This window comes from Ochotona curzoniae, unplaced genomic scaffold (assembly GCF_017591425.1).
Source record: "Ochotona curzoniae isolate NIBS_2020 unplaced genomic scaffold, NIBS_Ocur_1.0 contig_2754, whole genome shotgun sequence".
NCBI lineage: Eukaryota > Metazoa > Chordata > Mammalia > Lagomorpha > Ochotonidae > Ochotona > Ochotona curzoniae.
The window spans coordinates 1,624,525-1,696,613 of record NW_024465582.1 but is presented as its reverse complement, the minus strand read 5'-3'; positions in this window follow the sequence as shown (position 1 = coordinate 1,696,613).

Below are 72,089 nucleotides of genomic sequence, written 5' to 3'. Positions count from 1 at the left end.
TCGTTTTCATTTAGGGATCACTTCTTCACTGGGTTTGTAACAGATTTTTATGTGATGAATATTAATTTCATAGTTTTAATTAAAAAGCCTTATCTGTACATCTGTTACTAATATCAACTGCAGTTTTCCAACACTGATTCGATAATCTACAGAGCCGCTCTTGCTTTAGCCCAAGTAGAGGGGATGAGCTGTCCCTCTCGTGGGAACTGGGGTCCATGGAACCCTCAGCAGGACTGCCAGCGAAGTTCTCCAAGAACACGCAGTGGAGTGGCCTACTGACTGAGCCTAACGGTGACCTCTAGGGGTCATTTCTGGAGCTGTTTTTCATTATTTTAGCCAAAATATTTCACTTATTTTTGTACTTCATATGGTTGTGAACTTTTGGAGTCATGAGCTTGGCAACCTAGTTGCCTTCCCTGGGAAGGAATTCTTCCTCTTTCTAAACTTGCCCTGCTAATATTTGAAATTGCTTCCTTATGCTATCATGAGCTCTCTACCTCTGGCTCCAAGTTTTCTTCTTCCGCTTTGATATGTTACCTGTTTTCACAGAAAATTGCTTAATTTTGAGCAGAAACATCAAATCCATCCCAGTTTGGTTGCTCCCATAAACTTCCTCTAGCTCATCTCTGTTAGGCTGCCACCTGCACCGAGTGTACCCACTCTTTCGTGGTTAGCTTATTCTCACTTAGGTTTTTCTGCTAAAATAGGTGTGATTGTGTTACCATAAATGTGAAAAGGAAGACAAACATCTCTGATTAAAATGAATTAAGACTTTGGCTAAACTTCACAGAACCCTTGCCACCCACATGCTGTACCCGCCAGCACCCGTCCTACCTCACTTCCTTTGTGCCTCCCTTTGACACTGACATCTACCCAAAGCCGGCTGGGGCCAGTGGAAGCTCAGACACAGACCTTAGGAAGACAGGTCCTAGCAGCAACACTTGGTGAAGAATATAGCAACAATGTTCACTTTGCAAAGTAGGAAAAGTAAACCACAGAATGTAATTTTTCTAATATAACCAATTACAAACCAGTTATAGCCCAGGGTGCTGATAGAGTCAGTCTGCCTTTCTGTGAGCTCCGGGTCCCTCCGGCGGCCTCAGCTCTTCCAGCTTCTGGGAGTGATCCACTGTGCACGGTGTCTTCTGTCCATCCCAAGCCTGCTGGGATGCAGCCCAGCATTTCCCCGGCCTTGCTTCCCTCATCACATGTCTCACACTACCTCTGCCTTGGCAAAGCAGCATCCTGTCAAAGTCCTCAACTTGCATCCCATCTGCAAAGTGCTTCTGAAACAAAGAACTGCTATCGTGAGCGCAGGTGGCTCTTTGGCCTGCACCAGGGGGCTATGCACCAGAGCTGTGGTCCTGTCACAGGTTTTGGGCTAAGGAACTGGCTGCACAGAGCGTGTGACTGCTGACAGGCAGCAGCAGGAGGCTGATCAGCAGGGAGGACTCCTGAAAGACACTTTCATCTGGTTCTTTTGGGGTGCTGGCCCCTTCCTGCTCACAGGAACCTTGGGTAAAGCAGGACTCAACACAGCACCTGCCAGGGAGTAGCCTGTCGGCATGGCGTCCATTATTCCTTTGTGGTTGTCACTTCATTTGTTTTCTCCCATCTGTTGAAGCATCCTCAAAACTTCCAGCAATATCCCCCTCCTGTTTGTTCTTTCCCACACTACAAGGGGAGTGAGAGCCTGAGCTTGCTTGTCTCACCCCAGGATGCTGAGAACCTCGTCAGGACTCATGGTGTGTGGCTGTGTCAGTCAGTTGTCTCACCTGCAGGGATGGTAGGTGTAGAAATCAGAGTCCTGGTGGCCCAAGGGAGGAAGCTTAAAGACCAGTGAGGGGGTCCCTCTCAGAAAATGGGCCCAGTCTAGGGTTCTTGGAAGACGCATCTCCAGTCCATGCAGGAAGTGAGGAAGCTGAGGGCAAAGGTGACAGCGACGTCAGGGGTGAGGGAAGGAGGTTCCCACTCTGCATTCCAAAACCTCTCCGCTCAGTAGATTTACGACACGATCCATCAGGTTCAGCTTTCATTTCTGAACCGAGTTCAATAAAGGCAGATGCACTTATTATTTATATTGGCTTCTATTTTTGTTTTGTTATTTCCATAAGAGCACAAATTCACTCAGGATATTAAAACTGTTAATACAATTTATGGCAATGGTGTCATTGTTCTTTCCAAAACAGGGCAAAAGAAGAGCTCCAAGAGTGTGATTTTGCCTCTTTCCAAATCTATAATTTTGTAGGAAATTGTTTTTTCTGCTTCTCACTTGTGACTCATCTTAAATTTTCTTTTTGAAGCAAGAAGAACAACTCAGATTCAGAACCTCAAATTGAGGTAGGCTGCATCTTATCCCACTTTGCTGTAATTCAGGGCTCATCCATTTGCTGAGTGTCTAGGCTGGTCCTGCAGGAGCATGGGTTGTCCAGGGAAGAGTGACGCTGGTTGCATACTGTGGTCTGGTGGTGACCATGTAGCACTATGGTGAGAAAGCAGAGCTTTCTCTTCATGGACAGAAGTCTTTGGGTAGAAGTTCTGCAAAGTGAGTTCAATTTTTGGGAAAAAATATGAACGCAGAAAGTAGATTGGGGTAGAAGGCCAACCCGTAACCTAGGCAAAGCGACTGTGTCATAAACCATGTGCAAGCTCAATGGCAGTGGGAGGGAGGGAAGAGAAGTAGGTATTGCTCAGGCAGAGTCCAATGGACATCATCTAAAAATAAGGTGTAGCAAAGAAGCGGTGTCTCTCTTTGTATTACAGCTCTCAATGAATCTACTTATCAAGGCTGGCATTGGGGCATTCAGGGAAAAGCTTCCATCTGAAATAGCAACATCCCACACATGATTCGAATCCTGGCTGTGCCACTTGTGGTCCAGCTCCCTACTGAAGAGCTTGGGAAAGCAGCTTCACATCAAGTGGCATCTGTTCCCACCATCTAGAGCTGATGTGCAGCCTGGAGCGCCCAGCAAGGGCTGGGCCACTTTGTTGGGCACAGCCCTCTGCTAACACAAAGGTCGTGCTTCCTAAATGCGATGCAATCCCTTGTTAGTTCATTTGAGTTCTAGTGTCTGTGTGATGGCTCCATAGTATTTCTGGGGGAACAGCAAATGTGCTTTGTATTTCCAGTAACATTGGGATGAAGAAACTTGAGTCATCATTGTTTTCAGATTAACTGATTAAGTAATTTGAATGAGCCAGCTAAAAACTAGAATAATACATTTTTGAAAGGATCTAATTTTAAAAAATCAGTACAACGGTCATTTGTGCAATTATTTTGTTAAGTGTAAGAGAGCACGTATTTAGCAGATTTCACATAAACAGAAAGATAAACATTTACAAAGACTTTGAGTCATTCAAGAAATCTCTTAAAGGGTGGGTATTGAAATACAGGAGGTGAGCCTGCCCCTTGGAATACTCCCATCCCATAGCCGTGTGCTTGTGGTCAAATGTCCACTCCACTGCACACCTCAGGAGACAGTAGAAGATGGTGCAAGCCCAGGGGAACCTGCCACCCATGGGGAGACACAGATGGAGTTCCTGCCTTCTGCCCAATCTCAGCTGCTGCAGGCATTTTGGGATTGAACCAGAGTGTGAAAGAACTCTTTTTCTACCTCTCTGCTTTGCAAATAAATAAACATAATAAGTTCATAAAAGAACATGCAATCTCTACTAAAGTTTTGTTAAGAATTTATGGAATGGATCTGTTCCCCCAGATGTGACTCACTCAGCACCCGCAGTGACTAATGTTGCTAGCCACACTTGGGAATGCTCTGCATAGCCATGGTTCACGGAAAGACAGTGTGCGAGTTTGTGTAAGGCTTTTCCTATCACTGCTTGTAACAAAGTGAATCCCTGTTACAGTGCATGAACTATGTACATATGCAAGTATAAAACAAGAAACACCAAAAAAAAAAAAAAGGCCTACGTGATACATCAGCCATAAGACTTAGCATGAATCAAGTTTAAGCATCTCTTAGGAGCTCACTGACAACTTAGGCAAGAATGAAAATAAAATTATGCACAGAAATCTAAGTAAGCGAAAGAAGAAAATCAATGAGATTTTATGTGACCAAGTTTTCCCAGCCCTAAGTTTTGGAAGAATTTTCTATCTAGAAGATTGGCAGAGAGTATGTGAACCAGGATAACAACTGAGGCATTCAAAACCACGAAGTTACTGACAATGCAGTGGTAGACTTCACTGCTTTGTCCCAAGGAGGGCTGAGACATGGAGCTCACCTTCTGAGAAGCACGAGGGGCAAGTGGTGATCTCTCCAGGCCTGTGCTGCCCACACAGTGTCTAAACGTGGGCTGACTTGCAGGATCCTTAGCGATCTTTGCATGGGGTCAAGGGCTGTGCATCCTGCTTCTATGACTATGTTCCTTGGCCCTCCAACTGCCCTTCTTTGTCTCTGAACAAGAACAAACCTATGCATTTCAGAAAAGAAATGCTTTTGTCCATAAGATTACAGGAAATTTATTTAGATATTACAGTTTGAAATCCATGTAAGAAATGTATTGCTCAAGTTAACACAGCAGAAATTAAGCACTATGTGCTAAGGTGGCTCCCACCTGGTGCACTCCTTACGCTGACTCACAGGCTTGCCTACAGTCCTCTCCCTCATCCACACATCATTGACTTCCCCCAGCTAGGGATACACCCATAGTTTTCTTAGACTTCTAATCTGGGGGAAGTCCCCACTTTGTGTGTCCTGCTATAACTGCTAATGTTTACAAACAAGTTTCACAATCCAATATTAGCATGTATCCATTGATTTAAGAGGAAAGGACGGAGAAATGGAGATAGATGGATAAATAGATAGGTGATAGATAGAAGCAGAGCTCCTGTCTGCTGCCTCCCTCTCCAAATGCCACAACAGTTGGGAATAGGCTGGGCTGCAGCAAGGAGCTGCCTCCCTCTCCAAATGCCACAGTAGTTGGGAATGGGCTGGGCTGCAGCAAGGAGCTGCCTCCCTCTCCAAATGCCACAGTAGTTGGGAATGGGCTGGGCTGCAGCAAGGAGCTGCCTCCCTCTCCAAATGCCACAGTAGTTGGGAATGGGCTGGGCTGCAGCAAGGAGCTGAAGCACGCAGCGTATCTCCCCGGTGGATGGCAGGAATTCAATGACATGAACTGTCATGGCTGCCTTCTGGGGTCTGCAACAGCAGGGAGCTGAAACAGGAGTCAGAACCCAGGAACTTAGGCGTGGCATGTGGGCATCTTTACAGCTAGGTTAAATACCAGCTTCCGCAAAATTATTATTAAAATTATCAAGTGCTAGCCTTTTGTCTTTTTCTAGAAGCACATTGTTCCTAAATGACTTACTAAGTGATCTGATAGATGTGCTTTCACCTTTCCTCCGGCATTCTGTCTTCATTGGACACTGAACTGTCGTGTGCAGCTTGAGCCACATCCGAGTTCTCTGCTGTCTTAAACTGACTTCTAATTCTCCTCAAGGAGGTATGATTAAAGCTTTATTGCCGAGTCCATCAGTGAGAAATCATTCTCTAGCTTTACTACTCAGATACAAAATTCCCCCAGTTCTGAATTATCCAGATGGCTTTGAATCATTTTACCACCTTCCAAAAGTTGCAGGAATTTTGATAGAAATTGTCTCTAATTCACGGTTATCATAATTAAAATCTCTAGTCTAGCTGTCTTACTTAAGCACTTGCTTGTACGTTGCTTTATAGGCCACAGAACACTCTGTGGAATATTTGTTCATATAAATATCATGGCTAGAATAACAGCACACGCCTCAGAAGCACACAGCCTGGGCCCATGTGTATCATGTTTTACGAGGAAGGTGATGATGGCCCAGCCATGGCAAGATGTGTCTCACTGAAAGGCCTAGCTTGTAAATTTATATGATCAGTTCCCCAAAGACGAGGTCAGATACATCAACAATCAGAAGTGTAATAAAATAGTGTCTGTTTTTATATAGCATCTTTCCATGGGGATCCATTTGTAGGACAGTGAATCAAACGAGAATCACCCAAGCTTGGAGACAGCCAGGAAGAAACAAGTAGTTTCTCGCGTGATGGAATGCACCCTTTGGCCCAGGTAGAGGAAAGCGTGTCAGCAAGACAGGAAGATGGGTTAGAGGTTCAGAAATGTGACTCACCTGTTTCTGATTTTACAGAGAAAAAAATAACTGTCACAATTAGTGGAATTTCTGCTTTTGCAAAGTAGTTTCACAAAATTAGGTATCTGTTTTACCGTAATAATTACTGTGTATGCAAACTAAATAAACTTTTATACTCCACAGTATATTTGGATCCTATCCCCAAATATGTAAAGGTTTATTGCATTGCAAATGTTCTTATCCGCCGATTTTCTCTCTGTAGATTCTACTCCACAGCTACTGTCTCTGACCAGGGATGCTGAGGACATGCAACCTTGGCCCTGGAGTTGATGCATCCTGGGCTCACTGTGCGCTCTGTCTGTGTCTCAAGCTACTGCTACGACACAGCCCTGCTTTCTGGAGCATTCCCTGAGCATCAGACAAGGTTTCTTCCATGCCATATTTCCTCCTGAATAACAGAAAAATCATGTGCTTTGTGGAATGCACAATGGTACTTGAGCCGTGTATGAGGCTGATAGTACTTTACCCAGGGGCTGTCACAACCCTCCTGCGCTATTCCATAAGCTGTCCCAGTTAGCTGGCATGGAGCTTGATGGTTTTTCAAAACACCAAGTGCTGCCACACTCATTCAAGGACTGAATGTATACTTCAAGGCGTTTCAGTTTTTATCCTCATTTACCCAGGATAGAACTCAAAGCCTCCCTACCCCCTCAAATGGCTTGGCCGGTAGCTTCCCATGCAGGTCTCTGCTGCCGTGTCGGCAGCTCCGTATGGACTCCCATGCCTCTTGCTGACCAGGGCACCTCACCCCCAACTTGTCAGCCATCATCCTGACTTTGCCAACCATTCGTTCTTCCACTGGTTTCCATATGCTTCAGTCTACTAAGGGTTCATCAGTGACCTTCTCACAGAGCCCAAGCCCTCTGGGACTCCTCGCTGCTGGACCCCATGACCCTGTCTTGTTTTGTGGGTTGCTCTGCAGTGTCTGACTTTCCCTGGCCCTGTTCTTCCAACTCCCTCTCCTCTGTGCCTTTGTGGAAGAGTGTAAAGTTCCTGGGCCCCAGAGCTATGTATCTCATCCCAGCCCAGGGCATACATGGTACCAAATGAACATCAGGTGACTATGTGCCCCATGCCTGGGCCTGGCAAGGGTCTCCAGTACTTTATAGACCATTGTCTCACACGAAGCAGACACCTGGCAGATAGTTTCCATTTATTTCAGTAGACAAGTAAGTAGACAGCAAAGTGTGTCCTTGGCTGTCAGTGGAGTCTCAATCTTTGAATGATGCAGTGGCAAAGATTGGAGATGAGGAGTTGGAAATTCCTGCAAGCTGTGTCCTTGCTCTGCTCTGGTCTAGGGAGTGCTGGGAAAGTCACATGGTCCTGCTGGAGCCTAGATGGTCACCTGTGTAGCAGAACAGTGGCACCTCCTCGTCACTTCACTACTGGAAGGCTCAGGCAGGCCAGCACGCCGCTCTCTTCACGACGCCTCCTGTTTGGGATGGTTCTCCGCAAAATAAGGTGAATTTAATCTGAATTTCCTCATGTTTACTTTTTTATTGTAAATTCATGTGTCAGGTGTGCTTAAAAACCTAGCGGTAACTCACAAATTCATGGAAAAAATGCTGGGCCTCCTTTCGTTTCTATGCACTGATGCTGCTCCCAGCAGGATCACTGGCCACTAATACTATCCTGAAGAAGGTGTGTCAAAGTGACCGCCAGCGTGGCTGCTCTGCTACTGAAAGAGAAAGCATGAAATGGGAATGAAGGAGCTGAGCATTTGGTAGATGGCAAACAGAAGGCTCTGAAATTCAGTCAGGATGGCAGGCATCAGGTTGAGATCCATTAGGGTGGAGTGGCATTAATCAAACACCTTGGTGCTTCCCTCTTACTAACATAGATGTGTCAAAGTTACTTCCCTGGGACTGGGGCATGAAACCCCTCCGGTAAGGTGTAAAGGAAGGCTGTAGAGTGTGTTCAACTCAGCAGGAAAGGGCATAAGCCAGAGAAGGCACAGAGAGTGGAAATGACGTCCCAGGTTCTTGACGTCACTGTGGGTGCTGCAAGTGAACCCTTCTGCAGTTGGGGTTAGCATGTCAGTTACTGCAGATGGAGGAGCAGTGGGTCAGAAGGGTGGGCGTGCAGGAGGGACTAGGCCAGGCTGCCCATTGGCTCTGAACATGGGGGGCGAAGCATGGAGGTGGCAGAGGGAATAAGCCTGGATGGCTGCCAAGTGGAAGTGCCCGCTTTAAATCGGGTGAGGCCCTATTCCTGCTGCTCAGGATGCTTGTGGTGGAGGGAGGAGGGAGTGAGCAGTGTCCTTGATTGTCAAGAGAAGAGAGAGAAGCCTCCATGAGGAGAAGTGTAACTGAAGAGACCCCGGGGAGCTGGCACCAGCTCCTCTGTCTGATAGCCAGCGGATGGCTCTGTAGGAGACACTGGGATGACGTTTCTTGAGGGTCCCGAGAGTAGCTCACCACTGAGTTCCCGTGTGTTGGGGGAGAGCTGCCAGCCCCACACAGTGTGAACACATTGTGAATCATTTCTGGACTTTGTCTTGGCCCCAGAGCTTTAGCCAGGCACGGGGCCTCATCCAACTCTCATTCAGTAGGCTGTCTTTTGTCCAAAATACTTCCCTGACCTTTTTTAAAATCCCATAAAGCACGGACATGGCATTTATGGGAGACTGGATGCCAAATTACATGCAGTAAAGGGAGCAGTGAAAGTCAACCTCAAACCTTCCCCCAGCTGAAGGATGGGGTCATGTTTAACGCTGAAAGGATAATTAAGGAATTGGAGCATCATTAGCATGGAGATTTAACACGGGATCTTCAATAAGCTCGTGGAAAATTAAGACGGTGGAAAAACAATGGATCACAAAGCTGCATCCATTTCAGGTGCTTTTGGAAGAACTCTTATCTAGCAAAAAGGAATGACAAACAAAATTTCCCGAGAACAAGATGCAAGGAGAAACCATTAGTTTCCATTTGGTGTTTGAAAGCACAGCCTCATCTGTGGAAAGATGGAGGCCACGTGCGGTAGTGACCTACACCAATTCATTTCAGAGAATGACTTAGAGGAGAGGCAAGCATTTATATGTTTACTGTTCAGCCGTTATGTGGGTCAGAGCAGATCACAGTTTAAAATTTTTATCACTGACAATGTTTCTAAGTAAATTGAGTTTACTCTCCATAGCTCCTGGCGTGAAGTTCTGTAGAAGTGTTCTCAAACCCAATTCAATGAAATTTGTGTTTTGTTGATAAGGTGAATTAAAGATTTTTAAAATGTTATTTTTGGAAAAAAAGAAAAAAACAATTTCCTGATTAGAGGTAATAGACAAAAGTTGATTTTTTTGATGAACTGATTTTTTGTGGATTCACTTCCCTTTAGAATTTCATTAATTCTAATGGTTTCTGGTTGATTCTCTTGTTTATTTTCTCAAGTAAACAATTATGCTGCCAGCAACTGCTACTTCTATTTGATTTTAGCTTCCATGCCTTCAACTTTGCTATTTACCTTTTTATTTTTCTAATGGTTTTATTTGTATATTTACATAAATTTTCATAGGCCTAATAAAAAGTTAAAATACATGTTGACTCTTTTGTAATCCTTTAAAAATGGCTCACAGTGTATTTAATCCTAAAAAAAAAAATAAAAAACCACTTTGGGAGGTAAGCATACAAGAATAAGACATACAAGAATAGTCTAAGTGGCCTTTTTCTAAATCCCATATGTTGTAATCGTATCACGAGCTGGGGACTTGGCAGGTTGGGGCCCTCAGAACGGAGATGACCCTCGTAAGGAGTGAAGACCCAGTCTCTACGGTGACTGGGAGGACTAAGGCACCAGTGAACAGGAGATACAGAGAAAGCTCATCATTTCTAATTTTCGCTCCAGATGTACAGAATGTCATGAATTTTAGCGAAGATTTGTAGAAGACTCAAAGAAGACCATAATCCTGATCTTAATTGTAATCCTAACCCTTGTTCTAAAAGAGACGAAAACAATTAACTAGAAATTACCGGTGAATGGTTAATCACATCCACAAAATTAATATTATGCTTCACAAATACTAGGCTTTTTGGAATAAGTAGTTTTTAAAAAGTCGTAGTTTTTATTATCATCCCTTTAACCAATTCAATTAATTTCAGTCTACTGGAAATCAGCTTAAGCTTTTAGTGCATATTTTAGACAAGCCAAACCTGGAAGTTGGTGTTTTTTCCTCTGTTTTGGAAGAATCAGAGGATGGCAGGGCTTCTGTGTGGAGTCGCAAGCACGGAATGTGCAGTTGGGATTCATTCTTGAATCATGCGTGCAAGTTTCTTACCTCATCTAGAGTGGCAGATTCCAGATGCTGCTGCCCAGTTACAGCTGCTGGGTACTGGTGGAGATTCCTCTACTTGCCAAGGAGAGAACTTGCACAATTTTACTTAGACAGCAGCTGGTCAGAATGTTCCGTTAACTCCCTATGTGTTTTGCTATCCAGTTTTCCCCTCTGACTGTGAGGTCACTGGGTTAGATCAGCAGAGGGTCGGATGGTCAAGACTCTGGGTTGCCCTTTTCCAATAGCCATGGTTTGGCTTTACCCTTTCAGAATAATGTCCTCACCTCTCCATGGGAAATGTTTGCCAACTCCAGAGGCGGCTACGGCCGCTGAAGTAATGCCTCACTCAGCTACTCCCTCTTTGATATTAAAATGGGAAATTTAAAAAAATCTACAGAAGAAAAGTTTAAACTTTCGCATTTAAAAAAAAATAGTTCAATTGTATGATGCAGCCACCCAGTGTTTGGGAACAAAGGGAGGATTTTAGGGATCATGTCACCTTTCCATCAGGCATTTTTGAAAGATGCCTTAAGCGTAGTTGACCAAAAGAATCGAAATCGTTGCCTGAAGTCTCTCCTACATGACCTTAGCTGTCAGGAGTGAGAAATTCTGGTCTGAAAGCATTAACAATGTGCTAGTATTTGGGTACAATAAAATATTGGCTCTGTACATGACAGCATTTTGTATTTGGAATCGAGGAAGAGGTGGGAGGAGAGGTCAAAGAGATGGAGAGTAAATGCTTGTCTTGGTGACTAATGGGGCCATTTGCCCAGAGCAGCCTCTACGGCTGCTAAAAACAGGCCTGCTGCAAGCAGCAGCTCCGAGGTTCTGGAGGAACTGAAGGCTTGACACACAGAGTCATTTCAGGCTGACCCCTAACAAAACACAGCGCAGGAAGCAAGCAGGATAGATCTCAGGTCTTCAGTGTGCCAGCCAAAGAATTCTCTCTGTGTTTATTTGGAAGGGGTCCATGGGAGCAGAAGCGAAAATGAATATAACAGAACATGTGTGAACATTAGAAATGTATTGCAATTTCCTATTAAATTTTATACAATTCCCTTTATATCTAACTACTCTGAGAAGCCAAAGTTCAAGCCTTATATGTGGCAGGTTCTTGCAATCCCCCCAGTCACCACCCTAAATTCCTTCCCTCGAGCAAGGCAGTAGGCTCCTTGGCAGCAATGGGATATTAGCCAAAGAACAGCCAAGGAGGGGAATCATAGCAAGGTCTTGCTGGGATGTGATTTGGCACTGAGACATTGTTGCTTGCTGCCTGACGTGTGTCATTGTCTCAGGGCTCATGCTACAAAGTCTCGGAAAAGAGAAGGTCCAAGGAGTGTGTATGCGTCCACTTCTCTTTCTCTCTCTTCCTCTCTCTAGCTATCTGTATGTATTTATCTCTTAAGATATGTATTTATTTAACTATCTAACAAGAAACATTAGAGAGAGGGGAGTAGGCCAGATCTTCCATCTGCTGGTACCCCCTATATGACCGCCGTAACCAGGGCTAGACCAGGCCAAAGCCAGGGCTTTGGAGGTCTGTCCAGGTTTCCCACGTGGGTCCATGTGCCCAAGCTGCTTTTGCTGCTCCCCCAGGAGTGTTATCAGGGAGCTAAACTGAAAACATTTGAAGTAACTCTCCCATCAGATATCAGCACTGAAGATGATAGATTAATGCACTTCGCTATAACAGCTGCTATCCGTCTCCAACAGCTGCGTTATCATCTATCTACTGTTTCTATCTATCTATCTATCTATCTATCTATCTATCTATCTATCTATCTATCATCTACTTATTGATTAACAAAGGAAACCACTGGACAGCCAAGAGAAGAGTTGGGAGGGAGTGAGATCAATATCAAGAAACAGCTAATTGGTACATGGGTTGTGGAGGCTTAATGAAGCCCACCCCAATGCCCAGTGGGCTGCCTTGGCTAAGCTGAGATGCACCACCCAGCCAGAGCACTGGAAAAGACAAAGTGGCTTGCCCCCTCCAACTACCTGCGGTCTCCATCAAGTGCCTGATTGAGTCAGTGGTCAACGGGCTGGGAGTGGAGGAACACAGCTTAAATCCAAACCAAAGCAGAAGAGAGGTGAATGCATTAGAGAGCCAGAGTGCTCAGTGCTCCCAACAGGAAGGGCAATTCCTGCCCCATGCCAAGTCAGGGAGGTGCTCAGGCTTGAGAAATATTGTCATAACCACTGCTGTTTGGCTTAAGTGGGTCTAAAGTGGAAAATTTTAATAACTTGGAAAATGGGGAAAAATATAAAAAGCAGGGCAGTTTGAGGTAATTTAAGAGAAGTTTAAACCCTGCAAAGCCCCAGAGATTTTGAGGATGCCATTATATCACACAGTAAAATGTAACATGATATTTTGTCTGGGTGTCAGCAATTGTTATAAAAATAAAGTGAGTCCTATGTAATCTATTTGGAGTGGACAGAAATACTAAGTATAATCTTTAAAAGCTTCTTAGAATTTAAAGTACTTAAGGAGTTATCTAGAAAAGTTATCTTTGCAATTTGTTTTAGGTATCATAAGGACATAATTTAAACACTATAACTTTATTGTAATGAATGAATTATACTTATTTGTGACAAGTTTAAAGATTCTATGAACAAATATATGCTCATATTAAGATGTTTACAATACTTATTAATTATTTTAGAACAAAATAAGTTCTGTTAATTAGGCTTTTATTCCTTCAATGAATACTAAGATTTTATTCAAGACCAAGAACTCTTTGGAGTGTTAAAGAAGTGAACAAATCACAAATTATCCAAGAATCTTATTTCCAAATACAGGAAGTATACATCAGATAAATGTGCAAAGGTGATCCTATTTTAGTTTGGGGTGTATTGCATTAGAAAAATATATATACAGAACTACATAGGAAAGGTCTTTGGCTTGATATGCAATTCAGTTTTAGGAGGACCCATAGATAGATCTCACCAAATGCTCTAAGAATCCACCTGACATCTCAGGAATCACCTGCCTCTAAATAAGGATCATATCTGCCCTATCGTTGCCATTCTAGGGGTAAATCATAAACTAAAAGATCATACGAACGTTTCACATATGCTTATTATTTACTTGTGTATTCATTATTTGGTTTGAAAGGCAGAGAAAGAGAGAGAGGCAGCTCAGAGACAGGGATCGAGAGAGAATTCTCACCCACTGATTCTCACTGCCGGAAAAGGCTGATGTCAGGTCCAGGAACTCAATGCAGGCACAAAGTGCCTGAGCCTTATGAACGAGGAACTAAGGAGGAAAATAGAGTGTGGACAAATAGTCTTTAAGACCATAGATAGTAGAACTATTAGATGAGGAGTTAAAAATAAGACAATACACACTGAAGCACATCAAGGAAAACATGACTGTACTGAGTGAACTTATAGGAAAATCTCTGATGTGATGTGAAGATACAGAAAAGCGTTACATGGAAAGTTTTGAGTTGAAAATTACAGTACTGAAATGAAGACGTCAATGACATTAATAATGCATTAGAGATGGCCGAAGAAATGAAAACCAATGGAAGTTATCTGATCTGAAGGAGAGAGAGAAAAAGAAAAAATAATATAATTTAAAACTCACTCGGGGGCCAACACCAATGCGCAGCAGGTTAAGCATTCTTACATGTGTCAGCCACCGACTGAGTGCCAGTTCTCATCGTGGCTGCTTCGCAGCTGGCTCAGATCCCCGCTGAGGGCCTGGGAAGGCAGTGGAAGATGGCTCGGTTTTGGGGCCCCTGCACCCAAATGGAAGATCTTTTTATGACTGCAATTTTGCCTTTTGAATAAGATGAATAAATCTTAAACAAAAACAAAACCTCACCAGGGTCTCACTAATTTGTGAAATATTATTGAATAAGAAAACTAGGTGTAAAATAAGTCCTCAGAGTAAGATGAGGAAGCAGTGGGTATGGCACAGTGGCCTAGTGGCTTAAGCCCTCACCTTGAACGCACTGGGATCCCATATGGGTGCTGGTTCTAATCCCGGCTGTCCTGCTTCCCATCCAGCTCCCCCTGCTTGAGGCCTGGAAAAGCAGTTGAGAACAGCCCAATGCCTTGGGACCCTACATCTGCATGGGAGACCTGGAAGAGCTCCTGGCTCCTGGCTTCAGACTGGTGCAGCACCAGCCATTGTGGCCACTTGGGGAGTGAATCAATGGATGGAAAATCTTCCTCTGTGTCTCCTCCTCTCTGTATATCTAACTTTCCAATAAAAATAAATCTTAAAAGAAAAGACGAGGAAGCAGAAAAGATGAATAAATAATGGCCAAATACTATAGAAGTCTGTTGGGATTCATCATCTTAGAGATACAACAGCCAGGAAAATGTCATGCACAATAAATTAGTTAATGGAAGACACATTTACAAACACATCCTAGTCAAACCACACAATTTTTAAGTGATAAAATTTAATCTAGAAGCAAATTGAGGAAAATATCTATTACCCTGGAGTAACAATTGTGTAGATTATACAAATGACGCATGATTCACAGAAGTTGCACGGAATAGAAAATTTTTAAAAAGTCACATTCATATGCCACAGGGGCTGGGACAGAGCCACGTTCACATGCCACAGGGGCTGGGACAGAGCCACGTTCACATGCCACAGGGGCTGGGACAGAGCCACGTTCACATGCCACAGGGGCTGGGACAGAGCCACGTTCACATGCCACAGGGGCTGGGACAGAGCCACGTTCACATGCCACAGGGGCTGGGACAGAGCCACGTTCACATGCCACAGGGGCTGGGACAGGCTCTTATGTGATGAATTTACTCAGGAGAAAGAAATGCAGAGATAAATAGAAAGCTCCCATCCACTGACTCCCCAAAAGTTGAGCCAAAAGGAATCAGGAGACCCTGCAGGCAGAGGGCTCACCATCCTACCGCCTTGCACCAGGTTGGGAGGGAGCAAGCCCACCTGTTCAAGGCCTCTCTGTTCATTCCTGAATCACACCAGGATGTGGCAACCTCTGCCTTGGATTCCAGGTCCCTTCTAAAGTTGTTTGGGTCCATCAGTGACTACTGAAGTCGTCTGTCTGTGGGGTTTCAGGAACAGTCCCTGCTCTGCATCTTCTAACTTCTCTCTCCTGGGAACATCCTTAGAGCAAATGGATTGGAACAAGCAGATATTTCTGTGGAAAAACCAGAGTTGGTTCTTAGCTCACACTCCATAAAATTTTTACTTGAAAATGATTCATAGAGTATATATATATATACTCTATGAATATATATGAATATATATATGAATATATATGTATATATATATGAATATATATATATATACTGAGTATATATATATACTGTCCTAGAAATTCTGAACAATTTCTTGGGGAAAGTAAAGGCATGAAATATGAGCAAAATCTGATTAGTTGAATTTGTTGCAATTAAAATATCTTCTTGTAAAAGACAACATTAATAAAATGTGAAAAGTAAATGCACACTACAGTTTGAAAGGAAATTTTGCAATACAGGAAGATAATTCAAAAGGTCTGTGGGAAAATTGTTAAAAGTTACTCACTTTGGTACAAAAATATTTGAAACACATGTATACAATTTTCAGAAGATACATTCTGATGAACATCGTGAAGATAACTAAATATATCCAATATGAAATTTTATCAGACTATGGATTTCAAGCCACAATAAAATGTCAGAAATCTAATTAAATAAAGATTTAAACCAACCCAACACATCAAAAGAGATGAAAAGCCAATTTGCTAAGATATGTGAAAACCCAGGCTAGAACTGCATGTTCACAAAAAAGAGACCATTTCAATTTGAAGAGTCAACAGGTTGAAAGTAAATATACATAAAAAGTAGTCATCCAGGACGGGTTGCATGTGCTGCTTGGGTGGTGCCCAGGCATCCCTGAGTCCCCAGCTGTCTGTCCTTTTGTAGGTAACACAGGGGCAGGGCCACTCCACTGGCCTGAGAGCCGAATGGTGCTCTCTGAGGCAGGGAGGCGATACCTGTCTCTGTGGGGCCTGCACAGGGGTGGGCCCACTACAGGAGACCTGGCAGACCTGCTATGGGACACCACAGTGAGAACAGAGCACAGGTGAGCTTGGTAACAGAACAGCTCTATGCAACAGTCCTGTGGGAGGGGCAAGGCATGATGTGAGTTGAACTGTCTTTGGGGCAGTGTAATGGTGTGTGCATGCCAGCAGCCCCCGAGCTGGGCTGCAGCAAAGCAGCAAAACAGCTTCGTGTGTCCATGGCATCCACGGTGGAGTAAGGAGGTACTGGAGGCCTCCCAGGCACCTTGACTTGTGGGGACATGCTCACCATTTCCAGCTGGGTTGGTCTAGGGTGATGGAGTGTCAGAACAAGGCACTTGGCTTTCTTCTTCACAAGCACCCCACATCGTGGCTCTGCAGCATCCCCGCAGTGTCCGTGCTGCGTTCCAGCACTCTCCCCACACGCTGCAGAATGGCAGCTCTTGGCTCTCCGTCCTTCTTGGTGCAAGAAATCTATTTGCTGCTGAATACAGCTGGCACTTTTAGCTGTTACCCGCCAGAAATCCCTGGCTCTAGTTTGTTGTGGGAAGTCAAACCTGCTGAGACCAAAGTCAAGCATGTGATGTGCCCTCTGATGCATGCTGTGAATACGTGGAGTCATTTAATAGCCCCATGTGGAAGCTAACCGCTGACTCAGCACATGCATGGGAGTACATGTGAGTATTTATAAAGGTATATTCATGCACATGTGTTCATGGGCATGTACATGTAAAACTTCCTAGTGAAAAGGAACTGAGAGACACATTGTTTTGGGTGCACAGAATTTTGAACTCCAGGTACGGAAGGAGTATTCAAAACATTCATAGAAAATGAGTGTTATCAAAAACGTTTGTGTGGATTTTGAAATTTTGGATACTGAAATAATGTAAGTGGTCCTTTCACTGACTTTTTGAATTACCCTCTTATATATACCATACAAAAGGGAACTGTAAATGCTTTGATCTTTCTGTTTTATCTTAAAATACCGGCAGGTCAGGGATAGGTGTCCAGCTGGCTGGTACTCCCACATTCCGTATGAGAGCATGGAATTGTGGATTTGAGTATTGCCTCCACTTTTGCTCCAGCTTCCTGCTGACATGCACCTGTGAGCAGCGGGTGATGGCTCAAGAACTAGGGTCATGGGTCCTTCAGGGAGGCAGTGGGACTCACTGGAGTTTTGGCTTCAATCTGGCCCAGTTTGGGGTAATGAACCAACAGACTGAAAATCTGTGTGTGTGTGTGTGTGTGTGTGTGTGTGTGTGTGTGTGTTTTACTTTCAAGCAAAATGAAAATAAATGTTTAACAATTGGCATGTGGACCAATGGCTAAATCCTCACCTATCAACAACCAAGATCCCATACAGGCTCCCATTTGTGTCCCTGCTGCTCCATTTCCCATCCAGACATCCAGATCCCTGTTTGTGGCCTGAGAAAGCAGTAGAAGATGACCCAAAGCCTCGGGACCCTGCACCCACGTGGGAGACCCAGAAGAGGATCCTGGCTTCAAACTGGCTCAGCTCTGGCTAATGTGGCCATTTGGGGAGTGAACCAACAGATGAAAGATCTTTCTGTATCTGCTTCTCTGTTTAAATCTACCTTTCCAATAAAAATGAAATATATCTTTAAAAACTGACATGCTAAAGGTATTAAGAATGCTTAGAAGGTAAGTGATGCTTATATTCCAACATCTGAATTAGTCCAATGCTTTGGATCAGGAGCATATGTTCAATATGGGAAAAGGAAACAGGCTGACACAGATGAGAGAAAAGCTATCATTCACTGTAGAAAACAAAGAGCTGCAATACTAGAATGTCATATGGTCATGTAGTCTGACAGAAATGAGCTTAGAAAGTTTAACAAATAAATTTCACTCTCTATAAAATATTAAGCACAGCAATATGCTGTGGGAAATGAAGTGTCATTCAATATGTAATTGTGTCCCACTAGGATAACTTATTTGCTACTAAATTGTATTTGACTACGGGATGACTTCTTAGTTAAAAACAGTCACACAAATACATTTAAAATTAGGAACACAGCTGTGCGTGTTTAGTGAAAGCAAACAAGCCAGCCCTGGACTCGATGCCATCTGTGGTGTTAACAAGATGTCTTGCATCCCTCTTTTGGGATTTAACATGCCTGGGTGATTTTGAGTGTCGATGGGAGATCTCGCAATCCCTAGGTGAACAAGAGTTAGCTCCCAAGTCCTCCATCACCTTGTGATAGGACTGTACAAGGGGTCGTCAGGTTGGGTGGCAGTCTGCTCTGGGGCAGATCTAATATTCTAACACTCAAACATTTGGTAAAGTGGGGCATGCCTGTGAACCAGCTGTTCTGTTGAGTAAGGTGAATGACTGCACTGCAAGCCCTTATTCATCAGGTCTCAGCCTCCATCTTCAGAATGTTGTTCCTATGTCTCGCGTGGCCCAGTGCTAGTAAGAATCTTATCAAGTTGACTCAGGCAGAAATTCTCACCTTCAACAGATGAGCACTTTCAATAAATATCCGCACTCCACAATCACCAGGTGAGATCAGACCCCCGCCTTTCCTGGCTCCCCACTATTTTGGATTGTGGGTGCCCATCTTTCTGCAGCTCTTAACCTATGCCCTGGTTCTTAGCTGTGAGTCCCTCACTTGTCCCCACTCTACTAGGAACTGAGCTGCATGTTCTATTGAAGTCTCTGTCACCATGGGCAATGGCTCCAGAAAGATGTCCATTTTTCCTCCTGACTGCCTGCTGTGGTTCTTGTGAATACACCCCAAGCACAGGTGATTCCCCTCCCCTCAGGGTAATGTCTGGGGGCAGTTATTTTTTATTGCTACAGCTGAAGAAAGGTGGACAGTCGCTGGGTAAGAAGAGGCCAGGGCTGCTGCTAAGCAACCTGCATGACAGGGAGCTCCACATTCCATCATACCATGTATGCAACTGAAAATGATCTGACTAGAAACACAGGGAGTGCCAGGGCTGAGAAACCCTGACCTGAACCCAGCACCCCATCTTCTGAGAGGTGGTCAGTAGCTGCCTTTACATGGGTTCTGTGTGATTAGCAACAAAAACACTTTAGGGGCAAGACAAGGAGCTGGGTTCTGCCGTGAAGGCCTCATATATGTTAACTTGTGAAGCCAGAAAGGTGGCTGAGTGGTAAGACACACTGATTTCTGCCATGTGAAGATCACAAAAAGACAAATGCAGGACCATGTTCACAAGGGAATGACAGAATGAAATTTGCACATTTGCACATTTAAGTGCAATGTGGACAGAGACTGTGGATCAGTGAGAAGAGAGAACAGACATTTAGCAGCCAGCTGCATACCACCAGCATCTCGTGGGACAGGCGTCCAGCTTGGAGGCTGGTGAGAGGAGGCTGTCCTGGCTCACGGCCTGGTACTTTTGACTTAGGGGGAATCCACCATCCCTGGTGACTTTGCAGCTGACCTGGAGAGTCTGCAGGGCAGTGCACCTGCATTGCTCCAGGAGGGATGTGAAGGGCCGAGGAGGCGATGCTGCTTCCTTCTGCTCCTTACAACAAGCTCAGGACTTGGTGTTCTGTTGGGGAGTAACATGCAACCTCTGCTCTGACTTGCGGGACAGCAGACAGCTCACTCCAGGGATGGGGCTGTGTAGGGCAGAGAACTGGTCCCTGCATTCTGTGAGTGCAGGTGTTCTGGGTAGAGGGCAAAGAGCCCAGAAGGATGTGGGCTGTGGCCGCCAGTCTGACTCCAGAAACTCAAAGCTCCCTCGAGTGCTGGGGACAGATCTCACAGAAGGCTTGGGACTGTCCCATAAGCCACATCAGTGCTTGGCATGGTTTGTATGCCTGAGTGGGTGGGTTGTGCAGACACGGTGAGCTCATTCTAGGCGGTGAGTCAGCTGGTCCACCTTGGCCCAGCAGGAGGGCTAGGGCTGTGAGAGCTGCAGCAAGCATCATCAGCCCCGCCTCCCACTGAATCTAGTTGGGATCTGCACCACACCCAACTCCAGTGTCAGTCTGGGCTCCTGCCCCACCCACCGACTGTGGCCGAAGCATTACTGAACCCATTGTGCACCTCTGGCGCTCTGCTGTAAGCCTCAGGCGTTCCCCCAAGCCACAGAGGCACATTTCCAAGAAAAAATCCTTCAGAGGATAGAGCAGCAAGTGCTTCTCCAGACGCAAAAAACACAATATAGAAATGCAAAAATCTTGAATAGGAAAGGCAACATAACTGATCAACAGTAACACTCCAGGACATGAGTGTTGGACTGTGAGGATGGGTATATCGGCGAAATGTGTGGAAAGGAAGTCAAAGGAATCATCATAAGATTCACAAGAGAACAGAGAAAAGTTACATGAAATAAGGGAATTCATACATGACATAGAGGACAAATTCTGGGGGGAAAAAAAGCAGTGGAAAACCTTAACAATAGACTCAGTGAAGCAGAGGAAAGAATATATGATCTAGGGGCCCTGTGCTGTAGCCTGGCGGCTAAAGTCCTCAACTTGTATGCCTGGGATCCCATTTGGGAGCTATTCATGTCCCGGCTGCTCCACTTCCCATCCAGCTCCCTGCTTGTGGCCTGGGAAAGTAGTAGAGGATGGCCCAAGGCCTTGGGACCCTGTGCCTGCATGGGAAACCTGAAGGAGGCTCCTGGCTTCGGATCAGCCCAGCTCCAGCCCTTGCAACCACATGGGGCATGGGGTTGAACCAGTGGACAGAAGGTCTTCTTCTCCTTTCTCTGTATATCTGCCTTTCAAAATAAAAATAAATCTTAAATTGAAAAAAAAAAAACCTGATCTAGAAGATAATTCTTTTGAAATATCCCAGTCAGACAGAAAAAGAAAAGATGTTTAGAAAGACTGAGAACAGTTTGGGACCTGTGGGACACATCACCCAGCCTCATACATGAGTCTGGGGATCTTGAAGGTTTGATAAAAGAAAAGCTCAGAGAACACATTTATTGACATAACAGTAGAAACTGTCTCCAACTTGGGGAAAGCTGCAAACATGCAAATACAGTAAGTGTGTAGAATTTCAAGCAGACGTGACAGAAAAGATCTTCACTAAGACACATCATGGTCAATCTTCAAAACAGAGTACCCTAAATCGTGCACAGGCAGAGCTACCAAAATATCCTTTAAAATTCCTTCATCAGTTTGACAGCAGATTCCTCCATGAAAACCCTACAGGCCAGTAGGAAATGGGGAAATTCAGCACAAGTCCTACGAGAAAAGAGTCAACTCAGTGGAGCTAAAAACAAAACAAAAGCAAACAAAAACCTTCCAAAAGAAGCCAACGCTGACAGCATTTGTCACTGCTCGCCTGCTTTACAGGTGATCCTTAAGGCTTTACCACCGCAGAAGCTGAGACAGGTAGCCAGGCTTAGGAAGGGAGAGCAAGAGGACTAACTTAGGACTTCTCAGTAGGGTACAGACGAGCTTCTCCAGGTAAAGGGTACGGACGAGCCGCTGAGATGCCAGCATCTCACACGGGTGCTGATTCAAAAGTCATGGCCATTCTATTTCCAATTCAGCTTCCTGCTCACAGCAAGGGAAAAGCAGTGGAGGATGGTCCAGGTGCTGAGACCCTGGCCTCCATGTGGGAAACTCAGAAGGTGCTTCCAGGCACTTCCTGACCTAGCCAAGACCATTGCAACCATCCATCTTCAGAATAAATAAGCAAAGGGAAAGTATTTCTCTCTCTCTCTCTTCTCTGTCTTTACTTCTCTCTCTATGTAACCATGAATTCCAAATAAAAAGTCAATAAATCTTTAAGGCACAAAAAAGAAGAAAACTTACAGCAATTAATGCCTACATTAAAATACATCAGCAAACTCACTAGGCATGACCCCAGGCCTAACTGCAGGGAGCGTGGGAACCATCCTGCTGGGGTTCTGACAACATCCTGGCTCCACTGTCCTCTGCCTCATGTGCCTTCCCCAACTGAGGGCAGATGTCACTAAGGTGAAATAAAAAATGGGGCGTATTCTAAAATTGGAAAGAATATTTACAAAAATTGACCCCTTCTCATTTGGTAGAAACAGGAAATTAGTTCAGTAATAGCTGCCTTCTAGCAAAAAAAGCAATCATAAGTCCAGGGCTGTAGTTCAGAATGCTCGCTTGCTTTTAGATCTGTTATCTTAAGAGTTCTGGAAATGCCACGTGCAGCAGGCCGGGTGGTTGCGATTGGGAGCGCAGTCGGGTCTACAAGGTCAGTCATGTGCACACTGCGCTCTGGTTTGATTACTCCTTCTTTGTCTGGAAGACATAAAGAAAGGGAGGGACTTAAGAAGGCACTGACTGGACAGAAGATGCTCTCACCTACCAGTTCAAGCCTCCACTGTCCACAGTGTTCAAGCCTGGGCCAGGCTTCATGATACTCAAGTCAACTCTTTTGTAGAGGGCTGAAAACTCAAGTCAGCTCTTCCAAAGAGGGCAGGGACACAACTACATGAGCTGCCACTTTGTGCCTGTCATGGATCGCACTAATAAAAAGTTGGAGCCAGAAACCAGAGCTGGGGCTCAAGCCTAGACACTTCATTGTGTGATGTCTGAATTGCTAGTTCAAATACATATGCCTATTCTATTTAAAAAATTATTATAAGTACTTTTAAAATTTATTTTATTTTTACTGGAAAGGCATATTTACCAAGAGAAAAGGAGAGACAGAGAGAAAGAGCTTCCATCTGCTTGTTCACTCCCAAGTGGCCACAACAGCCAGAGCAGAGCTGATCCAAAGCTAGGAGCCAGGAGCTTCTTCTGGGTCTCGCAAACAGGTGCAGTCCCAAGGCTTTGGGCTGTCCTTGACTGCCTTCCCAGGCCACAATCAGTGAGCTGGATGGGAAGTGGAGCAGCCAGGACAAGAATTAGCACCCATATGGGATCTTGGCTGTTGAAAGGTGAGGAGTTTAGCTACTATGCTGTTGTGCTGGACCTTATAACAAGTATTTTTGACAAAAATACATAGTTGAATACATTTTAAAAGTAATAACACTTTTTTCCCCAAAAGTGTTGGCAGACAAGAGGGCTTGAGGTATACTCATTATTCCAAAACGCCCTGGACCAACATGACTGGGTAGCGCCAGTCTGCCCTGAATGATTCTACTGCACATGCCCATTAAAGCTTCTCCACTTCCCACTAGGACGCCTCTGCTCTTTGCCGATGCTGGAGGCGTGGGTTATTGGCAAAAACAATCTATTGGTACATGACAGGTCAGTTGTCTGTCCCAAGTCATCTATAAAATGCGAAAGCAATGAATCTCAACACCACCCTAAGAAGCAACTGTAACAGAGCTGCTGGCGTCTGGTTAATTACAGCACTGCTGTGTCCCACATTCAGCTGCTGGCTTCTGGCTAACTCCACAGCACTGCTGTGTCCCGCATTTAGCTGCTGGCGTCTGGTTAATTACAGCACTGCCGTGTCCCACATTCAGCTGCTGGCGTCTGGTTAATTACAGCACTGCCGTGTCCCACATTCAGCTGCTGGTGCCTGGCTAACTCCACAGCCCTGCTGTGTCCCGCATTTAGCTGCTGGCATCTGGCTAACTCCACAGTCCTGCTATGTCCCACATTCTCAGTGTGACTCGCACTTTGTGTTGCTGTTGCCCTTGGGATTTGTAATGCCATTTGTTTTGGAGAGGCTGGCAGTAGGATTCACACCGACACACTTACAATTGCATAGCCAGGAGATCTGAGCGTGGTAACAAGGAAAGGCCGTTGATGCGAGGGCTTTACTGAGGAGGTATTCATGTATGTGCTCTCCTGTGGAAAGTCCAGAAACTATTCCAAACAGATGAGAGGCATTTTCCCAAGCAATGATTTGGGACACATCTTTCCCCTATTTTGGTAAGCTCATGATTTCTAAGGTGGCAAGCTTATCTACTTGAAGTCAGAAAAACAGAAGGAACATTGGGAATCTTGGGGAAGTATGTCCTAGGGCTTTAAAGAACTGCATCTATAATATAATTGGTCATTTCTGCTCTCTCATCCATGGGTTCAGCCAAGACATAACAGAACAATGATACTACTATTTGAAAAACATAGTCAAGAACTATGTAGCATTGATATTGTGTTTGATGTAATAAATAAGCTAGAGGCGATTTAAAATGTGTGGGAGTATTGCATAAGCTTGGTGCAAATGCGATGTCATCTTATGTAAGGCACTTCATCACGTGTGAATTTTCATACTCACGCAGGTTCTTGAACCAGTCTCCTTTGTGTACTAAGGAATGACTGGATTGTATACTACTTGCATTTCAATCTACAGCCTCAGTTTGGCCAACTACCTGACCATGTCTAGCTGCTAGGGACTCTTCAAAATGCGACAGGATCAGGCCAGTAGCTAGCCAATCAGCTTCCCACACATGGTTCTCCCCTGCAAAACACTTAGTCTCTTTTGTTCAAATTTCTTTGGTTACGCAGGGCAGTTCAAAGAAACATGGAAGATAAAATTAAGAGACACATTTATTTGGGTACAGAATATGTTGAAATTCATGCATTTTTATAATGTGCATTTTCATGCATGCCTAAATTTCTACAGTTTTTGAACCCAAATAAATGTATCTCTTAACTTCATTTTCCATACACTTTATAAAGTACCTTCACATGTTCAGAAACATGAGCTGACTGACACATGCCATTCAGCCATAAGGCCAAAGATAAATCTGTTTAGTTCAATGAATGCTACTGTAAGGAAATGGAGGAAGGTGATTCCTGCACATGGAAATAATTATCATCAATTTGCATAACTTCTGCTTGAATAATTTGGTTCCTTTAATTAAAGGGGAGCAGAGAGCATTAGAACATAAGCTTTGTTTCAGGGTTACATGAGGAGCTCTCTGATTTGAGTCGATGTCTTTGAGACCTAATGCTGTTTTGAAAATACTCCTTTTTAAAAAAGGACCAGCTATGCCTGTGTTCTTCTGGAACGCATTTGTACACAATTCTGTGTTTCTGAGGTTGTTGCAGACACACGCTTTCTCAGTGAGGATCTGCCTTTGACCTACAACAGGAGCATGTTGAGTCCTCACCTTGGCTAGTGCGTCTGAAAGTGAGGTGGGTGTGGGTGCTGTTTAAAGCAGTGCGCCATCTGTAAACCCCTCTGCACTAAGGAGCGAGGCCACAGCCCCAGGCCCAGTCTTGAGGAAGTCTCATCCTGATGTAATGGTTTCTACTTGTAGATTTTCAGACTAAACAGCATGCACAACAACAAAGCAAACAGGCACATACAAAAGAGACTTGTTAAAGAGCACAGGGCCCAGCTTATAGTCATCAACATGTGAAACACCATGCAACAAAACCAAACACTGGGATGACTTCAAAGGAATGGTTCACAAAGCACATTCATTGGAAAACGGGCTATAAATCGGCAAAAGCCAGTTGACAGCCGTCAGCTGTGCTGTGCCCTCGGGAGAGCCTGAGATGCCTCCCAGTCCACAGAAACGGAAACAGCAGGCATGGCAATCCCCACCATCAACCAGCCTGCCTTGATGTCAGTGTTGAACACTGGTTAGTGTGACCACAGAATACGCAGCCAGCCATGGGTGAAAATGATGGCAGACCCATTCCTCTGCATGACAAACCCAATTCATGTGCAAAGGGCAAAAACAAATCAGGATATCAAACTGCTGTGGAACTTTCTGGACACTGAAAGCATGAAGGCATGTGGGCCAAGTGCACCCAACTCCAGTCACATGCTCTTACATCAGACTCACTGGATTCAGGATGGAAAGGACAATTTATAACACCTTCCTTTGGAAAATGAACTGGATAATTTACATCCAATTGCCTTATAGAAATGATAAAAAGTTAACAAACATTTTCAACATAACAACACAGAATAATAGCACTTAACACTGATAAATGAAAGGGAAAAGAAAGAGCAAGGGATGAGGAAATGACGAGCTCGTGAGACTATCTTCCATCCATCACCTCTTACTGGAGATTATCCATCTCTTGTTGAATAAAAATGGCTTAAGCCTTCTCAGAGCAGGGACCTTAGGCTCTTATCTGTTGCACCAGCACTTCCAGGAAATTATCTTTCTCCAATTGTCTTTCCCTTAAACTGGGTCCCTGTATCTGCTGAATTCTCTATTTCTGGGTGATCCAAGGACTTTCACAACTTCACCTCGTGTCACCAAGGGAGGCTATTTTCTTCAAGATGCAGTTCATGATAGTGAAGTGATGGGGTTAAATTCAGCCAGGCAAAGAGCAACATCCAAGATAGAGCAGGGATGAGCTACCCAGCATTCACTCCTTCTGGGGTCCTGTGGATGTGCAGTTATGACCAGGGCAGTCAACTGGGGAAGCTTCCCTGAGCCTCAGTGTCCGGGGTTATCAATATCAGACAATGACTGCAGCCCTCCAGGGCAAAAGGAGAATTCAGCACACATCACAGTGTTACCATGAGTGCCAGCCAAATCAGCCTTAGCCAAACAAAAATACTCACACCAACTAGAATGTTGCAAAGGTTGAGTGCACTTCCAAGAGCCAACCAAGGGCCAGTCTTTTCTCAGCATGGACTGTGTGGGGTCTGAGCAACCCAGCCTATTGAATTAGTCCCTTCGTGGTCAACCTCGTCCTGTGTTTCTCCTTGTACCTCATTTCCCGTTTGCTGTTCACACAGACTACCATATAGAGACCATCTGTTTGTCATGGACGCCTCAAACGTTCAGTACACAGATCTGTGTGAGGAGAGCTTGGTGGGCAGCAGACGCTGCTGACATCTTAGCACAGTCCAAGGAACTTCAGGACAAAAATGAAACACATTTTACTCAGAACTCTTCCTGCCACTGTCTTGCCTGGTGACCTCTGTGAGATGCATTCCTCGCCTGCTCACCTGTCTTGGAACATTCCAGCTTTCACGCAACTTGCCTGCTCTGGTCAACCAGAGCCAGGTCTTCCTTCACACCCCTTTGGGGGATTCTGCACTATCTTTAACACAACAGAGCCTCGTCTCACTGTTTCACAGGTGTTTGGGTGTGGGACCTGTGCTGACCTCTTCATATGTAGAGCCATTGTGCCAGCTCTTTTTGTGGTCTCTCCATTCCCCTCTTTTTCATGTGTAGTTGGAGTGACCAACTATAGACTTGACTACACAAGGGATCACGGTGGACCTAGAAGAATTTTCCAGGTTTAGAGACTCTAAGAGGCACTGCAATGTTTGCACAAGAACTGGAGCAAGATATACCTCTATATTGTTTGTCTGCTTTGATTGGCTAGACTTCATCAATGTGCTGAAAAGATGATCAGTAAGATGGGAAGGTTTTGTTTTCAGATTCCCCTTGAGCTACTAAGATAGGACAGATATGTTAGAAGGAAAAGAGCCACAAAGGTACGATTTGTTGTCTTTGCCAAGTCTGAAGCAGATACGATGGACAGAGTTGTGGCCATGTGCTGCTTGAGGACAGATGTGGAAGAGCACATCTATATTCCATTTTCAGCAATTACAGTTCAACTCTTCAAATAAAATAGGTGCTGTGGATTTTGTTTGCTTGGGTTCAACTAGAATAATGTGGAATAACAGAACCAAAATTCATGTTCACTTACAGGCACAGACGCCTCTCTTTACCACATTAATTTGACCTGTGGGTTACTGACTTTCAACTGATACTTTACTTTTTTAGATCGACAAATGTCCTGAATCTTAAATTACCGAAAACCTCAGATTGCTTGACCTGAGTAGCCTTTATAATTCAGCCACACACCCTGCTCAGAAATGTGAGGACTCAGGAGTGAAGTGCTCGCGTTGCATTGCAGTGAAGTCATGTTACAAACAAGACCAACTCCACCCATGTCGTCCTCGTCTCCAGATTCCACCTCAGCCCACAGGTGGCTTGCCAGAAGAATAAGAACCACTTCCCGAGCGGTCTTCAAAACGAGTCTGGTTCCTGGGACGGATTGGTCAAGGAACTTGTTCCAGTGGAGGATCTGCTGAGAGGAACATCCAAGCTAGAGGGCACAAACATGTTTGATTTTTCTGCTGTATTTTGATACCTTTGTTTTACAACATTCCAGTAACACTTCAAGTGATTAATCATGATTATTACAATCCATACTTAGTTCAGTTGATTGGTTTAACATTTTTTTGTTATGTTTCAGGAGAACAAATAAGCATTCCACACAAAGTTCGCATTTGATTTCTCACAGAACCTCCTACAGACCCACATTTTGAGGGTGGTATTTATGTTCCCATCACTCTGGATCCCAGGTGCTAGTTTTGCAAATGTCTGACAGCTCATTCCATGTAATACTTTACATTGTTCTGCCTTCATCCTCCAGAAAATTAAAGTGAGGGTAACAATGGCTAGACTTTCTTCCCTTTTTCAACTTCTGAGAAGTCCTCCACAGCCTTCAGACGGGCTGACTTGACACAGCCAGTAGAGAAGTCACCTGGGGGGGTTAATGCTGTCGAGAGAGGACAGAGAGAGCAGATCCTCCGAGGTCTGTTTTGTTTCCTTTGTCATTGGCAAGCAGATGGCCTCCAGGCTAGGCAGCACATATGTGTCAGACTGGGCAGTGAGGACACGTTAGGTAAGGTTCTCCATCTGCCTGCAGGAGAGAGAGTGACCAGATGTCTGGGAAGGTGCGCTGCTTTGAACTCACCAGAGTTCCTGCCCAGAGCCCAAGCGTGTGTGAGAAATGAGGGAGGAGTCATTTCATGAGAAATATTGAAGTACAGAGAGGAGATAATATTTTTCCATTTTCAAAACTGACTGGATCCAAGGGCCAAATTCTGGAGACAATGGGACAATCAGCTTGACAATGATTTCTTTGTTCCATTCAGAAGGGGTTGCGGGCAGGCAGATGAGCACTGAGACAGGGTCAACCACCACAAGACCCAGCTCAGTTCCATAAAAAGCAGCATGTGTTCTACCAGTGTTCAGTAAGTCTGTTTTCTAGGTAAATCCTGGTGCCATCGAGATGAATAAAACAAGAGCCTAGGATTTAAGAAGCTTGCTCAGCCAATGCTTCTGGCAACATCTTGGGCTGTGGCTTCCCACTCCACCTGGCCTGTTTTTGTCTGCTTGGCATTCCTGTGTGCCTGGCAGGACATGAAGTTACCCAGCACAACTGCCCTCGTGGTCAGCACAAGGGGTCAGTCAAACAGGAACATGCTCGTGGGGAGTGAATGTATCCTTTTCTTTGTCCTGTATTAACGTTCACTCCATGGCTCGGACGAAGACACAAATAGAGCATGCTTTTAAGATTCACACAAGACCGAAGACAGGATGGACACAGATGGCAGTTCGGACTGAATCAGAATGAAGGCAACAGGAACCCAATGACAAGGAGATATGACGGTGCACAACTCAAAGCAGATGTTATGTGGCGTTCAAGCCATCGAGAGCCATCAGGATCCAGACTCTTCCCAGGTGCAAGTCAAGGACCCCAGAGTGTGCCTTCATGGGGAAGTGGTGGGAAGGGTGTCAGGAGGCAGTGCCAGCACCTCACCTCTGGAAAGCAAGGAGGGCACGAGGCTTGGCAGATGGCCACACTTGGGACAAGCACTTGGCAAAGGTGACCTCACTGGACAGGACTTGGATGTCACATAGGAACTGGGCAAGTTGATGATGGGCATATCAGGTGCACCTGTTTAGGAAACAGATCCTGGCTTTGCTGGGAGGACTCTGCAACCAGCAGCTGGTCTATGCAGCAGTGATCTGCAGGTTATGAAGTGGGTTCCAGCTGAGGCTCAGGGAGCAGTGCAGAAGCCTTGTAGAGGGATCACACACGGGGTGGGAAACCATACTGCATGATCTCGCAGTTCCCTGCCTGATGTCTCCCTCTTCTCATGGTGTGGCCTTTATTCAACACACACACACATAGACATGCTGCATTACACACGCACACACACACACACACACACACACACACACACACAGAAAAAGGACACATGTCACACAAAATACAAATACATGTATACACACAACCTGTAACACTGCAGTACACATGCACAATGTATACATAGCAACAAGAACACACGCTCAATGATATTTATTCGCATACACACAAATTTGTATTGCTGCATTATACACACATGTTCATAAAAGGCACACACTTTGCAATATTGTACATATATGTAGACACAGATCCACACATCCTGAATTGCACATGCACATGCATACACAGACAAGGATAAGCACTACATAACAGATACATACACATACAGTCCTACAGATGCTGTATTGAACATGTGCATGCACTCACAAACACCTGTGCCTTTATGTGTACACACGTGCTGTACTGTACACACATGTGCACACACAGTATTCTACGCAGAAGTGAGTGATCTGGGCAGAGATTAACTGACTTCTGAGTCTGGTTTCTTGCCTCTTCCTGTGGGCTCTTCCTCCATGTCTCACTCCAGTGGTGTGGCACTCCTGTTTGAGGTGGCAGGGACTGGCTGGAGCCCAGTGAGCTCACTGTCTGGTGGTAATGAAGGGGCTTTGCATTTCATGGCTTCCCCCAGCACGCCCCACTCATTTCCTGCAGGCTGCTGTGTGTTGACCTCATGCTTGTCCTCTATAGCTTCTGCATGAAGACAGCAAGAGTTGTACAAACTATGCAAAAATGTCTACGGGCTATTAACCAAGGACCTTTCCGTTGTAAGGAATGATTTCTTTAAATCAATTCCACACGAGAAACACAATAGAGGAGACTACAATCCCTGAACATTTGAGGATTAATTGAAGAAGACAACAAAACACATTCCCTTTCTGTTTTTTAATAAAGTGAGATAACAGTTGTGAAACATTTTGAAAAGCATGAAGTGACAACATTCTGTTTTATTAAATATGGTATAAGATAGTAATTGGAGGTGATCAACACGCTAACCCACATGTCACCTCTGAGGAATAAACTTGCATACTACATCGGAATTCTCAGTCTGTGTTTACCCTTTTCAGAGGGAAAAATGATGAGACAGAGCAAATTGTTGCAAGATTTATTGGTGTCCTCATCTACTTAGAATCCAAGAAGTGGCTTGGTCCCAAGCCTCTCTGTCTGTTGGCTGTGTCTTTCATCCATTCAGCCATTCATCCCTCCACACATCAATTCCCCATCACCTTTCATGCTGCTTCCGTTATTTGTATTTACGTGTGCACATGGTGAGTCCTGAAGGCTCGCAGAAGCAACATGCAATGACACAAGCAGAGAGCACTTGCCCTGCAGAGAGGAATAACAGAATGGAGGCCCACTGCTGCCTGGGCCATGTGGGTGGGTGAGCTGTCAGCCGCGGTGACTTGCCTGGGTGCCATCACACCATGCAGCTTCCCATGCTTGCTTTGAACATTTCACCTCTGTTTGTGGAGCTACAGACAGACGGAATGCTGGGCCATGTTTTCCAAGGAAAGGAACACACTGTGGTGGATCTGATAGCATGTTCACCACTTGGTACAAAAACCATATGCTCTTAAAATATCAAGCAAACATCCCCAAGAAGGTTCCAATTAAATGGATATTTTTAAGCAGGTTTATTGGTACTGGGGAAGCATAGCTAAGTTCTGATCCAACCACAGTTGTGCAGATTGGGTCCCAGCCAAGGAAACTTAAGAAGATGGAAACATTTTATCCCTAATACTAGAAATATGTTCTTTGTTCAAACCTAATTTGAAGACATGTATAAAACAATGGGGAGAAATGGAATACAACACATTTTAATGAACCCATTTATGAGAATGGTCCATAACAGGGACAAAGCTGTAATCCTAGAGGATTTGAGCATAGAAACTCGAGATCTCTCAGGAAAAATAACTGTAGTTGTCATGTAATATTGGATTTATTCAAGAGAGCCTACTTCTTCTAGCTTCAAGAAGAATGAGTTATTAAGCATGCTCTTACACTTCATTAATCTTACAACTTCCATTTGCAGCGTTTTTCCTCTTTTTTGGAGAACTTATGAATATACTTTCACTTAATTTCAAGTGGACAATCATAAACAATTAAACAGTTGATATTCTGCAAGATATGGTTGTGAGAATAATTTCACATCAGTAAACCCCAGAACATATAACATACAACTGAAAGTTCATTACCGTTATGTAAGCCACACTTTTGCAAATGTGTGTCAGTACTGGGTGTGGTTGGATGGTATTCTGAACCAAAGTCCTTCAGGCTTATGTGCTTTCCAGCTGGTCTTCTCCCCTTTCCAGCAGTGGCCAGTGCTCTGTCTGCAGCCCATCTCGCCTTCACACCTTGGCCTCTGCCATGCCTTCCACCCACAGTTAGATACAGGAATGTGCATCGAGGCAGGCGAAGGCGCAGGTGCAGGTGTGGGAATGGACGTGGGCACAGTTAGATACAGGATGTGCACTGAGGCAGGTGCAGGCGCAGGTGTGGGAATGGGTGTGGACACAGATACAGAAATGTGCATCGAGGCAGGTGAAGGTGCAGGTGTGGGAATGGGTGTGGGCACAGTTAGATACAGGATGTGCACTGAGGCAGGTGCAGGTGTGGGAATGGGCGTGGGCACAGTTAGATACAGGATGTGCACTGAGGCAGGTGCAGGTGTCCATGTGTAAGTGTAGGGAGAAGTCTTTTCTGACAGAGCGGAGGTACCCACCTCAAGTCACAGCTCGCCTAGGTGAGAACACACTCAGGAGGGACACAGCACTGTCCCGTTAGTGTTTTCATCTCCAAAGCAGGACACACATTTTGATGAGGAACCCAGGATGAGTGAGAAAGTATGTCATTGATGTGGGATGAAGGCAAACACATTTCCCCTGTGCCGCTGGCATAAATTCACAGTAAAAACCATTCCTCTCACTAGGGTCAAAGGCATGCTTCAAGAAAATGTTGACAAATTGGTCCTGATAAGCAACCAATTTATTCTAAGAGGCTGAGAGTTGTTTATCAACTTCCACTTTGGCTGCTGTGACTGGGACACTCTTGGAGATCCAGCTTGGCTCCTGGGCATCTGGTGTAGTGGTTTTGCGTTTCTTTGTGGGCAACTGATGGAAAAAATGCATTAGGTAAGTGTCCTTACTCAAGCAGAGAGTATGGTTGAGACTGATGCATCCAGAGTGGAGTCACGTGTTTTACATGACTTCTGGAATAGAAGGATAAAGACATTATTTCCTTTTGGTTTGACGAATTCCTGTAATTTATGTAGTGAAAACAAATCGGGTAAAAGATGCTTTATAGTTCTGAAGCCAACATTGCCTGAAGAATTGCACACCATCTTGTGCGCATAATTTAAAATTGCTACTCTATTAGGCCACAGGGGCGGCCGAAGTGAAAAGCTGCAAAGTATCCAGGTTTTGAGTCTCTAATGAGATCTTAAATGTTTTTAATAAAGTTGGCAGAATAACACATTTACAATTTAACATTTAAAATAATTCTTTATAACATGAATTTTTAATAATTCAAAGCCTTTGACTCTACATAAAACATTTAATCTCAGGAATTGGGGAATTAGTCATAAGCAGCCTAAGGACCATGTTAGCATTTTAATGTTTCTGAACATAAAGAGACTCAGTTGTACTTAATCCACACACTCACCTTTTTAATTTTTGGGGATTAACTGCTATTAAATCTGATGTTATGATTAAATGACCCATGGAATGTTTTTCCTGCTAGCAGTTTATCGAACCTCAACTATGTAACAAATATTATAGTTAAATAATTTGTTTATGCCTACAGAAAACATGGAAACATGACTAAGAATGATGCAACAAGAAGCCTTCAGCAAACCATTCCATCTTGCGCATCTCACATTACTGCCTTTAACACTACAGTGCTTGAACCCACCCTCCCTTTAGCAAGTGACTATAATAACGTCTTCCAGTGAAAGGGTTCAACCTCTGTTTTTCTCTTGGGTTCAGTCTTGATCTTCATCCCTGCGAGGATTTCCATGTTTTCGCTTGTTTCTAACATGACCATGAAGTGACTATGCTCAGTTTGGCCTGGCTATCCCAGGATGAAGACAAGCACCTCAGGGACAATCCAAGACAAGCCCAGTGGAGGTTAGTCCAATGCCCAGATCACTTGCAATATAAGGAAGCCACTAAGAACCAACACAATTATCTACCCAAACCCAACCTGACAACCAACACAGATGGCAGTAGAGGTGTGAGCTAAATCAATGTTTTTGTTACATCCTGACCATATTTTTGGATTATTTGTTATTCAGCATTATTGTGACAATGAAGAGCTAATCTGTCGTCTTAGACTGCTTAACCCATATTTATGTAAAAGTGAGCAGGTGACCTAGATTTTATTTACTAGTTTCACCTTAAAACTATCATTTGACTGTTTTCCTTTTTTTTTTTTTAAGATTTATTTTTATTGGAAAGGTGGATATACAGAGAAGGAGGAGAGACAGAGAGGAAGATCTTCTGTCCAATGATTTATTCCCCAAGTGGCCGCAATGGCTGGAACTGAGCCAATCTGAAGCCAAGAGCCAGAAGCTCTTCCTGGTCTCCCATGCTGGTACAGGGTCCCAAAGCTTTGGGCCATCCTCGATAGCTTTCCCAGGCCACAAGCAGGGAGCTGGATGGGAAGTGGGGCCTCTGGGATCAGAATCAGGGCCCATGGCTGCACCATGTTCTTTTCTAGAAATTCTGGAAAGAATTGACTTCTAAGCCTATTCAGGTTGTTGGTAGAGTCGGTTCTGTGGTTGTGGGGCTGAGGTTTCTGAGACATTCTCCGTTCCAACCCTTGCTGCAGAGTCCTCTCTCCATCTTCAAAGAAGGGAGGATAATTCTCACCCTCCGAAGTTGCTTCTGTTATGAATAGCTCACTTCCAATTAGATTGCACCTGATTCTGTTCTTCTTGTCAAAGGCCCTCTGTCTTTCGGACACCTGATTCAGGACTTTAATCGTTTATGGAAGGGATCTTTTCACAGTTTTGTCTAGATTAATTCCCCGTTGAAGAACTGTGAGAAGATGCGTAACAAAATAATGGTGAAATAGCACCCAATATTATGTTATATTAGGTAAATGCTATGTACATGCTATTATTAATCACTGAGCTAATGGAAACAAAAATCATCCTTAATGAAATACTGAAGAGGAGAAACCGAACGGGGGCTAAAAGGAGTGGTGGTATGTGGCAAAGCATAGTGTGGAGGAAAATAACTAAAGTCTTACGTATTAACTTTGAAATTCCAAGGGGAAGTGCAGGAAGGCTTCCTCCAGCAGCCCTTACGTGCAGGAGAGATTTGCATTGTGAGATGTTGGTGCCACCGTGCTGTTATGGAACCATGGTGCTAAGGAGGAAGCTCAGCCGCAGAAAACGTGCAGGAAAAAAGAGCAGAAAATGGGCAAGCACAAAATTCAAAACAGTACCACTGCATTTCCTTAAGCTTGAGTATTCAGGGCAGTTTGGCTTCTTCCCCTGCCTGGTTTCCTGGAGCTCCCATTTTCTCTACTGTTCCTTTCCCCAGGCCACACCAAGGCCAGGAGCGTGATCGGCCTACAGTAGCTACTCGGTGACTGTTTGCTGATGTGTTAGCGATAGACTTGTAAATCAGAGTTCCCCAGACGGTTCCTTATGCCTAGCAGCAGTGCCAAATCCTTAGGCCAGATGAGATAATGTATTTGAAAGCATTGTAAACTCAAAAGAGTTCTAATAACACAAGCTATTGCAAACAGTAGGAGCGAATGGAACTAGGTCAGACAAAACAGTAAAAGAAGGAAAGCTTTGAGCTCCCAAAAGAATCAACAGCTATGTAAATAAGCTTTAAGTCCGTGTAAGCGTCGGAAATACATGCCAATCTCATAATAGGATGGAGATATCACAGTTATGAGTGCCAATAGTTAGCAAAAGTCACCGTGCCATAAAGAGGAGACATTTTTGGAAACACTTCCAATCTCCTCTCAGGAAGCCCTCGTGGGTAACCTGGAAACTAGGATTTCAATAGTGATTTTCAAGCAAAATTGGGATGGGAAGCTGGAATTACTCTATAAGGAAGATCCTAGCATGCCCTTGAACTCAAATCCAAAGGACTCGTCCAAGATTCCCAGGTTTAAAGCTATGTCCAGCCTGGGACACAATTCACTTTTTCTTCGTCGGTCATCACCCTGTCCAGCTTCGTGCGAATAAATACACGTTGCAGTCCTGCTGAGAATGGCCACCTTCAGCCAGTCAGACCATCTCCCCAGGCTTTCAATTCCTCCAGCCTCTCATCTTCAACGTTACAAGTCAATCTCCTTGGCTTTCTCCAGCCATTTATTGACTGACATGGAGAGGGTAATTCAGTTAGCCAAGCATTTAGTATTGTCTTTGCTCTTTTAAATTTTATTGAGATTTTATGGATTGTTCAAAACACTGACAAATTCTTCAAAGGGAAATCTTGCCTTTGAGCTGGAGTTCGGGTCACCTTGAATATGTATGTGGATCTCAAGAAACCGCACCTTCTCCCCAGCCAAAGAAAGAGGAGTGATTACGCCAAGTAATCTAGACATATCCACATTAATGTAGCACAAGGATCCGTCTTATGCATTATGGCTAGACTTCCATGGGTGTCTCCAAACTGATGCAGGTTTATGTTCTCATGATTACTTTGATTTGTATGGAAGAATTCAAGTACCCACCTGGAATTTAAAGGAGAGTAACAGCTGTCTCTGAAAACACACAGCACTCACTCCTGTCTTCCCTTCTTTATTGACCAAAGACAGCACTGTTCTCTGTTTCATTGTCGAGTCTGTCATTACATGCTGTTGATTCTTCCATTCTAGTTTCTGCCAGCTGTGTCTTCTTCTGTTGTCCCTGCCATCGCCTGCAGTCAGGTACTCACTACCTCTGTGCTGGCTCTCCCTTAAGTGAGGGCAAACAGGTTGAGAGGAAAAACCAAAACACAGTGTACGAGTAGTGATAAAACCTATCAGTCCATTTCTCTTCCTCTTTTCTCTGCTCTCTCCTTCTCTTCCCTCAGCAGGCAGGTATCAGTCACCATTACACCTGAACTGTGAACTCACAGGGATAAACAGCGAAATCCTCACCCTCGGAGATGGTTTTAAAACACTATCGGCAACACTCCGGCACAGAATGGGAACCACTCACATGGAACGGGTACTAGGACCACAGGGAGAGCTTCTTGGAGAAGGATTTGCCATCTAAGCGAAGCATTAACTTATGAGAAGGATTTGCCATCCCAAGTGAGCATTAAAAAAATGAGCCACTAGTGGACAAGCAGGGAGGGCCATCTCCTCCAGGTCGTCTAGGAGGAGAAGCTTAGAAAATAGAACAAAGAATGCATAGGATGACTGGGAGTCAAGAGAAACAGGTATAATAGGAAGTATAGGGTGAGGAAGGAGTGAGATATTCACTTTTTCAAAAATGTATTATTAATTTGGACGTCAGAATTAGAGAGAGTGGCAAAGCTTTTCCCTCCACGGATGCACTCCTCCAGTGGCACAGTGACCATGGAGGAGCCAAACTGAATCCAGGAACCGGGAGCTCCTTCCAGGTCCCCATAGAGGTGCAGAGTGCTGAGTACTTGGGCCCGACTTTCCTAGGTAATGAGCAGGACACTAGCTCAGGAGCAGAGCAGCTGTCACTTGAACCGTTCCCATCTGTGATGCCAACATCACACGTGACAGTTTTATCCACTCCATCCTTACACTAGCCCCAGGAGTCAGATCTTGAAGAAACTTCCATGCCATACCAAGGAGTTTGCATTTTTATCAGGTAAAACAACCAATTATCAGAAAATTTGAAACAAGGAGAGACATAAGACTCCTTTCTTGTTTGTCCCTCTTAACATGTAGGTTTTTATGGAATAGGAAATTACTGGTTTTTTTTTCCTCCTGTAACCAAGGAGGATGTATGGTACATAGCTAGAACAAGAGAAATATGTGTTGAATAAATGAACAGATGTGCATTGTAAAACATCTCAAGTGGAAAGAACTACTAGTCAAGTGCCCTTGTGTTTTGGGGAGTAGCTGTGCAGCCTCACAGTAAAGCTGACACACACTATGAAGAATGTGGACACTCTTCATAGTAGGATGTGTAGCTTGAACGAGGCCTGCTTCAGCCTCTGAAGTTCTGGATAGTCTCTGGAATGAATTATAACCATTGAGATGCCTCACTAGTAAGGCGGAAACACAAAGAGACAAAAAGCAAGGTATGGAAAATGGATGATGATTGTGCAAGCTGGCACACTACAGTAGGCTTTGTGGCTTCCTCAAGCCATGTAGTATGCAGTGGGACACATAGATAAAGTTCTCAGGCTGCCTCAGTTGTCATCGCACCAATCCTCTGGAGCCGTCTCCTAAGACATGTTTCTGGTTCTCGTCTCCACTCCCACACTTCTGGCCCAACCAACTTGCACTCTCAGACTAATGTTCCCCAAGCACCCATTCCATCATGACACTGCCTGGGTCAAGCCATTATAGCCTAGACAGCAATCATCTAACAACTATTTATGATTTGGCAGTCTGGACTGCTGGGCTGCAGCAAAGCAAAGAGGAAGAAGCCATTTGTGCTGTCCTCACAACCTTTGGAGCCTGGAAAACTGCTGGGTTCATGGGAGCACCGGATGTGTGAGCTTGACCAGCTAGTTCCATCTGGAGGTCCTGTGTTATTCTCACCTTCTGATCGGAAGTTAGGACTGCCTTTCACAGTGGAGTTGAGAGGTTTGCACATAAGAAGTTTGCAAACAGCAAACTACCGGCGAGTTCTGCGGTTGTCAGTAACAGTGATAGTGTGTCATTCAGATGATGTATTCTCTGAGGGACGCTCTGCTCACTCCTTTGGTCATCTTGCCAACTCTGCTGGCGATTGTTCTATCAAGTCACGTTTTCACTCAAGGCAGCTTCTTCCCTTGAGCACCACTGTGACATCAACCTGCTGTTCAACTCTAATCCCGCCTCAGTGCTGTAGGAAGCAATGGAGAAATAAAACTGGGTTCTGCTTTATTAACACAATATTGTGGCTGAACAAACCAATGTATGTTTAACATAATGTTACAGAGTATAGATTAAAACACAGAATATTTTATTAAAAAATTGAGACCTCAGAAATGATACAGTTTAGTTTCTCAGTATGCAAGTGCTTGAGTGGCCTCTAGCATCCTGACTCCAAACTCTGTATTATCTCTGGCATTCTCCTGCCCCTCAGGTGAACCTAAGACCTTCTTACAGCTGTCTGCTTGAGCAAGCAGCTGCCTACAGTTTGAGAAGTGGCATTGCATGCTCCAGATGGCCTTTCAATCCTCAGGGACCTTGATAAGTTGGATAGTAGGCATGCTCACAAACTTGCTTCTAGTGGAACCGTCTGCTAGCTGTTCAGAGTCTGGAAGCTGTTTCCCTGTTTTAAGCAGCCAGGATTTGCTATTAATACAATCAGAGCCAGCATTACACCCACTGCTCATAAATGACTTATTTAGAAAAAGGCAAGGCATGTTGTGACTTGGCCATCTTCTGGTCTTTGGAGATAAGGTGAAAGTTCCTAGTAACGGAACATGGAAACAAACATATTACAATTATTTAACATATGCTACAAGTAAATAACCGAAGAATAAAAGAATGCACATTTTGCCTTCTTTCCCCTTGCCTTTTATTGTTTCCTTTGAACTGACGCCTTCCCCTCAGCTGCCAAACATGTGTGTTCTGGGTGGTGGACTCACTGGGAGGAGCAGCCCGGCATGGCCCTTTCCCATTTCCGTGCCCCGAGCTTCACTGCCCAGTGGCCAAGGCCGTGTTTGGACACTGCCTGTGCAGCACACGGACTTCCTGCACCAGCCATCACCTCACTTCGGGAGACTTTGCTTCGTTGGGTGCCACAGCAGCAAAATGAAACCTGTGCTTTCCGGTCCTATCACATGGTGACTCAGTGTCTGATTCTTGTCTCCCTGAGCATCAGGATGTCATCAGGCTGCCCATAGACAGGCAGAATTGCATGGTGGATGCCAACTTGCATTTTGTAACAGGATAGTTGAAGATGAAGCCTAGCTCCATCACTGGCAAATTGAACTATCTGAAAAGTCACCTCGCCTCTTGGAGTCTTGGTTTCCTCTGGTTTGTTTTAATAGATGAACAGGATCAGGTGTGCAAAGCCCTGAGGAGTGTTCATCCTGCAAAGAGTCACAAATGTCTTCTCTGTGGTGATGGCAACGGCCATGACCACAGCCACGATCCTGGTAGCCATTGTAACATGACTACACAGTGTCCAGGTTACACAAAGGAATCAGGAGGAGTACAATGTCAATGTTACGATTTATGTAACAATAATCAGTGAACCGCAAAAGTCTAAATAGTTGGGATAAAGCTAGCAAGAGATACAAGACATCATTATCCAAGTTGATGGAATGCCAGATTTTTAAAAAAGATGTGTTCATTTTTATTGGAAAGGCAGATTTACAGGGAGAGAAGGGCAATGGAGAGAGAGATCTTCCATCTGCTGGTTTACTCTCCAAATGACCATAATGGCACAATGGCCAGATTTGGGTCTGCCTGAAGCTTCTTTGGGTTCTCCCACATGGGTTCAGGGGTCCATGAACTTGGCCACCTTCCATTGCTTCCCAGGTGTGCTAGCAGGGAGCTGGGTTGGAAGCAGAGTATCCAGGACTCAAACTGGTGCCCAGATTGGATGCCAACAGTCAATGATGCAATTCTACCCATTATGCTACAATGCCAGCCCTGTCATTTTCATTATCTTAATGTCACAGGGTACACATATTTGAATTTGGATAAATGAAAAATTTAATGATTTGTTTAACAATCATGCTATTTATATCTAAAATTTCATCACCAAACCCAAAGTGCTTCTTTTTCTATGCTTTCTTGCACAGGTGTTGAACTTTTGCAGTAGTCTCTGTTTTCCATACTCATTTTCCAAACATGTCTTATAAGATTGATATGTAAGTATGCTCTACTGTAAGTGAATGTGATAATACTCAAGCAATGTAATTCTGATAGCTTTTGAGGGTATATAGCAAAGCAATTAAGTTTGTAAATTAGCGTCACTTCCTGAAGTCTTGCTATATATTCATTTATTGGTTCAAGATTATTTCCTATTCAAGCCTTTGAGGCTTTGCTGCTCTTCTTTTCAATTGCCATGCCTTCAGTTTCTGTTTCTTCCTTTATTTCATTGGACAGGATCCTTGTGAGATGTTGAATGGAGGAATGAGCAATCATTTCTTGCCTTGTTCACAGTCTTAAGGGAAAAACATCCAGTTTCCAATGATGTGATGCTAGCTGAAGATTGTTTGCAGAAATTCTTCATCAAGTTATGCAAACTACTTTACACCTACTTGGCTGAGAAATTTCATTATGAATGAAGTTTAGATTTGTCACACTATACTACCAACAATATTATCTAAATGCATTTTTCTTAAGTCTGTTGATGTAATGAATCAAGTTGATATCTTAATAGAATTAGAAATTCCACTTTGTTGTGAATATTTTATGTAATGCAGGATTTATTTTTGTTAATTTTGTTGAGGATTTTTATGTTCATGTGCAGGGGAGATAGAGCCTTTAGCTCTCTGTTCTCACAATGTCTCTTCTCGATTTGTGATTAGCACAATAAGGGCCCTGGAAAATGGACTGGAAGAGTTCCATGGGCTTCAATTATCCAGAAAAGCAATAGGACAGCAGAAAATTTGCCTGTGAAATCATTGAATATTTTTCCAAAGTATTCTTATTTTAATTTATTTAATGATGTGGTTTTATTCATGATATCTGTTTCTCTTTGCACAGGCTTTGATTTTTCTCTTCAAGTCACTGGTTCATCTAATCTGGTCATAGTTGTAGCCAACATTTTAATGACCACAAGGATTGCTGTGCCCATTTCTCTCATTACTAAAGTGGATAATTTGTATTCTTTATTTCTTTGCCAATCTACCTAAAGTTGGTATCACTGGCTTGCATCCACTGCTTTCATAATTCATTTTAATAATTTCTTCCTTTGCTTTTTCTTCTTTGTTTTAGGCCCAAAAGGATCTCCCTTATCTTTTTCATAAAATGGAAACTCGTGTTGTCAATCTTATGCAATTTTAATTTTCTAATGTATTCTTTTGCTGGCATAAATTGCTTAATAAGCATTGGTTTTTACTATATCCTATAAATCTGTTTCAGTTCTGTTATCATTTTAATTTAATGCAAAATGTTTTAAAGTTTGGGGCTTCATCTTTGACCCGTGTGTGGCTACGTGTAAGCCCATTGTAGAATTGTCTAGTTATCAGTTACCGGCTCCCCTTTGTCTTTGAACATGCTTTGTGTGACCTCTACTTCTTAGATTTGATAAGGTAGGTTTTTAAGGCCCAAATAGGACCTGTGTTGATGGGTTTATGTGGAACATGTTCTCTTGCTGTTGGATGCAGCAGTTGGTGCCTGTCAATTGCGTCAGAATGATTGATGGTCACGCAGGTCACACATGTCCTTACATCTGATTGAGGGCTAAGGTATTGATGGGGGTCTTGGTGTTTCAAATCTGTTCAACTATCTGTTTGTTTCCTTTGCTTCAGCATTGAGCTTTGACCTCACAGATTTTTTTACTCTGATATTGAGTACATGTTCACTTTATGGTTGTAATGGTTATGTCTTCATTGCAGAGGAGAATTTTCTTGGTATAGTAAGAATTCTAAAAATCTCCCTCTAAGACTCCTGCCCTTGGTTATTGAGTGAAATATTAATCTGGGAATTGCTGCAAAGGGGCAATTTTAGATGCATTTTAGGCTTAAAATAATTTATCCGGTTTCCTGGTGGACAAGTCTGTGTACGTGACTCCCAAGGAGCAAAGAGCATTCTCCTAGAGGGTAGTGGCATGGCATGCACGGAAGTTGGAGAGATGCCATGTTGTCAGATAAACTGATGGGCTCGTGACTGCTCTGCCCTAAAAGTTAGCATGAGCAGGGGTGACAGTTGGCTCTGGAAACCCTTGGGGAACAGGGTTCAAATCCCTGTAAAACAGACAAGGACTTTTATTTGACCAAAGCTCCAATGACCCTCCTGCTCTCTTTTTGACTAGGCGTCCTTCACTGCCTTTGTCGAGTGCAGCTGACCAAAAGCTCTATAAGTTTGATGAACGTCTACCACTTTTTATGTATGACTACCCCCAGTATCTTAGCATCCTGTCTTTATGAATGATCTGAGCAACCCCAACTATGAAAGATCACTGACCACTGTTTGAGTCCTACTGAACCTGAGAATGCTGTAGATTGGCCTTGAGGGGTAGTGCTGGCAGGTGATGGCATCAACAACCCAGTTCACCATCTTGTTTAGGATTATGAGCAAAGGGAAAGATGCAGCAAAGGCTGTTAACATGTAAGCACATAACAGCCTTCTCACAATAACCGTGTTGGAGAAATGAGTCTGAATCTGAGACAAACATGCAGTCTTTATTCCTCCCACTCCGAAACCCAATATGCAAAGATCAGTCCATCATAGCACACTAGCATCCCATGAAGACATGCTCGGAGACACTAATGATTTTCCTAGTTGACCATCTAGAGCATGAGAAGGAGAGAGAAGGACTTTACAGACAAACCAATCCAACAGAAAATCTGAGAAGCCAGGTTCAACTTAATCCTGGTGAACTTTGTACCAATTCCAAGTGAGAATAGGTGAGAGTGGACCACTTGGAATAACAGTGTTGCAGAGAGAAACTTGACACATTGTGCCATATCACTGACCTCTGAACACTTCTTGTAGCAAATCCTTATCTGTACTGAGATATATGTAAACCGTTTTAAAGCATCTCAGTGGTCCTACACGTGGGAATGTCTTCCCTAAGGTCATGCCTTGGAAAGGCAGTCCTTAAGAAAGCATGCTCTCATCTCCCAGTTCCTGTGGAAGTCTGACTTCCATGAGTGACAAGTAACAGGCACAGCCACATAGCACAAAGGTGTTTGTAAAGCCAGAGGGACTCAGTGTGCTGGACACATCACGGGTCAGTCTTGCCCCCGTTGTCCTCCAATACTTCCTCCAGTGACACCCACAGTTAAAAGCAGACCTACCATTCAGTGTTTCAGGAGAAAAGAGTTCAGGCTGGATTGTTCTCCCCCTCTCTGCTGTGGCAAGAGGACTTCTTGGCCTGCTACATCTTGTCCAGTGCAATCTTCTCTTTTGACAATTGGTTCCCAATGCTGGCGTTCTCATTGCCCAGTTATATCAGAGAAATTCCATTGTCCCAAAGTGAAAAGACAGAGTTTGATGAAAGATAATGATGGAAGCCACATATAATCGAAGGCTGGGAAGCAAACATCATGGAAATAGTGATAACAGGCATTGGGACACATGGCACATGTCAGCCAGTGGGGCTGGGGATGTGGGGAGATCCATTTTCTGTCTGGTTTAAAAGAGCTCTGCGTTTACTCACAGATCTTGGCTGCCCATGCTCGTCAGGACTCTGGTGCAGACAGATTTTCTGTATCCTAGAACACACCTGTTTGGATCTTGGTTAAGAAGCCAGGCCCTGTGTGGTTGACCCTGAAGATGCAGCTCTTTCTCTGCTTCCCTTGGGAGCATATGTGTTCATTCCTGGCATTGCAGCTCAGCACCCTGAGTCCCTGGAGAAGACGTATTTGATGGACATTCTAAGCATCTGCATCACCTGCTTGTGTCCTTTGCTTTCAGGTTGTCCCCAAAGAGCTACTTCAGCACCTGCCTGCTGTCCAGTGGCTCCTGTCTCCGTGCTGCACTCCGTCCACGGTTGCCTTGGAGTTGTGTTTCAGTATCTGCCATAGAACGAACTCCACTGCAAGTATCCTGTATTCTCTCCCAAAATAACGTGTGCTTTGGAAACTGGAGCTAGTGGTATAAGAATTGTGTTATTTCCAGCACTAATTTGTGCTAAATTAGATGTGGCAAACTGACCCTGACATGACATAAGGATAACCAGTAAGAATTCAAAAAGTGTTCTGGAAACATGAGAGTATTTCTGCATCTGGATGCTCCCTTGAACTGTCTGGCTGCACTTTATCAGATTAGGTAATGCTGAGGAGCAAAACCACCCCCACCTCAGAGCATACCTCAAGGGCTTTGCTTGTGCAGAAAGAAACATTTGTTAAATCAAACACACTTGCAGGTTTTGACCAGCAATGGCGTTAAAGCTCGGTAATTACAAGACTCAGCATGAAAAAATTGTGCATCGTGCGATTCAGTTTCCCTTGTGAATCCTTGTGATTCCCTTAATCAAGTTGCTTGATGCAGCTGGAACTGCATCAAGCAACTTGATTAACTGAATAAAAGGGGTCCATCAGGGCTATTAGGGTTATCAGTGCTTTATGCTTAAAGTAGCCAAACACTGCAGATGACTTCTGAGATCAGCGTAATAACTAAAATCAAGTAGTGCATGTGAATGGGCAGTGCCCTGCTCTAGGGACCAAGTCACACCCATCTCTTACAAATGCGCACACACGCGTGTTCCACGTGAGTCAGTACCATCTCTTTCCTCCCTAGGACAGAAGATAAAGAAAACCCATTAGATGTTGAGGAAAATTAAACTGTTTGTATTCCAATTCCCCCTTCACTGTTTTTTTTTTTCTTTTTCACCTGAGAGTTATCTCTGAGTGTTCCATGGCTCATTGTGTACATTCTGTGATTTAAGCCTAGATTAACCACGACATCTAAGCAACTGGATTTTCTAGTTACAAATGACATCTGAAACTGAGCAGGAAATGTATTGATTGTGAGGGTTCTTGACCATGCGGCCCAAGATGGAGGTTTGCTTTTGTAATCCTTCCGACTTGCACATGCAGAGTGGAGGGCTCTAAATGCACAGAAGGCTGAACAGCAGAGATTGGGCACTCTGTGAAGAACTGACATTCACGGAGACGAGGGATGGCACAGCAAAACATCACATTTCCTGCCCTCAACCGAGTCTTAGCTAAAACTTGAACACACAAACCATAACACATCACCCGGCCAGCGCTTCTTGTTGTGAAGGTTAGTCTGTCTTTAGCCTGTGAATTTTGGGAAGGTGCTGTTGGTTCTCCTGTGATGTGAACGTTAGCCGAATTGTCCTTTATGGTGAGGATGTTGATTTAGTCTTGGGTCTTGGTTCCAGGCGGCACTGTGGGAAGGTGGTGTTTTGTTTTTTTTTTTAATTGGTGGAATTTAGGGGAGCTCCTTGGATTACTGGGAGTGCTGCCCTGGAAAGATGAGCTTGGATGGGTTGACAGGAAGTTCTAAGTTTAGGTCCAGCCTCTTTCTCCCTCTCCCTTTTCTGCCCCCTTCCCTTCTCTCTATCTCTGTCCATCCTTTCTGTTTGACATATCATCCTCCATGCTTGCTCTACTATCTGCCATGAGCCATTTGCTAGTTCACTCCCCAAGTGGCCACAATGTCCAGAGCTGAGCCGATCTGAAGCCAGGAACTTCTTCCGGGTCTCCCACACGATGGCAGCATTCCATAGCTTTGGGCCATCCTCTACTACTTTCCTCACAAACAGGGAGCTGGAAGGGAAGTGGAGCATCCAGGACACAAACCAGCATGTATACGGGGTCCCAGCACAAGCAAGGTGAGGATTTACCCGCTAGACTATCACACCTTGCCCTCTTGTCTTGTTTTCTGAATTTTGAAATCTAAAACTTTATTTCTGAATAGTGTGCAAGGCAGAGGGGTTGGCTTAGCCATGTGTCATTTGAACTGGACCCAGCACCACTGTTGTCAGCTTTCCCAATGCTCCAAAGGGCACTCTCCCTTGGCTCTGCACTTTATGAGTCACAAAGTTTCCAAACTGCCCAAATTTGCCACCTACTTAAGTCCCATGGGTCGTTGCCACCAAGGCCTAAGGTCGTTCTTATTCCATGATTGGACACATAATTTATAGTTTCTGATCCTTTCTTTTAGATGCATTTATTCTACAACTAAATCAAAGGAACCATGTCTTCCTCTGCCACTCCCCCACCCCAAGCTTTCTACTTACTGCTTGGGACAGCCTTGTAAATCTCTCTTCTTGGTGAATTTTGTATGCCAATGCCCTACACTTCTGCCACTGAGACGGGATTTTAGGACCACACGTAGTTCTTCTGCATCTCTTACTCTATGACCTGGAGAATATGTATGGAACGTTGGCACCATGTGTCCTGCAGATACTCGGGGATCCTGCTTCATGAATGATTACAGAAATTCTGAACATGAAGTAAAACAGAGATTTTATTTAGCTTGGTATTCCCAACATTTTTCCCCTAAACAACATAAGCAAACTCATTCACTCATTTTCTCATACTTATTACCTTGAAGTAAAGCTTGTATTCTGATGACATTTTAGAAAACAATGTGATTTTACATGTCATTCCAGAATTTAATTTAGAAAGTCAGTATAAATGAAATGGACTAGTACCTTCTATTCATTTGCCTGAGTAATTAGATATTCACAAGTGAATACTGCCTTAATTAACTTAATAGCACATCATACTCAAAAGAGTCTTAAATTTTTCTAGAATTCATAATTCAAAGTCAGGTGGGTTTTCATTCTAATTAAGATTTTTAAAAATGAGAATTAAAAATAAACATCAGTTTCAAACACTGAATTATTTTGGAGGCTTCCATCTTCAGTTCATGGTTCTGGTTTTGGTGAGCTCATCTTATTATTTAGGAGAGAGTATTTATTTCAAAAAAGCTGTTCATATCATTCCTCAGATGTAAAGCAGCAAAACAGCAGCATGCATTCTGGGATTGGCAGAAATTCAGTGTGCCAAAGGCTTCTCAGAAATTCTTGAGCGTTTCCTGCTTCATAAATTTTGCATTTCATTAAACAGCAGAAAACTTACCCTGATTTTTATTGTGAAATTCAAACTTGAGAATTTTCCTATCTCGTAGCTGCTTTCTTTCACACTTGCCATCCATGAAATAGACATATCAACGGGAAACAGGTGGCGACCTAATTCCTGTTGAGAATGTCACCATGAATCTATCCCGTTGGAGATGTGCTGGGTGACATTCTCAACATGTGCGGGGATAAAAAAGCAAAGTAATCCTAGCTCAAGGTAGCTTGTTTTTCTGTTTTGTGCTTTCTGGGGAAAATGAACAATAATAGAGATGTTGTCAATAGTGCATTGGTCTACTTGATTCACCACACAAGATACCAGCGCCTTGGCAGCCTAACCAGTGGGCAGTGGTTTCTCACCATTCCAGACACTGCCAGACTGGAGTAGGCACAGGCCAGGTTCTGGTGAGAACTCTGCTTTTGACTTACACACAGACTCTTGCTTTGTCGCCCTCAGCTTTATGCAGTAGTTGACACCCACATCAAGTCTCTGTGGTAAAAATCACAATGCCAAAATTCCCAAAGATGCTTTCTGTGTTTATAACTCTGGATGAAAATAAATTGCAGAGGACATGCCTGCTCGGTTCACACTAGGCTGTGTCCACCCCACCTTCATATTTGTATAACTTGATCCTTAATCTTCATGTGACTACATTTGGTAACATGGCTTTTAAACAGGCGATTCTGTTTAAATGAGGTGATGATTATAAGGCTCTTATCAACGGAAATCCCATAAGACTGATGTCCTTAGCAAGAGAGACAGGGGTGTGCATGCGCTTGAGGAGAGCCTTCCAAGCGAAAGACGGCCATCTGCATGCCAAGAACAGCGGCAGCAGAAATGAAGCCTGCTGACCTCTTCCTTTTGGGCCCATGGACCCCAGAAGAACAAGAAATAAGTGTTGTTTAAGTCACACAGTCTCCAAGAGTTTGTTCTGTCTTAGTGTGCCGATGTACCCTTTGTCTACCAAACACTTGCTGGAGGCTTTCAACCCATTCTACTTGGCTTTGAAGCTGCGGAATCATTGTCTATGTGAGGTACCACACAGAATATCCACCCAAGCTCAGAGAAAGGGCCCCGTCTCTCACTTAGTATCAATTCTTATTTAGTGAAAGGGATTTTTGCAAAGATGTCCAAGACCCCAGGGACAAGAACTGGCCATTTCCAATTGCTTTCATGTGAAACACTGTACACAAAGAAAAATACAGCAATGTTTGCCTCTAAATAGCTTGCAGAACAATCTAGCAAATCTGATCTGAGAAGGGTTAAGTTACATGATATTTCAGGTTCTTTGAATGTCTTTGGAGTCTTCTGTTGCTAGAACAATAGCAACAGAGGTTGTGTAAGCTTGTAAGTAAGGCTTTGGGAGAGCTTCCCTTCATCTAGTTGGCAGGTCCACGTCTCTGTGTCTCTTGTCATAGACCAGGCACAGCAGGGCTACTGTCAGTCCTCTGTTCCCACAACTAGGCAAGGCCAGGGAATGGGAGTCATTCTCATCAAGCACTGGAAACACACTTGGAATTCTCTGCTTCTATACACACCTCTCGGTTGCCACACACTGTGACTTGCATCCACCCTTCTAACTTTCCTGGCTCAAGCCTAGCTCTTGCTGCTGCTGACTGCTCTCTCTGACCACATGCATGTTAGGCATTCAGTCTTAAAGGCACTGTCCTCCCATTAATGACTGCACTAGCCCTGTTTTAACATGTTCCACACTGTAATGGGGAACAATTCAACTTCTGTGATAAAATATATGCCATGCAATGACAACATGGTATGGCTTCCTCTGCATTGGCTGGCCCTCTTGGAGAGGTTGACTAAATCATAAGGAGACATCCCTTCCGGAAGGCAGCCCAAAGCCCCCTGTTGTAGTGATCCTGCTGTAGTGCGCTCGGACATGCAAGGCAACACTTTCCTCATTTTTTGTGTCCCAAAGTGTAGCTCCTCTCCTTTCCTGTCCTGAATTGTGCAATCCAGAAAGCCAAGGTTTTGACAAAATTTTAGTTTCTTTATTTCTAAATGAAGAAATTACATATTATGAAGTGTGGAAGTTGGACCAGAGATGTAAGGAGAGCTTAGAAAATGCAATATCCATAAAACATAGGCTCAAGGTTCTCTGTTGAGCATCTTGGTGATTTTTCATCCTGTTTGAGGAAGTGCCATGGAATTGGCCCTGCATTGTCTTGCATCTTGTTGCTCCAGCCCTGGAGTCAGCCCTGCATCTTGTTGCTCCAGCCCTGGAGTCAGCCCTGCATCTTGTTGCTCCAGCCCATCTTACCCTGTCATGTGATCCAAGGTGAGAACAAGAATATACCTTAATCAGTTTGCTCTCTCCCTCCCTGGCCCAGTTCATTTATCCACGTTTGATTTCCAAACAACAGGCCCAAGTACAAGTTTCCCAGAACGTTGGAACCGGGGAGAGAGGGAAGGAAAGTCGGGTCCCTTTGTCACCCGTGGGTAAGGGCTCTTTGCTTACAGCCACGTTGGTTAAATACAAAGCCAAGAAGACTTTCTAACTACAAGCTCTGGAGTTTCCCGGAAGCCCAATAATCACATCTTGGCCTCCCTTGGGGTCTTGGTATACACTGACTCCAGGGTTTCCTCAGCCAAGAGCCCTTTCACACAGTTGTTTGAGTCAGCCTTGTACTGCTTGCAAAGCAAACCTAACAAACACAAAATAACCAGTATGAAATCTCACAGTCCCAGGACAAAGACAGAAAACCAACTCCACTGCTGACTGCATTGTAAGAACCACACATTTCTAGATGAGCTATGGACTTCTATGACATTTTACATTTGACTATTTATTTTACAATTTAAGGAGGCCATCATTGTTATTCCTAGACAATCTAGCTCTGTGGAAATGAATGTGTTGTAACTCAGAGTCATTAAACAGAGTAAATGCAAAGATTGTTCAAGATTTCAATCACAAAGAAAGAAAAAACACAAAAAAGAAAAAAGATCTCTATCCCACAGTTGCTGAAGGATTATCCCAAGCAATGGGGAATTAGCCAGGCTGAAGGACTTTATGTCAAGGGAAACTTGAGTGTGTTCAGCAAGGTTATCCATTTCCCACTGGGGATTTTCTCCTTTCATCCTCTTATCTGGGACACAGACCTGGGATTCCATTGACTGTCCTCCAGGTAGAAGTCAAAGTGGACACAAAAACCACGCAGACACAATGAGGGCGAGGAATGGAGAGCTAATGTCTTCCAGAAAAATCAACTTGTGGAGGATGCTCAACAAGGGCGGCTTAGCATTCTAGCACAATTCTGCACTGAATTCTTGACAAGTGACTGAATTAAGTTTTTGACTCACTGCTGGCAAATTAAGATGTTTTACAAAGCAGCACCTCTCCATGCCAAACACATTCTTCCTTGCAACCAGAGAATTTGTGTTTTCAATCGCGGAAGACTTCGATGTCCCCGTGGACTGACCTAAGGTGTTGACCACGTCAGAGCAATCAGCTTCATCTCACAGAGTTGGAGCTCATGATGCTAATATGCCCTTGTCATTTCATTAGCAGCTGAAAATAGTTGGGACTGTTTTCTGGGGCAGAGCAGCATTCCTTCTCCGCTGGGAAACATATCAGATGAGCTTGCAGTTGTGGATCGGCACTCAGTACTCTCTGGGCTCTCGGCCTGTCAGAAGTCAGAACATGAGTGTAAGATAGAGAGGATCAGATTGTTCCTCAGGCAAAGGGAGACAAGGATATTCTAAATCAGATCAGTCAGCGCCAGCATCAATACAGCACAGTGATAATGAGAAAGTACAGGCTTGGTGATGGCTTCCCGCCCTGGTAGCTCAGGGACCCAGTTGTTTTGGAAGGAGGAGCTCCCGAAAAGTGCTGACCCCTGGGGGCTAGTGGTCCCTACATGTTTAATGAGGAGGTCTGTGGCTCTAAGTCAAGGTGAGGTGGTGGGGTATGTCATCTCAGCAGAGAAAGCCATAGTGCCTGCTCATGTGGATGGCCACAGTTAGGATTAGGGAATCACCTCTCCTGGGGAGGGGCCCTTCACATGTACTGACTGTGCTGTGACTGATCCTCCATCTCCAGTAGCTCTTGTTGGGGAATCTGTGCTGCCCCATTGGTGAGCCATGTTTCCTTTGGCCTTAGGACTACACCACTAGAAGGATGTGGGCTTTTCTTCCTTGGCTGAGTTCTCTCCCTGCCTTGGTATTTCTCTTACAGCTCTTTGAGAACCTGGGAGACATGCTCAGAAACAGACCTTCCAAGTTCTTGTGCTTGTCCTCCCCTGGGATTCTCCCACCCAGACACCTGCTTACTCGGGAGCTGTCAGACGACTCAGGCTGCTGTGAAAGAAAGTAAAGACCCTGGAGTTTCTGACTTGGGCACAGAATAGGGGCAACCATTCACCTGTTACACGTTTACTAAAAAACGAGCTCCACAAGGGATGATTTTCCAGTCTTGGGATGTGTGAGTTTATGGTTCCAGCTGGTGTTGACAGTGACACATCTGCCCCTGGGCAGTGAGCTCCACGACTCCAGAGGCTTCCAGTGGTGCTGACTGGTGTGCGGTGAGTGCTGTGTGCAGGGTGGTGCTGCCATGACGTAGTCCACAACCTTTGCCCAGTTCTTACCTGTCTGCCCCTGGTAGCTATCACATTCCTCTCTGTTTTCCTAATGAAATTGTGGGTCTTTCTGGGTCTGCGTTTTCCACTTTGCATCATAGTGGGGTTTCCTTCTTCTGAAGGGCAAATACTATTTCATCATATGCACAACTGGAGCTTCTTTCTGCATTCATTCATTGAAGGGGACTTGACTGGGGCCCTTCACTTGCGTGTGGGTTGCACTGGATATGAGAGCACAGACAGCCCTTCCAGGACGGCTTCATTTCCTCGGCGTACGGCTGCCACCCCAGCAGAGGGTTTGCCGAGTTACATGCAGTACTTTTTTTCTTTCTTTTTTTTTTTAACTTTTTGGGGAATGATCATATTGTCTTTTTAATGATTGGGTCAACTTTTTTTTTAAAAGATTTATTTATATTGGAATGGCAGATTTTCAGAGAAGAAAGAAAAAAAAGATCTTCCATTCACTGTTTCATTCCCTAAGTGGCCACAACAGCTATGGGTGCAGAGTTCCAAGATTTTGGATTAACCTTGGCTTTCCAAGGCCACAGCAGGGAGCTGGATGGGAACTGGAGCAGCCAGCACACAAACCAGAGAACATTTGGAATCCTGGCGCATATAAAGTGAGGCTTTAGCCACTGAAGCATCATGCCTGGGCTGACTGGGTCCGTCTAAATCAACATCCTAATTTTTTACAGGTACGTCTTTGAAACTAAAATTCATATGAAATAAAAAGACCTCAAATAGCCAAAGCCATGTTGAGAAAAAAAAAAGTTGGAGGCATCGCATCACTTCCTGCTTGAGATTCTGTTACAAAGCGTTAGAACCAAAGCAGAACTGTTTGACATAAAGACAGAAACATAGGCAAATGGAACAGAGCAGAGAGCACAGAAATAAACTCATAGGGGCCTGGTGCAGTAGCCTAGCCAATGGCTAGAGTCACACCTTGCATGCACCAGGATTCCACTGTCCCACTTTCCATACAGCTCCCTGCTCATGGCCTGGGAAAAGAATAGAGGATGGCCCAAGGCCTTGGGACTTTGCAATCATGGGAGATCTGTAAGAGGCTCCAGGCTCCTGGCCTTGGAGTGGCTCAGTGAATCAGTGGACGGGAGATTTTCTCTGTCTCATCTTGTCTCTCTATATCTGCCTTTCCAATGAAAATAAGTACATTTTTTTTAAAAAAAGCAAATCTGTAAAACTCTTAGAAGAAAACGTTTGCCTTGACCTCAGATCTGCTGATTCACACTCCAAATGCTACCCACAGCTAGGGCTGGCCAAGCAAGCACCAGGAGCTGAGCCATCACCACTGCCCCCCAGGGTATGCACCGACAGGACTCCAGAACTGAAGCTGGGCGCTCTGAGGCCGGATGTGAAGCAAGCAGAAGGAAATCCTACAGACTGGGAGAAAATGAGAGACTGCCAGCACTCAAGATCAATTAAACAATGCGTTTCTCAGACAGAAACACCAAGTAATAAATGACCTATGGTGTAGGTTGGAGGTCAGAAGCCCACCTGTCTTAGGCCCTGCTCTTCCGAATACTTCCCATAGCTGCCTGTGCTGCTGCCTGCTCTTGGGGCTGGGTACGAGAAAAGGCTGTGGTGGCAGCGAGGCAGCCCTGTTCCTGCACAGACCCTGAGTGATAGCAGAGTCTTATTTCCACTGCCAGTGCTCAAATCAAAATCCCTCATTCAGTCTGGGATCGGAGCCTGGTCAGAGCAGGACTCACCCTTACGCTCCGGCTCCTCTCACTGCCAGGCTGGCTGTTGATTTGACTCGATGTTTCCCAGATGTTCCCACCAGCACATCAGTTCAGGGCTCCTCTTCCCGCCTGGCAAGCTGGGGCTCCCTCCCGGCTGGAGTTACCCTCGCCTATGTCTCAATTGATTGTTGTATACTCGGCTCTGCCAGAAAGTCTGGAGGGCTTGTACATTTTTCAGGCCCCTAGGGCACCCCATGCAAGCCATGGGGACAGTGCCATGAGCCAGGAGATAGCTGGAGAACCCGGAGGGAGAAGGATGCCCCAGGTTACTTTCTTGTACCGGGGGAGCCTCTGCTTTTCCACATGTGACACAGAAGCATCAATAGCATCACTAGTGTGAATGTTTTTGTGGATTATAAGAAGATAGTGTGTTGGAACTACTCAGAAGAGCCCCCGTGGACGAGTTGTCACCCCTGTACTTTCACGCATCATGGTGCAGGCAGTCTCACTTCGGGCAGATCCTGCCTCCTAAGGGATATTGGCGATATCTGGGGATGTCTTGGTTGTCGTGTTCTTGAGGGAGGGTGAGCCTGGCAGCCAGTAGGCAGGAGTCACCCTACAGGGCACTCTGCAGTACTCAAGTGGTCTCCACACATGGAACTTTGACTTCCGAATGCCAGGTATGCCAAGCTTGCAAGCTAAGTCTCTCTGGAGCAGAGAAACGAAGCAGGAACAAGGAAAATACAGACATGAGAATTCTTATAGGATGTGGTGTACAGAACAATCTGTGTTCCTTTTTTTAACAGTAAGCAGAGATGCATCTTCATGTTATAGTGTCTAAAATTAATGAATTCTGAGCTTCCTGTTTCCTCATCAATTATTCTGAAAAATCTCATGTGTTGGGGAATGACCTGTTTTTTTCCCTATGGCACAGCTGGGGGCATGGGCATTAAGGTGCAAGATAGGACACAAAATGAAGTTCTTCACCAACAGTTCTCACCGTGCAGGCTCTGCCCTGCTGCATTCCAACATTAGCATAAACATTGCATACTAGTAACATATGAGGCAGCCCTTAAGCTCTGGAGTTTTAAACATGTAATTTACATTAGAATTTAAGATGCAACTCTTAGCATAAGTGTTGCTATTTGCAGGCAATCACGGTTGAAATATCCTACTCCTTGGGTTCAAGTGTGCTAAGTTGACGCAACACGAGATGTCAAAACGAGCCCAGTGCTCCCTTCCCACAGCACACACTGCTGCTTATGCTCCACCACTCCCTGCATTTGCCAAAAGTGCCTGGAAACTGTTATCTGAGTACCCAGAGTAGCAAAGATGACATCATCTCTATGTTAAGGTGTGAGTCAAGAAAGGGTGGTTTCCGTTAGCTTCCCCGTAGGGGTGACTCAGGAGGCTGCCTCCATGGGGTGACTCAGGAGGCTGCCTCCATGGGGTGACTCAGGAGGCTGCCTCTATGGGGTGACTCAGGAGGCTGCCTCCATGGGGTGACTCGGGAGGCTGCCTCCATGGGGTGACTCAGGAGGCTGCCTCCATGGTGAAGCAGCTCTGGAGGTTGGATTCTCTGATTGCTGCCTCCTGCTGTTACTCTGCTTCTCCCTGGGGTGCAGGACGTGGTACTGAGCTGAGCTGCTCCTCCACATCCTTTGTACTGTTGCATCCTGCTTTTCACTCTTCCTGACTCTTCCTTGCCAGTGCTACACAGTCAGTATCTGAGGGTCCGCTTTGGCTCTGCTCTAGTTCCATGCAGTGACACTGCAGATCTCACTTCTACCAGCAGTTAACTCACAGCTCCTCCGTCTGAGGATGAGGCCCAGAAGACTTTGCTGTAGAGTCCATTCGATCTGTGCTCTTCAGGTCCTATCCCTGAGCCCCGGAGCAGTCAGGGTTCTCCAAAGAACTGGAACAAATCTATCACTACATAGCCATCAGTATTTTCAATACTAAAAAAAAAGAATATTAGCATAATACTATGCATCAATTTTTAAATATTTACACAAAAATAAACCTATCCTTCAATTCTATTGGCCAATGAATTTTTGAAGCATCCATGTGCATGTGTGTGTGTATATGTGTGTGGATTTATGCAGAGAAAGATTTAAAAAAATTAGGGACTAGCAGCAGGTTAAGCTGCTGCCTACAATTCCAGATTCCCATTTAGACACTGGTTCAAGCCCTGACTGCTCTTGTTCACATCCAGCTCCCTGCCAATGTCACTGGGAAAGCAATGGAAGATGGCCCAAGTACTTGCACACCTGCTACCCACATTGGAGTGCCAAATGATGTTTCAGGCTCTTGGTTTTGGCCTGGTGTGGCCCTGGCTGTTGTGGCATTTGGCTAGTGAGACAGCAGATGGAAGATGTCTCTCCATTCCCGTTTCTGTTTCTTCTCCTTTCCCCGTAACTTTGCACTTGAGATAAACAAATCTTGTAAGAACTGCCCCACCCAGTTTTGAAGGCTGAGAGACCTCACCATCTGTTCTCTACAGATGAAAACCCAGGAATGTGAGCTCATTTTGCTGTGAACTTTTGGAATCTGGGAGTTCATAACCGGCATTATTCTTGAACTTTATGAAGGTTCTTTGTGAACCTCACACACTTTTGCACTCAAAGGAACTTCTCTCTTTTTAAGAGAAAAAAAAAAAAAGCACTGACTTTGTGAAAGAGAGAAAAATAAACAATTTTGTCCATTCCCCAAAAGTCTGAAAGTGGGGATCATCTACATAAATGATAGAGACCCAGCTGCTAGAGTCAGCAGTGACCGCTCTGTGTGTGTGAGCAAGAAGCGGCAGTTGAAAGCTGAGGCAGGACTCCACGTGGGGTGTTGTGATACAGGACGCAGACTCCATGAGCAGGGGCTGGCCACTGCTCCAAGCACTCTGAGTCCTCACATAAGCTGCCGTCTAATCTCACTTCTCACGAGACTTGTGGAGTATTTTTGAAAGTAGCTGTTTCCTGTAGGTGGTTAGCAAGCTTAGACACGAGTGATGGTAAAGGAAGTATCAACCAGGAGAGCATCTGTAGGGCACACAGATGGGTGAAGGAAATGAGGGCATTTCTGATACAGCGACAGACTGGGACTGGGAAATGAGCACAGCTCTGTGGGTGGGGTCTTTGGGGGCTGGCCGTACGAGCCCTTCCTTGAGCCCTAGGACGCCCAGATCTGCGGCCAAATGCTGCTCTGGCTATGCCTTTGAGGCTGTTCTCCAGTGCAAGTTAACATTACAATGTATCAAGAGAGTGAAGCAAGAAGCCTCCCAGTGTGTGCAGGCCTCATTCAGTCTGCTGGGAACCTGAACTGAGCTAAAAAGGGCCAGGAAGAAGGGTACAATCCCATTGCCTTGCCACAGAAGGCAGTGTCCTCCCCTCCTTCCATTTGCACTTGGCTGCCCTGTGCATTGGATCCAAACACGCGTGTGCATGGGTGCATGTGTGTGTATATATGAGTGTGTACGGGGTGCATTGTGTGCATGAGCATATACATGTGTGTCCATGTGTGTGAGTGCATGTCCACATGTGCATTGCATGCGTATAAGCATGCATGTGGATGCATGCACATCCATGTGTGTGTGCACACATGATTATGGCTGGTCTCTTACCACACAGCCAAAGAAGTGGACTACGCCCTCACTGGAGAGGTGTTTCTCAAAGATACACCGGGAAGGGTGGGAGGTATCCTTTCTAACCACACAGAAGTTACATCCCTAACACAGAATTACCGAAGCCACTCTCACTTCAACAATACTGTTTGGTTTTATAGGGAAAAATAATGCAAGCCTAAATGGAACCCTTGTGATCAAACTTTAGCTAATCCCTAAGGTGATGGACACATCATTTGCCCAATAGATCGAGATTGTCTGACAATCCTTTCAATGTTTTACTGGAACAAATCATGGACAACACGGTCCACCTGTCCTGGCTTGTGCACAAGGATGGCAGAGCTAGGGACCACATTGCTCCATGTGCAAAGCTGGATGGTGACTTGCTCCGGGCCATTGTTGTTCCTGTGCCTCTGTGTTCTGACACATGCTGCTCCCAGCTGTGGCTCTGTCACAGGATGATCAGGCATTGTTACCGAGCACAAGGGCCCAAACTTCATTGCTTTTTTTCCGTGTTGGTGTCCTCAGCCTTTGCTGGAACCACATGGCATGGCATGTGGAAGTCGCCAGGTCAGAGCATAAAGAGAGAGCATGGTGTGCTCCAATAAAACTTCATTTGCAGACTGTAATTTGACATTCATGAAATTGCCTCTTCTTAAGAAATGTTCTTTTCTTTTAGTTTGAGATTAATTCACGTATTTGAAAGGACACACAGAGACACACAGAGAGATCTTGTTGGTTGACCTATTCCCCAAATAGCCACTGTGGTCTGGGCTGGGCCAGGCTGAAGCCGGGAACTAAGAACTGTGTCTCCCATGTGGGTGCAGAAACCCAGACACTTGGGCAGTCTGCCTCTGCTTTCCCAGGTGCATCAGCAGAGAGCAGCATCAGAAGTGGAGAAGCTGAGACTCCAGTGCCTGTATGGGATGCCAGTATGGCAGGTGGTGAGCTGACACACTGTACCACCACACCAACACTCCATAAGCCACATTCCTCCCTCAAATGTCTGACGTCTGTACATCTGTTAGCCAACCATGCAGAGACACACCGAGATCAAACGGTGGTGGCCGCTGTGTGTACACCTGCACTACGTTCCTTGTTGGGTTGGGGGTCTCAGCTCCCAGGGGCAGCTCTGCTCACACAGTCACTAAGCGATAGACACTGCCACTCGAGGGGAACTAGGGTTTGGATTAGCAGAAGCTGATCAGACTCTTACAGGCCATGACTGAATGTTGAAAATTAACTAGACGAGACACCCATGCAGCTTCCAAAGCTTGGTATACAATGCATGGCTTCAAAACTAAACATTTTTATGGCTGCTGTTTTTGATGACAAGCTTGTTTTGTTTCCAAATTAGATCTGTTTACTTTAAGGCGCATGGATGTAATTGTACATCATCGAAAGGACACCTTTGCACGTGAAAGTTCTTAATATAGACGGATTTATCTATTCGTTCGGAGTCTGGGACTTGTTTCCTTGTCTTTTACGTGCAGTAAATCTCGGGCTTTCGGCTCTTGTTGCCAATCTCAGGCTTTGGCCCTTTTCCACTGCGTAGTGGAGAATGCACTCCCGTCAAATAATTCACTACTCTAAAGACATTCCAGCACGAAGCCGGGGAGGGAAGATCCCTTTCCTAGCGTGTGTCCAGTTGAACTTCGAAAGGCTCAGTCGGCTTGGTTGCTAGAGCTGTTTGCCTCTCTGACTCTTGAAATTCTGATTTCCTCAAAAACACTTGGAAAACCTCAAACTGTCATCTTGGTTATGCTTGCTGTCTCTTTGAAATAGGCACCCTGGGTGCAGGTACCTAGCCGGGGAGGGAGTAAATAGATTCCACTCAAGCCACAGATCCTAACTCCTGCTTGGGGTCGTTTGTACCGGGATGGATAATGAAATGGAAGAGACACTTTTGAAAGTCTGTTCTGCCTATATGGATCCATAAATCCTGTGAGATAAAGATCATTCTACTAATACTCGAAATTCAGACCATATGACATCTTTCTAATATCTCCTTCACTTCAGTAAGCTCGCTTACCTCTGCCTGCTGGCTCTGGTGCTGTTACTGACAGCAGTCCTGGGGCCCCTGGCCTGCTGGGACTTGGAGACCTGGACTGAAGAGTCTGCTTTCAAGTTGTGAAGGGTGAAAAGCAGGTGCCATGGTGGCTTCACTAGGTCAGTTTCCTATGACGTCTTCAAGCACAAATCACTGGTACTCCCTCCATGAACACTGGCATTGGAACTCCGCTTTGGGAGCCCCTCACTGTGTGGGTCTTGGTTCTGATCAGTCCTGCTGGGTAGAAGAACTCACATCAGGACAGAGACGAGCTCCACAACACATCCTTCCTCCTTCTCCGGGCACTTCAAGGCAAAGCTGTTCTCAGGGTCTGTGACAGAATACAGAAAGTAGCTTAACCAAGAGCTGTGGGAAATGCCTGTTCTCTCTCTGCTTGTAAGAAGACAGCACATTCCAAACGTGTTCCTGGAAGCATGCTGAGGGAGAGCAAGTTCTCAGCATGCAGGAGAGCCCAGGTGTGTAAACTCGCACAGGCTCCCCCGTCCCATCGCACCAGCAAGGCAGGGATCTGAGTATTGCTAAACAGGGCTCCCATCTCCCACGTCTGAGCTTTTCTCCTCATCAGACTGTGCTTGTGTCCAGAAGCGTCTATGGCTTGGTGCCTCCCCAGCCAGTGTACCTTGTAATGAAAAAGTAGCTCTGCTTTTGCTAAGGTTGCCTGGAGGACGATGAGGGGAAGCTTCAGACGTTAGGTAGTAGCTGACGTGTTCAAATGCAGATGGGGCGACGTAAAGACCGAGATCAGGGGCACACTGCAGGTCCTGATGGGCTTGCGGGTGGTAACACTGATGTGAACAGGACTCCCAGTGAGGAGAGTGGGTGTCCCTTGCACTGTAGCCATGCCAGGTGGAATGATTGAGGTCTATGGTGTAACACTACAAGGCCCTAGTTTACAGAGACAGGAAATTGAGAAGCCTGGGAGAGCAGATCCCAAGTGTGGCTGAGATGGAGCAGAACTGAGCATGTGGGAAAGTAATAACCGAGGCTTGGGGTAAGAGTCCAGAAGCAGGGGCAGTGCTTGTGAGGCAGTATAAAACACCAACCTGAGAGGAAATATGTCTTTGCAGAGCTCATTCGTTCTGGCATGCACAAAGCCTTGGGCACTTATGATGTGATGGCCACTACACATGTCTTCTGCCTACAGCCACCTGACAGTGACACAGAAGGAAGATGCAGCTTGCTAGCCCCCAAGTCCATTATGTTGCCTATTCATATTCCTGCAAAAAAAAAAATGGTCTAGCCACTTGCTCCACTTGCTGAAAAAGAAGTGGCACTCCCAGTCTGCAGAATCTGCAGCTGACCGACACCTTGCATGCAATCAGCCCTTGGAGGTGGTCTCAACGATGCTGTAGTGGAAGGAACAGCCGTCCTGGAGGTGAAGAGAACAGAACTCTGAGGTCTGCCCTCAGTCTCTGGCGAACCCAGGTTAAGAGTGGAAGGAATGAACCTGCCAAGGTTGCATATGGGAGATCTCGTCAGGTTGCGGGGGGTGAAGCAGGGTGAGAAGGGACTTGGGTCCTGAAGGGAACAAGGGCTGATACTAAATACATGCCTGGGAGCAACATATCTGCCCATGGAGAGGGTTGGGTGCATCTGTCAGAGAACAGGGGAAGTAGCACATGGCCTCTTCTACTCCTGGGCAGGGGGAGACTGGACAAGAAAATAGAGAGGAGGCACAGGAATGTGAGCAGGTCAGTGCAGGGAAGGAGTCAGAGCCCACCACTGAGAGCCCAGCCAAGCAGGAAGCATACGTGGGAGGGAGAAGGTCAGAGAAGACTGCTGAGTTCCCATTGGTGCCCAGGCAGGTAGCTGCAGCAAGCAGCCTTGTTCTCAGCTTTGAAGAACTCAACCCTTGGCACAGGAGAGAAAGCAAGCTTTGATGACAATATAAACCATGATACATTAAAACCTATGAGGGGAACTGACACAAGCAAATAACAAATTGCTAAACATCTGCAATTGTATTTTCTTGAGGTTTTAGGGGTCTCTTTTTCTCTTTGGAATTTTGGGGACTACGCCAACTGGTTTTATGAATTATTTTCGAAGGCAGAACCTAAGCGATGACTCCAAGTCTTTGGGTCTCTCACCTCCCTTCCCACAAACTTCAGCTTCCAACAGGCCTGTAGGATGTCACAGCTGCGCCTGAGGGCACCTGGGCCCCTTGTGCAGTCTCTGCCCTCCCCACCATTCTGTCATTACACTACTTTGGATTCAGGCGTTGATATCACACACTTGTGCACACACATACGCACTTGAGAAGCAAGCATGTGGTATCTGTCTTCCTGGGTCTGCCTTATTTCACTTGATCTCTGACTCCATCCACTTTTACTGTAAATGTCATGATTTCATTCTGTTTTATGGCTGAGTAATATTCCATTTTATCTACCACATTTTCCTGTCCATTCATCCATCTATAGGTATTTGGTTGGATTCCTCATGTTGGCCATTACTTAAAGTGCTTCCAATAAACCCTGGAACACAGACATCTCTTTGGTAGGCTGATTTCGCTTTCTTGTGATTCCTTCTCAGAAGTGGAACAGCTGTCTCAAATGGCGCATCTATTTTTAGCGGCTTAAGCCACATCATACCGTTTTCCATGATCGCTTTAGCAATTTACATTCCCACCCACGGTGATTTCTGGTTCCTTTTTCTGCGAGTTCTTGTCAGTTTTTGTTATGTTTTTGTCCTTTTGATAATAGCCATTCTAACTGAAGTGAATTAGCATAGCCATACTGTGACTTTTATTTGCATTTCCCTAGTGGCTAGTAACTGAAAGTTTTCTCATATATTTGTTGACTTGAATTTCTTCTCTTTGAAAAATGTCTGTTTAAGAGCCTGTTCTGTGGTATAGACAATAAAGCTGCTGTCTGTGGCACTGGCAGCCCAAGTAGGAGTCTGTCGGATTCCTGGCTTCTCCACTTCCAATTCAGCTCCCTGGTAAAGTGCCTAACAAAGCAACAGAAGATGGTCCAGGTTGACGGAACCCTGCACCTACACGGGAGACGTGGAAGGAGCTCCTGGCTCCCAGCTTCAGACTGGTTCAGCTCCAGTTTTTGCAGACATTTTGGGGGAATAAACCAGAGAATCAGACTCCCTTTCTGTCTCTCATTCTGTCCATCTCTCTGCCTTTTAAGTAAATAAATTGATCTTTAAACAAAAGTTTATTTAGATCTTTTTGCCTGTTCCTGAACTGAGCATTTGTTGTTGCTGTAACTGAATAATAGCTACTTGTATATCCCAAGTGCTAACTCTTTGCCACATGCAGCTTAACTCTTTCCTCCACACCACAGATCACTTGGGTTTGTCTGTTACTTGCTTGCTTGCTTTGCCCTTGTTGTCATCAGTCAGCCTACGAATCTCATTTGTCGATTTTTGCTGTTGTTGCTTTTGAGGTCTTCTCCAAAGATAACTACTGCACCTGTCAGTATATTGAGGTGTGTCCACTCTTTTGCTCCGGTAGCTCTAGTTGGAGAAAAAAACAGAGGTCAACTCAATTATGATTGGCTGAGTTGAGAGGAAGCCATCCTCCTGAGCCAGCTATTTTGTGGAGTGGGCCTGGGAAGTTCTACATTAGAAACAAAGAGGAAATAGGCAAAAAATTACAGTTGGTACAGCACAGCAGACTCCATAGGAGTGTCACTTCAAATCCTGGCTGCTCTACTTCCAATGCAGCTCCCTGCTGATGTGCCTGGGAAAGTAGAGCAAGCCATTTCAAGTGTTTGAGCCCTTGTCACCCGTGTGCCAGGTTGAGTTCCAGGTTCTGGCTTCAGCCTGGCCCAGGGCCAACTAATGAGGGAGTGAGCCAGCAGATGGACAATCTCAACGTTGTCTTTCCACCTCTGTAACTGTGCCTGCCAACTAAATAAAAAATCTAAACAAAAGATTTGTATAATTAAGAAGAAAGGAAGGACATTTTTCTAGAAGGAGAAAAGACCTCAGAATTCACAATGGGGGCCCCACCTGACCTGCCAATGAGGCCTCCTTGGGGGAAAGCATCCCCGAAATCTGTGTCTAGATGTTTTTGGTGAGTTTGTGGGCCTTCAGCACGGGTGACAGAGTCTGTGCCTTGTCCCTCAATGCAGAGGAGTGAAGGTAGCTAAGCACCATCATGACTTGGTGCTTTATTAGAAACGGGAGATTTCTACTGTGCAGACTCACCGCTGTGCTTCCACACATCTCTAGGGAGGCCTTCCCTGTCCTGACATGGTGGAGACCTGGTTGCAGCTGCAGCCATTTGTGGTTGGCATAAATCAGAGTCTGTGCAATCCCACTTGGCCAGGGAGGGCCCGCCCGGGCCTGACATTTTATTGCGATCGGGAAGACTGCGTGCTCGTTATTTCCCTCTGGACTTGACTGAGTGTTTTTATGGTTCTCTTTAGATACTTTTCGACTCAGCAAGATGAGCCCTGTCACAAGGGACAGCTTTAATTTGCCAAAATCCTCCCCTGTCATCCTTATCAGGCGTGCACTTGGGAAGCACCCATTTTTGTATAATGGCATGCTTGGCACGGAGATTCACACGCAATTGCTGGAACAGTCGCTGCTTGTGTTGTGCTTCTCAGGACTTGTGGTGAGTCTTGCACTCGTGCTCTGCATTGTTACTCAATCACCATTCTTGTCCCAGTACATATTGGTCTCCATTGCAAATACTTTGAAGATGCTGTGCATATACCTCTGTGGGTTTAGGAAAGTGGAAAGCTATGGGAAACACTTGGAAGCTGTCCACTCATTTGATGTGCTGACGACTGGATGAGAAACATACATGATTCCTCTGCATTTCCAGAAAATACAGACAAAACTAGGCAAGCAGAAAAAGTTGGTTCCACCATGAAAGCTGAAGGATCTGCAGAGAAGCATGGTCGTGTTGTTGTCTCATCTTACCTTCCACCATGCAAAGATGTTGGGCCAGCTACTCATTAACTAACTCTGACTGACAGAGAGGGAGCGAGAGAAGAGAAAACACTTCCATGTAGTTGTTCCCCAAATGCTTGCTTCAACCAGGGTTGGGCTAGGCTGAAGCCACGATCCAGGAACTCAGTCCAAGTCTCCAGGTGGGTGGCAAGGCCCCATCTACTCGAGCCCTCCTCTGCTACCTCCCAGGGAACACATTATCAGAAAGCTAAGAGTGGAACATGGCTGAGGCTAGAACCCAGTTGGTCCAATGAGGGTTGCAGGAGTCCCAAATGGAGTCCCAGCTGTTGCCCCCTACACCCACTCCATGAGCCCCACTTGGCCTCAGTCTCATTGCTCCATCTGCTACATGCTAGCTGAGAATGTAACATTTTTATTTCTGGATTTCTCTGCAGTCAAGTGAGAATTACCACTTCAAGCTGCCCTTGTGGGAAGAAAGTAAGTCAAGAGAGGGATGGCAATGTAGTGCAATGCATGAAGACTACAAGGCTGTACTCCGCTTGAGTGGAAGTTCAAGTCCTGCTTGTTCTATTTCCAACCCTGCTTCTGGGTAATGTGCCTGGAATAGCAGAATGAAGTCCAAGTGCTCGGGTTCCCAACCCACAGTAGAGATGCCGACAGAATTCCAGGCTCCTAGCCATTGTGGTCACCTGGAGAGTGAACCGGCAGTGGTCATTGTACCCTGCGCAGTAGCCTGGTGGCTAAACTCCTTGCGTTGAACACACCAGGATCCTATATGGGCGCCAGTTTGTGTCTCAGTGGCCCTGCTTCCCTTCCAGCTGCCTGCTTGTGGCCTGGGAAAGCAGTAGGGGATGGCCCAAAGCCTTGGAACCCTGCACCCGCATATGGGAGATTCAGAGGAAGCTCCTGGCTTTGTATTGACTCAGCTCTGGCCAATGCAGTCACTTGGGGAGTGAGTCAGTGGATTGAAGATCTCCCTGTCTGTCTCTCCTCCTCTCTGTATACCTCACTTTCCAATAAAAATAACAAAATCTTAAAACAATATCAGTGGTTGTGTCCTGCTGGGGTCCTGGAATCATTAAATATGGGTGGACAAGGGGTCTTTCCTCTGTGTAGCCAGCGCTAACCTCTGGCCCAGCATTAGCATCCTTCCCATGGACTCCCTTAACCACCACCATTCATACAGGCTAGAGGGCTCATCCCAGTCACACCTCCACTACCCACTTCCAGTGTGCTGAGTCTTCGGAGTAGTGTGTTTGCTTGTTTTTTGGGGGATTGCCTGTGTTCCATGTGGAAGGGCCTGTTCAAGTTTGGTTTCTCTGCTCCCACCCAGCTTCCAGCGCGTGCCTGGGAAGCAGCAGATGATGGCTCAATACACAGGAAGACCCATATGGAATTCCTGGCGTTTACCTGCCCAGCCTGGGCTGCTGCAGCCATCTGGCGAGTGAACTAACAGGTGAAAAATCTCTCATTCCCCTTCCCGCCACCTTTAAAAAAGAACTATTCATTTGCTTTTTTCTTTTATTTGAAAGGAAGATCTATAGGGAGAAGGAGAGACAGAATGTAAGATCTTCCACCCCACTGCTTCATTCCCCAAATGGCCGTGATGACTGGAGCTGAGTTGATTTGAATCCAGGAGCCAGGAGTCTCTTCTGGGTTTCCCATGGGGGCACAGAGTCCCACAGCTTGGAGCATCCTCTACTGCTTTCTCGGGTCACCAGAAAGGAGCAGGATAGAAAGAGGAACAGCCAGGATGCGAACCGGCACATATATGGGATCCTGAAGCTTGCTGGAGAATTATCAGTTGAACCATCACCTGCATTCTGTCTTTTAATAATTAAATAATAAAACAGTACTCCTGCAGCCCATACCAGGCAGCAAGTTACAGTCCCAGCTGCTCTGCTTCCCACCCAGCTCCCTGCTGAGTCACGTGGGAGACAGCAGGAAAGTTCCTACACTGTCCTTGAGATGCAAGGAGACGCCTCGGGTTCAGGGCAGCCCAGTCCTGGGTATTGTGGCCATCGAGGACTGAACCAGCAGACAGAAGATCTCTCTATCTCTCTTATTTGGCTTTTCAAGTAGATAGTAAATATAAGATATGTTTAAAGAGAAACTGATTTGTAGGTTGCTTCCTGTTCTTATCCTGTATTCCTCCTTTTTCTTCACTGTATGGAAATGTCCCAAGAACAGAGCCAGCCATGTTCACAGCCTCTCTGTTGACGTGGAGGCACTGTGCTGTAGTTAGTGTGAAGAATGTGCAGAGAGAATGTGGGAGAGTCCCTGCAGGGCCCGCACGAGGCAGACAGCCCGCTTTCCACCGGCCCAGGGTGGCAGCTGCAGCTTCTGGGAAGCAGTCCTGGACAGGCAGGCATGTTAAGCACCCCGCACAGAGAGCGTCACGTGCTGAGACCGCCATTCTGACCCAGACTTGCCTGAAGACAGCATCTGCCTGTGCTGACAGTCGTGTGGGCCTGGCCACTGCTGGTGCCAGCAGAAGCAGGTGGGCACACCAGGGCCCCAATGCAGCTGCTTCTCTGATGTCTCATGAGCTTTAGACACCTGCAAGGCAGCATTGCTTCACCCACTCAGGGTGGCTAAAACTCAGACTCATCCAAGGTTTTAAAAGCCATGTCCACTGCTCTGCACTGACCCCACACTCTACTCTCCCACTCCCTTCTCCTCAGGACCTGAAGCAAGGACGCTTTGGAGATTTCCAGAAAAGGTGAGGGCAATGGTGATGATCAAACCCTGCAGTTAAACCCTACCCTGACATAATACCTCATAGCAATATTCAACCCCACACCACCCCATGAATATTCAGTGAAGCCATGCCTCCAAGACCCCACCCCGTGTCTCTGGATCTTTAACCTGAGCCTGTTTAGTGCAGCTCCCTCCTGAGCGTGCGTGGTCACTCCACACACAAACCTTGTTCTCAGGGCTGCTGGTGACCCAAGGGCATAGATGAGTGACAGCTGTCCCTGGAAGTGCCTGGAGCAGACATTCCAGGAACATTTCTTCCCTGCACCATTCCGATGACCGCTAGGCCAGGCCACGCTCTCCGCTGGACACTGGCTGGCTCTGCAGGTCAGGCCGTGAGCTCTCGTCCCTCTCTCCTGTCACCTCCTGGCCTCTGTCTGTGTGCAGATCCAAGGGTGCCGTGGCCGTGTAGACTGCGTGGGTGCATCCAGAATCCACACTCGGGGTGGCTGGGGCACAGCGGCCATGCCCCCAGTGCCTCCTGGCCAGCACGGCCATGTGCTAGTTTTCCTGTCCCAAGCATGGCAAACATGGCCAGCCTGGCCCGCCAATCTGTCCTGTCCAGGAACCCAGCAGTCACCTCATAGTCACCACTTCCTGACCTGTTCTACCCATGGCACTGCCTGCCCGTGCCTGGGCTTACTGTTCAGTGTTCTGAGGACACCGGGACAGTGTCTGGGGCCAACAATTTCACTGCCGCAGGTGGAAACCAGCTGCCATTAGGGTGTCAAGCAAAACAGGCCAGGACGGAGTGAGCCACGGGCCGGGTTCCCAGCTGTGGTACCTGCTCCTCATTGTCACAGTATGCCAGGCTGGCGCCCCCGTCCCATTTAATCAATTTGTGAACAGCTCCAGCCTGACCTCCAGAGCTGAGACTTGGCGGGGCTCACAGGTGCGATGCGGGAGAGCTGCTTCCTGCGCATAGGTGCAGGCTCAGCGCCGTGCCCTAAAGGTGTGTGCTGAGAGGAGGGGATGAGCCAGTGCAGAGCGCGATCGGGGCGGGGCTGCAGCTCCCAGAGCCGCACCCCAGGCCTTCTCCTTCCTGGCCTGGAGAAGTGGCCTTCCTCTAGCCTGCCTCAGTCCATCCGCGATCCGCTGCTGCCCTCTGGGGGAGGCGTCTGCAACAGCCAAAATGCGCCACCCTGCAGGATGGAGAGGCCTGGGTCCCTGCCCTGCCCTGCCCTGGATCCCACACCCACTGCGGCCGGGCCTGTGTTCGCGTCCCTGCCCAGTGACCATGCCAGGAGAAACACAGCTGCCAGCCCTGGGTGAGCCCTTCCCGTGGGCAGTGTTCTCTCCGCTGCCTTCTCCTTGCACAGCGGCAAAGCCTTTCCAGGCAGGAGGCAGCTGGAGCGCCAGGCCCAAGTGCCTACTCAGTACTTCCTCCTCTGATTGGGAGAGAGCTGGGCCAGAGCTCTGTGTGTGTTGTGTGGGTATGTGGACTGCGAGGGACTCAGAGTGGCAGAAGGCCAAGGTGCCCAGTCACCTGCATGGTGCTGAGGCTGTCACCTGCCTTGCCTCCCTGGATCGCACCTGTAGCCTCCGCGTCTGCCAGTCACCCCTCCTGGCTGCCTGCACAGTGCGCCACAGCAGGAAGCAGCAAGACCGGGCCTCGACACTCAGTGGGACACATGCCATCGTACATGTCAATGTGACATGGAGGATCTAAAGGATCAAATCAGACGAAGTGGCCAGAGCAGGGGTCAAGTCCAGCCGAGCTCAGCTCCCCCAGCACAGACACCAGAGAGCCAAAGGGAGAGTCTGAAGGGATGCAGCCGTTCACAGCATGCGACTTAGTGCATTTGAACCAGACTCAGGCTGCCGGGGGCTCCAATGAGCCATCCCTGAGAGTCTTGAAGGTATGAGAGGATGTGCTGGCTCTCACAGAGAGGAGAGAAAGGAGTAAGTGAAAGAGAGCAGAGGGGCAGGTAAAAGAGCACAGGGGAAGGGGAGGGGAGCCAGGTGGAAGGGTAGAGAGAACAGGTGGAGGGGCGGGGAGGCGAGCAAAGTTGGAGGGAAGGGAAGCATATTGGAGGGGAAGAAGGCACAGGGCAGGGAGGAAGGGGAGCACAGGCGGGGAGGAAGGGGAGCACAGGCGGGGAGGAAGGGGAGCACAGGGTAGGGAGGAAGGGGAGCACAGGGCGGGGAGGAAGGGGAGCACAGGCGGGGAGGAAGGGGAGCACAGGGTAGGGAGGAAGGGGAGCACAGGGCGGGGAGGAAGGGGAGCACAGGCGGGGAGAAAGGGGAGCACAGGGCGGGGAGGAAGGGGAGCACAGGGCGGAGAGGGGAACAGAGAGGAACGGGAGCCAAGTGGAGCAGAGGTGTAGGTGAGGGGAGCCCAGGGCGGTGTGGGGAGAAGACCATGGGAGATGGGAGGGAGGAAAAGCGAGGGGAGCACAGGGGGAGCAGAGGGGAGGGCTGCACAGGGGGGTGTGGGGAGAAGATCACAGGAGATGGGAGGGGAGGGAAGGAAAATGAGGGGGAGCTCAGAGGCAGCAGAGGGGAGTAATGCACAGGGGCAGGGAGCACAGAAGTGGGGAGGGGAGGCAGGGGAGCACTCAGGGGGAGATAAGGGAGGTGGGGATAAGCAGAGGGGACAGGGAGGGTCGTGTCATGGATCCTTTGCCCAGGCTCTGTGGACCCAGGACAGGTCTGCACCATGATGGCTGCCTGAGCCATCCCCTTACGGCCGAGGGGCAGCTCCCATGTCTAGGGTGAAGTGAGCACTGAACTATCGAACAGGGTTTATTTCACTGAATGGCAGGATGCTGTGGGTGGATTAATGTGATTTGTGGATCAAAGCCCCCAGATATGTCCAGGTCCTCCTGCCAGGACTCCTGAGCGTGTGCATGTGTTCCTCAAGTGTGCCTTGACAGAGAGGGGATCTGGTCTGGGGATCCCTGTGGCAGGCCAGGTACTTGTGAGGCCGTTGGAAGTGGGATGGGATGGTCAGTACATCCGAAGGCGCTCTGGTAGAAGGCCAGACTTGCTGCTGGTGGTAGTCAGGGTAGAGAAGGGCCAGGAGTGTACACGCAGCACGGCTACCTCCAGAACACCACCCAGGAGTGTACATGCAGCACAGCCACCTCCAGAACACCACCCGGGTGGGCAGTACACGCAGCGCGGCCACCTCCAGAACACCACCCAGGAGTGTACAGGCAGCACAGCCACCTCCAGAACACCACCCGGGTGGGCAGTACACGCAGCGCGGCCGCCTCCAGAACACCACCCGGGTGGGCAGTACATGCAGCGCAGCCACCTCCAGAACACCACCCAGGTGGGCAGTACACGCAGCGCGGCCACCTCCAGAACACCACCCAGGAGTGTACATGCAGCACAGCCACCTCCAGAACACCACCCGGGTGGGCAGTACACGCAGCGCGGCCACCTCCAGAACACCACCCGGCTGGGCAGTACACGCAGCGCAGCCACCTCCAGAACAGCACCCAGGAGTGTACAGGCAGCACAGCCACCTCCAGAACACCACCCGGGTGGGCAGTACACGCAGCGCGGCCACCTCCAGAACACCACCCGGCTGGGCAGTACACGCAGCGCAGCCACCTCCAGAACAGCACCCAGGAGTGTACAGGCAGCACAGCCACCTCCAGAACACCACCCAGGAGTGTACACGCAGCGCGGCCACCTCCAGAACACCACCCAGGAGTGAGTGTACACGCAGCGCGGCCGCCTCCAGAACACCACCCAGGAGTGTACAGACAGCACAGCCACCTCCAGAACACCACCCAGGAGTGTACACGCAGCGCGGCCACCTCCAGAACACCACCCACGTGGGCAGCAGCACCTCTCCAAGAATCTCCAAAGGAGCCCAGCCTTGCCCGCCCCAGGGTCGACCCATGGAATCAGGCAGCAGTCAGTCCCTGTGCCTACCCATCCTTCAGGCCTGTCTGTCCCCTGTGCCAGGTGGGCACGCTGCTGTGGCCAGTGGACAGCTGTGGGGCCTCCTCCAGGCATCCACAAGGGCAGTGGCCACTGCCTCACAGCTTGCAGGGATCCAAGTCCAAGACAAGGTGTGACCAGGGCGTGATGCTTCTGAGGCTGGAAGAGCTTGTCCCACACTGAGCGCCAGGCGCCCGTGTCCCCGCCGGCAGCTGCCCCCTGTGCTGCTCTACACACTGCTTCTGTGGACGCTTCCTCTGCTCTAAGGACTTCAGCTGTTCTCAATTAGAGCTGCAGCTAACACCAAGAGAAGTGTGTCTTCAATACTTACACCTGCACGAGCCTATAGTTAACTACAGTCACCTGAGGTCTGGAGACAGCGTGCTCTAATAAGGGGGCAATACAATTCCATCTGTAGCAACACAATACTAGGTCGAAGTAGCCAATTGGACATTACAAACTCTGTTTTTAAATAAAACATTTTAAAAGAATTTTAAAATTTTGTATTTGATAGGCAGAGTTATAAGGAAAAAAAGGGGGAGAT